At 37.7% G+C, this 72,089-nt stretch overlaps 1 protein-coding gene across 1 annotated transcript; it reads left to right on the forward strand.

Moving 5' to 3' along the window:
- The first annotated feature begins 8,266 nt into the window (after positions 1-8,266).
- LOC136856680 (uncharacterized) lies at positions 8,267-36,024 on the forward strand. The gene is made up of 5 exons (XM_067134738.1): positions 8,267-8,433; positions 21,406-21,955; positions 25,670-25,674; positions 34,500-34,561; positions 35,900-36,024. Exons 1-5 carry the CDS (start codon positions 8,267-8,269, stop codon positions 36,022-36,024), a joined length of 909 nt encoding a protein of 302 aa, XP_066990839.1.
- Positions 36,025-72,089: the final 36,065 nt, after the last annotated feature.

Genomic DNA, 72,089 nt, shown 5'->3' on the forward strand with positions numbered 1-72,089 from the left:
AAGTAGCCGACGCCACGGTTTTCTAGAGGTATGAGGGGATGGGTAGGGGGTGATTGGGAGGTGGGTAAGAGGAGGAGGAGGAGGAGGAGGAGGGGTAAGAGGAGAGGTAGGGTAAGTATGGAGGCGAAGGGGTAGGGTGGGGAGAGGGGAAAGATTAGAAGGTACCTGAGGACTGGAAGATGAGGAAATCTGGAAGATGCAGGTAAATGGGTAAAAAAGGGGAGGAAGAGGAAAAGGTGTGTGAGTGGGGGGGGGGGAGGGGGCTGTGGAGGAAGGAACAGATTTATCACTCCTTCAAAAAAGTGGTTTAAACAATCTCGCCGACTTTCTTTGAATGGGGGAGGGAGAGAAATGGTCCGGTCAATGGGCGATGTCTGGTCGCTCCCAATGTGGCGGAGAAGATTCTTCCTTGTTAGGCAAAAACGGAAATTGAAGAATTGTCCACTTATGATGCTGCTCTGAGAGAGAGAGAGAGAGAGAGAGAGAGAGAGAGTCCAGCAGCTGTAAGTCTGTTTCAAACTTGAGCCTCTATGATGGCCATGTGGCATACTGGACTGAGAGGAAGTTATGATTTTTTTCATAATTTGAAATATCAAGAACTAAGTTAGAGTCTTTATAAATTATCACTTTAAGTCATTTTTTCGCTTATGCTTAATAGCCAGTTATCCAGGCTATTGTTTATTGCTGTAGAATATCTCATTTTTTTCTTTATTGCATTATTATCTGATTATTTAGGAAGACATACAATTACCCAGTTTCCACTTGAATGCAATATATTTTCCCTCGATCTCACTGCATGCATTTTATCATTTTCGTATCTGCGCATTATCCGTTATTCCTCTCGTTTATTAAATATAAACTGTAGTTTCCCATTTTCTCTTTCTTTTCATTCAACCTTTTTGTTCTTGGCCCATAAAAAATTTTTTAACAGAAACTGTTGATAAGGAAATTTAGTTATACATGATATATATATATATATATATATATATATATATATATATATATATATATATATATATATATATTTCTGTATTTTGGTTGTCTCAAATACTGATCAAATACTTCCGATAGGTAAGAATCTTTCATTTATTTATATTTTTCAGTGTTACGTATGGTACAGTTTAGTTGCAGCATCACGTGGTATGTAAGATTCTTATATGATTCTGCGTTATCACGTTACATTTAAGATTCTTATAAGATTCTAAAGTATCACGTGATATGCAGGATTCTTATAAGATTCTACAGTATTACGTGATATATAATATTCTTATAAGATTCTACAGTATCACTTGATATGCAGGATTCTCATAAGATTTTACAATATTACGTGATGCACAAGATTCTTAAAAGATTCTAAAGTATCACGTGATATATATGATTCTTATAAGATTCTACGGTATCACTTCATATGTAAGATTCACGGGAGACATAAAATTCTAATAAGATTCTAAAGTATCACGTGATATATAAGATTCTAAAGTATCACGTGATATGTAAGATGGTCATAAGATTCTACAGTATCACGTGATATGTAAGATTGTTATAAGACTCTGCAGTATCACGTGAGATATAAGATTCTAGGAAGATTCTAAAGTATCACGTGATACACAAGATTCTTATCTCGCCCACTTTCGAGTTTTCAGTCTCTTTAATAACTAAAATGCATTTTCTGTTCCATAAAGAAACATATTTCCCTTATTTTTTATGACTTAATTGCACTACGTATATATTGAAAAATTAGTTTTATTTATTGGTATAATTATTTTTTTTCATTTATGGTATTTTATTCACATATTTATACACAGTCTCAAAGGAGTGAACTTGACCTAGGAATTTATATGATAAATGTAATGTGCACCTTATAATATAAATGTATGAATCATATAATGTGTTTATTGCTCAGCTGTGAAATTACTTGAATTTATGAATTTAGCCTGCGTTTTCTACAACATGGGAACTCATACATGCACAGATGTACAAACGCACAGCCACATATGTATACTGTACATATATGTATACATGTATAGACATACATACATAAATACATACATACATACATACATACATACATACATACATACATACATATACATATATATATATATATATTTATATACATACATATGTATACACACACACCTATAAATATGTATGTATGTATGTATGTATGTATGTATCAACTGAAAAATATCTAAGAAATATGTGAATTGTATAACTGCATTTATCTGCCACGTTAAAAATCCATTTCCGGTTTTACATTGGGCAGCGATAAATGGCAACCAGAGTTTTATGTAGTATAATTATACAGTCATCAAAATTATATAAATCTGAGGTTTCCAATATGTTAAAATTAGCATATATAAAAAAAAAAGTATAGCATCAGAAACGGTTAATATAGATTCGACCCTTTCTCTCTCTCTCTCTCTCTCTCTCTCTCTCTCTCTCTCTCTCTCTCTCTCTCTCTGCAAAATCTAGTGACTGGTGAAATTCGATAATATTAGATTAATGGTAATAATGGAACCAAGTTCCAAGGCCCAATAAACATAAAAAATAGAAAAGAAAGTCAACTTTCAGTGGAAAGAAAGTAAGAGAAAGCAACTTGGAAAAGAAAGAGAACAATGAAAAGTAAAGATTAGTAACTAATATGAAATCACGATTATTCCTAAAACTGACATAGCAGTCGAAATTATCAAGCTGATAATTAGTTTGCAATTTGATTATTTTGGATACGACACAAAAATTTAGATAATTGTTTTATTAAGTGATTAAGAATCACTCGGAATTAAATGAAATACACTAGAGTTGATAACACCCTAAATAGTTAGCCACTAATACAGAATAGAATATAATATAGGATTCAAGTAAAAGGCTAAGCTCTGGGACCTACGAGGTCTTTCAGCGTTGAAACTGAAATTGACTGTCAAAAGGTCTGAAAGGTGTAACGGGAGGAAAACCTCGCAGCAGTTGCACTCTGAAACAATTGTTTAAAGAGGTTGGCTAGCAAGATGAAAAAAAGAAAATATGAACGGAGGTGCAGTAAAAGAAATGAACAAGGGTTGCAGCTAGGGGCCTAAGGGACGCCGCAAAGAACCTTAAATAATGCCTACAGTACTCCCCTACGGGGGCCAATAAAACAGTATCAAAATTAAGATGATTAAATACAGTTAGACCATGAATTAAATTATCAGACCTAAATCATTTCAGTCTAGTTTCACCCCCGATGTATAACCCTGAATAAATGCAATTGCACAACGCAATTACTTAATACCGATGTGAAAGTTTGGAAAATATCAACGAGAGAGAGAGAGAGAGAGAGAGAGAGAGAGAGAGAGAGAGAGAGAGAGAGAGAGAGAGAGAGAAGAACTAATACACTCTAAGGAAGAAGAAAGTTTCATAATCTACATTTTCTTTTTGTGAAGAGAGAGAGAGAGAGAGAGAGAGAGAGAGAGAGAGAGAGAGAGAGAGAGAGAGAGAGAGAGAGAGAATATATGAAAGAAAGAAGTTTCACAGACTATAGTTCCTTTCTGTTCCTTTTGTCTGACGAGAGAGAGAGAGAGAGAGAGAGAGAGAGAGAGAGAGAGAGAGAGAGAGAGAGAGAGAGAATCTAAATATCACGCCGTACATCTAGAGACGGATGACTAAGCCAGCATCCATCCCTAATTTTCTCAATTTGCCGGCATTTTATTTTTTATTTTTATTTTTTTGCCAGAGTGTTTACGAAAGAAAAAAAACTATAATTTATGGAAATGTGTTGAGTAATAGTTTGTTACAAATGTTCATTGAGGCAGAGATAATTTCTAATTATGAGTAAGTATGTGTGTGTGTGAGAGAGAGAGAGAGAGAGAGAGAGAGAGAGAGAGAGAGAGAGAGAGAAAGTGAAAACTGTTTCATTAAAAGTTTGCTCCATTTGTAATACATTGTGATAAAAGGAGGGAGAGAGAGAGAGAGAGAGAGAGAGAGAGAGAGAGAGAGAGAGAGAGAGAGAGAGAGAGAGCTGCTTCATTTAACATACTGCTCCATTTGTAATACTGTGTGATAGGAGAGAGAGAGAGAGAGAGAGAGAGAGAGAACTATTTCATTCAACATGCTGCATCATTTGTAATCCTGTGTGATAATGGAGAGAGAGAGAGAGAGAGAGAGAGAGAGAGAGAGAGAGAGAGAGAGAGAGAGAGAGAGAGAATTAACTTTGTAAAATGGCCTCACAAGAGATTTTTTTGTAACGTGGCATCACGATGAGAGAGAGAGAGAGAGAGAGAGAGAGAGAGAGAGAATGAAATGTAACTGCCGGTTACGTGAACACACAATAGCGTTCAATTCTGCCACGTTTCATATATTTTCGCACGTTTTTCCTCTGTTTTGTGAGCAATGTAATTGTGAGGTTTGATCGACAACGATCGGAAGTCAACCGTATACTTTGTACTGACATTTACTGAAACATAACGACATTCTGCAATGGGTAAGAGATCGTGTGAGTGAGTCCGTGGCCCATCCACTCACTGTCGTCCCCTGCCTCACTGATTCCCGGCAGTCAGCCGTGAAAATAAAAAAAAGATAAAATAAATAAAAAATGAAAAAAAGTAAAAATGCGCCTAAGTTTCTTCAGAGCAATCGAGTTTTTGTACAGCGTATATAAATCTAGGCCACCGAAAATAGAACTATCTTTTGGTGGTCTCGATATAATGATGTATGAGCCGCGGCCCATGAAACTTTAACCATGGCCCAGTGGTGGCATGTTCTAGATCACTGCCAGATGCACGATTATGGGTAACTTTAACCTTAAATAAAATAAAAACTACTGAGGCTAGAAGGCTGCAATTTGGTATGTTTGATGACTGGAGGCTGAATGATCAACATACCAATTTGCAGCCTTGTAGCCTCAGTAGTTTTTAAGATCTGAGGGCGGACAGGAAAAAGTTCGGACAGAAAAAGTTCAACATTACTTACAATTCAGTTCAATGACTATATTATTACATTATTATTATAATATTATTATTGTTAACACTTTCAACCGTAAATGTAGTAAATTATTTACAATTTTTAATCTTGCAAGGAACATCGACAATCACAATTTATTGCCACAACATTCTCGCCCACGACTTCATTCATAAAAAACGATTCCATATTTCATTCATCCAATACTGTACATTCCTCTGTCATGACGAAAAAGGATATTAGCGAACAGCACAGAACGCTAGTGTATTAGTTACCCACATGTCCGTGCACTTCGTTGATACGCGCATGCGTATATGACCACGGACACACGTACGTACATACGCACCGGAAGTGAGGAAGACAGAAGTTGTTTCATTCTTCAGCCATCTCGAGTACCATTCACAAATCTACAGAGAGAGAGAGAGAGAGAGAGAGAGAGAGAGAGAGAGAGAGAGAGAGAGAGAGAGAGAGAGAGAATGTCCACATTGTTTCTATACTAGAGAAATGTGAGGTTAGCTATAATTCAAAATGGAATATTATTTATTGGTAAGTCTAAGATGAAACAGGGGAACTCTACAGTTTAAAAATACCTTCTGCAATCAACAGTAAGTTGTTGATAAGTAACCACCATAATACCATCAATGGTAATGGTAATCTCCATACCATCAATGGTAATGGTAATCTCCATACCATCATTGGTAATGGTAATCTCCATACCATCAATGGTAATCTTATTAACCATCAATGGGACCCTCCCATAATCATGGTTCTCTTCATCGAATAATTTCAGTCAACGAAAAATTAAAACGTTGCTGGGAGGGTAGTGCCGTCATTGCAACTCACGCGGGGTACTGTAGGCATTACTCAAGGTTCTTTGTACCGTCCCTTCCTCAGGCTCCTAGCTGCAACCTCCTTCCATTCATTTTAATGTACCTCCGTTCACTTACTTTCTTCCGTGTTACTTCCCACCCTCTTCTTCTTCTTCTTCTTCTTCTTCTGTTGAATTGAATTGAATATAGAATTTAGGGCAAATGCCAAGCACTGGGACCTACGAGGTCATTCAGCGCTGAAACGGAAATTGACAGTAAAACCTTTGAAAGTTGTAACAGGAGGAAACCCTCTCAATCAATTGTTGGGAGAGGGTGGAAAGCAAGACAGAAGAAAGAGAATATGAACGGAGGCACAGTAAAAGGAACTAAGGAAGGCACGCCGCAAAGGACTCTGAAGTAATGCCTGCAGTGCACCACCGCATGAGGCGCACTGACGGCGTTACCCCCCTAAGGGATCTTCGCCTGTTAATTAGGACGCGTCTCTTTGTTACTGACAAAGGCCTTCGTCACTTTCGCGACTTTTAATAATCCTGCTGGACACCATTCATGCATGATTCCCTGTCTGTCTCTGGCACTGTGCCACAATTCAGCCAAGTCATCTTGGTCATCGTGAGTCAGTATTTGTCTCTTACCATATACTGGTCGGAGACGAGTTTTTAATTCTTTTCTGGGACACGAAGCGGAAGTCATTCGTTTCCGTTCTGATTTCTGAACTTGTCGAAAAGTAAATGTGAGATTCCCGCCCGGATTCATTCTTAAGTTGATAAATTGTCGTTACAGAAACATTATCTGTAACTGTATCTTGCCATATATGCGAAGGTCCTATACTTATCTATAGTGTCTATCAAAACTCAGATTCATTTTGGAGTTCACTGAATCACGGAAGACATTGATATTAAAATCAAATTGCGGAAATAAGGAAAATAACTAACAGAGAGAGAGAGAGAGAGAGAGAGAGAGAAACTAAGCATATATTCATATAAGGTCCTATATGTGAAAACTCAGATTCATTGTGAAGTTCACTGCGTCACGGAATACATTGATAATAAAATTAAATTGTGGAAATAAGGAAAGATAACTTAAGAGAGAGAGAGAGAGAGAGAGAGAGAGAGAGAGAGAGAGAGAGAGAGAGAGAGAAATAAGCCATATAAGCTTATATAAGGTCCTATATATGAAAACTCAGATTCATTGTGAAGTTCACTGCGTCACGGACTACATTGATAATAAAATGAACTTGCGGAAATAAGGAAAGATAACTTACAAAGAGAGAGAGAGAGAGAGAGAGAGAGAGAGAGAGAGAGAGAGAGAGAGAGAGAATAAGCCGTATAAGCGAAGGTCTTATATAACAAAACTCAAGTTTATTGTGAAGTTCACTCAACCACGGAATATATTGATATCAAAATTAAATTTTGGAAATAAGGAAAAATAACTAACAGAGAGAGAGAGAGAGAGAGAGAGAGAGAGAGAGAGAGAGAGAGAGAGAGAGAGAGAGAGGATAAAATCCCACCGACTTTATTCCGCGCTCTTGTCAAGTGCGTGTCGTTCATTCGTTCTGTCAGTCATGAAGTTTATGTAAGTATGTATGTTATCCTTATTTTAAACAGCCTGTTATTATTATCATCATCATTTTTGTGGAGTTTGATGATAAGTGAATAGGATAAAATGTTGTCATTTCATGCTGTTTATTTTATTTTTTTTTATTACGCTTTCGAGCCTTCTTTTGGCGACTGAGTGGATCGAAATAAATTAAGAAGGTATTGAAGGCCAGGGAAAAATCGCTCCGAGAGGAATCCGCAGAAGAAGAAGAAGAAGAAGAAGAAGAAGAAGAAGAAGAAGGAGAAGGAGAAGGAAAAAAAGAAAAGTAGAAGAAGAAGAAGGCGGAGAAGAAGAAAAGAAGGAGGAGAAGGAGAGAAGAAGAAGAAGAAGAAGGAGGAGGAGAAGAAATAGAAGTAGTAGTAGAAGAAAAAGAAGAAGAAGAATGAGAAGAAAAAAAGAAGTAGAAGAAGGAGAGGGAGAAGAGGAAGGAGAAGAAGGAATAGAAGAAGTAGAAGAATAAGAAGTGGAAGAAGAAGTAGAAGAAGAACGAGAAAAATAAGGAGAAGAAGAAGAAAGAGAAGAGGGAGAAGAAGTAGAAAGAGAAGAGGGAGAAGAAGTAGAAAGAGAAGAAGAAGAAGAAATGGAAGACGAAATAGAAGAAGAAGAAGAAAGATGAAGAAATAGAAGAAGAAGAAGAAGAAGAAGAAGAGGGAATTGAGAATAATAAAGACTGTCGGCTTGTGAAACCTGACAAAACCCCTTTCGCACATGAGAACGGACGGACAGACTGACAGCCAGACAGGCTAGACAAACAGACACAAACAGACTGGATAGAAAGATCCGACAAGCAGGCAAGAAGAACAAACAGGAAGAACAAACAAACAAACAAACGTACAAACACACATACACAGAATGGAAGGCGAGGGAGAAGCGAGGGTGTGCTCCTGATTACAAACTTCCGGTGGGGGATGGTGGTGGTGGTGGTGGTGGTGGTGGTGTCCTCCACCTCCACCTCCTCCTCCTCCTCCTCCTCCTCCTCCTCCTCCTCCTCCTCCTCCTCCTCCTCCCGATGGGGAGAAATTGAAGCGTCTCTTCTATTGTCCATTGATATTTCCATATCAATAATCTATCTTTTGTTTGATCGACTTAACATTTTCTTTATTAAATTCCATATTTTGCGATGGATTTACTTCTTAATCCCCCCCCTTCCCTTCCCTTGGTGGTATCTCTCCCCCCCTTCCCCCTCCCTCTCCCCCTCTCCAATCCCTCCCCTCCCCATCTCGCCCAGAATCTATCCCCTTGCTAATCTAACGTAAGATCATTTATTATCTGAAGATGATTATAACCCTCCTTCAAACACCACTCTCTCTCTCTCTCTCTCTCTCTCTCTCTCTCTCTCTCTCTCTCTGATTAATATTAGCACACACACACACACACACACACACACACACACACACACACACATATATATATATATATATATATATATATATATATATATATATATATATATATTTACAGTATACACACATGTATGTATGTATGTATGTATGTATGTGTATACATACATACATAGAAAGCCAGATAGAGAGGCATCCAATACACCACATAAGGTGCCCTGGTGGCACTACCCCATGGGAGGGGGTGGTGGCGGCAAATGAGAGTGGGATTGTTAAGCAAACCATTCCTCATAGATTTTATCCTATCGAGGAATGTAGCAAAGGAAGAAGCTCCCCATATTTGAAAGCAGTGCTTGCAAGCAGGGACGAATAAGCCCTACGCAAAGCTTGAACAACTGTGATGCAGGAAAATGCTTATGACATCTAAACATTGAACCAAGTTCTATAGAGACATAAAGCAGTATGAAAAACTGTATTTTTTAAGGTCATTATAATCTACAGGGCTGCCATCAACCTTTATATCTAGGAGAGGGAAGTCTGTTGGAAAACGGCAGAGAATTTAGGCCAAAGGCCAAGCGCTGGGACCTACGAGGTCATTCAGCGCTGAAACGGGAAACTGACAGTAAAAAGGTTTGAAAGGTGTAACAGGAGAAAAACCTCAAAGCAGTTCCACTATGAATAAATTGTTAGGAGAGGGTTGAGGAAAGTAAGATGGAAGAAAGAGAATATGAAAGGAGGTACAGTAAAAGGAACGAAAGGGTTTACAGCTAGCTGCAAAGAACCTTAAGTAATGCCTACAGTGCATTGCAAGAGGTGCAATGTCGGCACAACCCCCCTACGGGGGAAGAATCTCTTGAGAATGGAAGTCTTATATAAACCTTGACCTTTGACTAGAAGATCAAGTTGCAGATTAATCAAGATAGAAGAACCAAGTTTATTAGAGATAATTGTTAAAAAATTTCACTGCTAAGGAGAGCATTGTCTCTTCCATTAACAAACAATAACTGGATAGAAGACTTCCTCTTAGGAAACAAAAAATGTTTGCTTTCAGAATTATTATGAAGGCAGCCGACCTCAAGCAGGTCTAAAAGTAACGGGATCACCAGTATTTCTAAAAGATCATTTCTCAAGTGCCTGCTTGCAGTCTCTTTTCCAGAATGCTCTTCAGTTGCTCTCCTCTTGCGAATCTGAAAGCACTGAGGAAAATGTGTCCACCATAAGTCTCCACTATACTGATTTCAGAAGGTAGCGAAGGAGGCGTCTGTAAGACTTCTTATATTGGTCATAAACAATAATGTTACTCTGATATGTAAAGTAGATGCCAGAACTTATTTTGGCTTTGTTCTTTTATTTCCTACTGGTTCATGCAAGTCAGTCGACCAATCGTGACTTCCCTTTGGTCAAGCTAACAGTCTAGACTGAGCATGAACCAAAAGCATTATAAAATAAAAGATAAAATGGTTATATTTATATAAAGTTTCAACTGAAACACCAGCCAACGATCGCCATATAGAAGGAGGAACGGCCTACCCAACCAACCAAAGCTATCAACCCAAAACAGAAACGCAGCAACCACAAGCATTCTCAACCCGTCAACAGCAATCAGATGGATCTTCTTGCCACTTGGCCGCGGGAAAGAAAGATCGCTATTAACAGTATCCCAGTTGGTTTGCTGAGCCGTAGGGTCCACGTCAGGTTTCTTAGCCCTTTCAGCTAGCACCTGATCAGAATGTCGCTCTAAGGGCACGTGCTGGCATAAGACCAGGCTGATCTAAACTAATAAATGCGATAAGGTATTTAAACCACGGATGGGTACAGTTAATGTAATATATATAATATTTATAATATATAATATATAATATATAAAAGAAATACAATCAAAACACAATTAGATTATTGTTGCTGTATTTTCATTTACTTGAATTACATATATATATATATATATATATATATATATATATATATATATATATATATATATATATATATATATATATATATATATAGATAGAGAGAGAGAGAGAGAGAGAGAGAGAGAGAGAGAGAGAGAGAGAGAGAGAGATGCAGCAAAGGTCCAGCTGGATTTTCACCATTATTTCTTCACGAAGATATCTGGAGCCCTCTCCAGAAATACCTAACACATTTTCTCGAGTTTTTCTTTGGGAAATCATATATTTTTTTTCTTAGATGAGAGGCTGTTATGTAACACCGCAGCAGTTCCAAAGAACTGTATAAGTGGTGATAGAAAAATAATACAGAAAAATAATACAAGCCAGTTTCACCTTCAGTGATCTCTGAGGTTCTGTGTGATCCCAGAACCACAGCTTCCTGACAGCCACTGACTGTACTGGAAACAGCGAGATCTGATCAGTGTTTTGCACTGAGACCTGCCTTTGATTTGGCTCTTATACGTAAACTTTTTAACTTGAGTGACCTCATTCAGTTTTCTTAAGCAACCCTCAACGGGTGAGTTATTTTAGTTGCTGTTTATTGTGGTGTTCCACAGGGTAGCGGTCTGTCGCCTCTGATGTTTCTAGTCTTTGCTACTGACATAAATACCCAGAAAATAAGATATGACAGTATGCAGATGCTGCTAGTTTTCCTACTATTATTAATTCCTTTATTATTATTATTATTTACCTGATATATATATATATATATATATATATATATATATATATATATATATATATATATATATATATCTACACATATATATATACATAAATATATATATATATATATATATATATATATATATATATATATATATATATATATATATATATATATATATATATATATATATATATATATATATATATATATATATACACACACACACACACACACACACACACACACACGTACTCAGACAGTATGATGATGACAGCCAGCCAGTCGAACGGACCAACAGCACCTGGTGTCTGTGAAACACATGGAAGAAGACCCGACAGGTGTTACTTATGCGACTCGCTTGAAGGAACACCTCTTTTCTTTTTCACACGGAACGCTGCGCCAAAGAGGATTTCATAAAACCCTTGCTCGAGATTTTTTGGGGGTCCGAATGGATTTCGAAGGAGGGTTTAGAGATTGCAAATTGGATTTCATAAATCCTTTAGCCACTTTTTTTAGGGTTCCCACTGGATTTCAAAGGAGTTTAAAAATTCCAAATAGGATTTCATCAATCCTTTATTCGGGATTTTTTAAATTCCGACTGGATTTCAAAGGTGGGTTTGAAAATTGCAAGTAGGATTTCATAAATCTTGTGCTATGGATTTAACTGAATTTCAAAATAGAATTCAGAAAATGGAAATAATATTTCATAAATCCTTTACTCGGGGTTTTTTGGAATTCCTCTGGATTTCAAAGGAGAATTTAAAAATTGCAAATGGAATTTGGGATTTCATAAATCATTGACTGTGGATTTTTGGATTTCAACTGCGTTCCAAAGAATTTGTAAACTGCAAACAAAATTTCATAAATCCTTTACTAGTAATTTTTGTGGACTTCCTCTGGATTTCATAAAGAATTTAAATATTACAAATAGGATTTCATAAATCCTTTAATCGGTATTTTTATTTCTTCTGGGTTTCAAAGGAGAATTTAAAATCACAAACAAAATTTCATAAATCCATTATTCGCTTTTATTTGGATTTCAATTTGATTCCAAATGAGAATTTAAATATCTTTTTTTTTTGCCGATGGCGGTAGTTGTAGTGACGCCAGTTTAAGGTCATCTATAAATCAATCGAACATTTGCGTATGCTTACGCTATGAAGTATACTTAGAGCTATAGCAGTGTATGCACTGTCAAAATACACACATGTATACATAGACAAAACATCGGTGCTTGCATATATATACATAGATTATATATATATGTTTGTATGTATATATATAATATATATACATACATATGCATGTATATATATATATATATATACATATATATGTATACATATATATATATATATATATATATATATATATATATATATATATATATATATATATATATATATATATATATATATATACATGATTGAAACCAGAACTGGGATGATGCAGATAAGTGGATGACTACCAAGAAGGTTACGTAAAGGTGCAAGGTCACTGGACACAAACAAACCTTCGTCTGGTACCTGCGACGGAAGAGGGTGGGGCGGACAAGGTCACCTCAGGTGTGGCAGATGCTATATTTACCTGTGGCAGCTAAGAAGAAGAAGAAGAAGAAGAAGAATATTTACCTGTGGCAGCTAAGAAGAAGAAGAAGAAGAAGAAGAAGAAGAAGAAGAAGAAGAAGAAGAAGAAGAAGAAGAAGAAGAAGGAGAAGAAAGAAAGATACAGGTGAGAGAAACTGAGAAAACTACCTGTGATAAAATTTCCTCACTTCATATGACTGTGAGCTGAAATGAATGATTTTTTTCAACTATTTATTTATTTATTTGATAATTGATTTTTTCAATAAGTGATTTTTTCTTTCCGTATTTCTCATTTCCTTCTGTTACTTCTCTCTAGCGAGCGCAACATTCTTTGGAAGCTTGACTTTCAAGTCAACGGCCCCTGTTGGCAAGTTCCATATGAACAGGATTCATCTTCTGAATCTAAAAAAAAAAAAAAATTGATATAAGTTTCCATCTTCCCAGGCAGACGGTTCTCAAAGTTTTCCGGAAGACTGCTAGAAAACTTACCTTTTTATTCCCGTACTGTACGTGTATTCTTCATTATTATTATTATTCAGAAGATGAACCCTATTCAGATGGAACAAGCCCACCACAGGGGCTATTGACTGGGAAGTCAGCCTTCCAAGGAATATGGTGTTCATTAGAAAGAAATAACAGAAGGCATTTGGAAATATATATAAATAAGAATAACTTCCTTTAAATCTGACTTAACGAAACATTCCATCGAATAATGGAAATTGGTATGACTTGTTCGTGTATGGTACATATTTTCGTAACTATTTATCAATTAATATCATGAAAAAATTCTATATGATTATTATCATATCTATGAAGCAGCAAATTACAGAGAATATTAACTATTTTGATTTAAGATTAGTAAAAAAAAAAGTAATTTATATACATGAAATATAAAATGATTTAGTGTTGCAGAATGAAGAATGCGGCATCGACATTTATGTTAGTAATATATATATATATATATATATATATATATATATATATATATATATATATATATATATATATATGTGTGTGTGTGTGTGTGTGTGTGTGTGTGTGTGTGTGTGTGTGTGCATACGTTCGTTCGAGACGTCCAGAATGAATGGGAAGTGAAGGAAAAGGAAAGAACTGGTCCATATAGGCGGAACAGTACAACGGTATGGCTTAACGGAAGTCAGCGAAGAAAAACCTCGATGAGAAATTGATTCATTCAGTTTTAAACGTCTACTGAACCTTTCCCGAAGCAAAATAAGTATTTCAAGTCGTTTCTCAAACAAAATATCGATCAAATTAACGCAAGGGATTGGTATTTGAAATGTATATCGAATGAAATGTCATATAAGCTAATATACACACCGGCTTCTAGACTTATAAAAGCTGTTTATCGCAATCCGCGAATGCGCAGACGCAGATTTGAATTTAAAATCTTCGATTGTCGAATATATGTTCCTCATGGCGAACTGATTAATCGTAGATCTTATATTTTACGTTAATTATTTTCGGTTATTGAGAATGGCATACGAAAAGGAAGGGGGGGTGGGGGAGGGGGAAGAGGAAGCAGAAACTACGTCAGGTTGGCAATACTGACAGGATGCGGTGTGGTCGTGTTGCCAAACCGTGAGCTCCAATATTTTCCTCCCTGGTTTAATTTCCCCCCCGTCCCCAACATTTGATTTTCCACGTTTAATCGCGCTTGCGTGCTTTCGTAGGACTGCAGACATTAGGGTATGCTTTCATTCAAGAATGATTAACACCCTCACATAGCTCATCTCACGTTTTATCTGCTTCCTGGACTTTTACAAAGTGACACCTCCGAAAGGAAACCGTAAGAATAGGAGGAAATCTCTGGGATTTTTTGAACCAAATGCTTGAAACAGGAGACACCCAGGGTTCATTGTTCTTGGGTTGAGAGAGCTTAGCTTGGTCGTGTTCTTCTTCTTCTTCTTCTTCTTTTCTTTTTATTATTCTTCTTCTACTCGTTTATTCTCCTGTTTATTCCATTTGCTGAGGTCATTATTCAGTTTGCTTTTTATATCTTAATTATTACCGAATGATTAAGGTTTCGGAGTCGTTTATGGCGAATGGAGGTGATATCACTGCTTCCTTGAGATCGTATTGGGGGTTGCAGTCACTGCCTACGATGAACAATCACTGTCTATGGTGACGAATCACTGTCTACGATGAACACCCACTGTCCACGTTGAAAAATCACTGTCTACGGCGAATACCCACTGTCCACGTTGAACAATCACTGTCTGCGGTGCATAATCACTGTCTGCAATGAACACCCACTGTCTACGATGAACAATCACCGTCTACGGTGAACAGCCACTGTCTATGATGAACAATCACTGTCTACGGTGAACAGTCACAGTATCTGACGTTATACCACGACTAAGTATCAATCAACACATTGATGTTCTCTTGATGGCTTCCCAAAACTAGTACAATTTGGCACAATTTGGTCTCAGCTTAGGCCTAATTTTAATTTTGAGACTCGACGACATTTTTATATACAAATGCTTTGTTTCGCGAACAATTTCTCAGTGTAATCTATTTCAAAGCATTGTTCTGTTTTTAGAGTGAAGTTCACATATGTTTTTCTTTCAAAATTAGACGCATTAAATGTCATCTCTCCTTGTATATAGACCACTCACTGATTTATTAATTTTTGGGTCTTCATTATCGTAGCGTGGGTACTTATCCGTCAACAGTGCTTCCGATTTTCAACGGTAGGTTGCCACGCCTTCATACTCGAGGGCTGCGGCTCAAGTTAGAGTTGAAATTGATTTTAGACAGTGACTGTTCATCATAGGCAGTGATTTTTCATCGCTGACAGTGACTATTTATTATAAAACAGTGATTGTTCATCGTAGACAGTGACTGTTTATCACAGAGAGTGACTGTTCAGCAGAGACAATGTCTTTCCAGTTACTGTTCATCACAGACATTGACTGCTAATCACAGACAACTGTTCATCACAAAGTGACTATTCAGTGACTGTCCATCTTGAACGCAAAGAATTAATTTTTGCTTGCATGCAATTGCAAGCTTAGGTTTTGGTATTGCAAGCCAATCTTATTCCTTCCACTCCTTTCTCTCGAAAGGCATTACATCTGTGATCTTGCATTGTAACAAATTATCTTTCGAGGTGGATTTTTCGTACACCAAAATTTTTTAATTTCTGTTGTTCCTTCGTTAATTTTAACAGTTTTTTAAGTTGTTGCTGTCTCTAAATTAAGCTCATTAACTGCATAAATAGATAAAATCATTAACAATCAATAACTTATTGCCCAGAGGTAACTACAAAGGAATAAGTGACTCCCATTTCAGGCGTTTATATTTTGCAGTGACGGGTAATGTCTTCCAGAAAAGTAGCAGATATTCTGTACAACGTAAGAGAACGTCTTTCCGTTGTATTTCTGAGCAGGATGTTCTCTTAAACCTGTCAATGAGCGCAACACCTTTTTGCCCGATTTCACGTCACGAATTTCAGAAATGTTCCGTTGTACCGAAATGAAATTGTGAGTCGCTATTTTTTGGGTTTTTGGTTTCAAGTTTCTGTTGTTAAAATGATTAGTGTTGTAGAGATGTGGCTAACTTTAACCTTGAATAAAATAAAGACTACTGAGGCTAGAGGGCTGCAATTTGGTATGTTTGATGATTGGAAGGCAGATGATCAACATACCAATTTGCAGCCCTCTAGCCTCGGTAGTGTTTAAGATCCGAGGGCGGACAGAGAAAAGTGCGGACAGAAAAAGTGCGGACAGACAAAGTGCGGACAAAGACAAAGCCGGCACAATAGTTTTCTTTTTAATATAAAATGAAGCAAATCATTATACGAATTACAGTCCAAATATCTTGTCTGGAGAAACGTATGGGAAAAATTTCGATAATTCCTAACGATTTCCTAAATGACAATTCTCCACCTGAAATAATACCTGTCTTTCAACTCCGTATGGAGGTAGTGCCCTCAGTGCAGCTCACGCGGTGCGCTGTAGGTAATATTACGTAAGGTTCTTTGCAGCGTCCCTTCCAGGGCCCCTAGCTGCAACCCCTTTCATTCCTTTGACTGTACCTCCGTTCATGTTCTCTTTCTTCCGTCTTACTTTCCTCAACCCTCTCCTAACAATTGTTTCTTAGTGCAACTGCTTTGAGGTTTTCCTCCTGTTAAACCTTTCAAACCTTTTTACTTTGTTTCCCATTCAAAGCTGAATGACCTTCATAAGTCCCAGCTGTGGGCCTTTGTCCTAAATTTTGTATTCCATTCCATTATACCTGTCTTTTAACTATAGCTCCCTAGAACTTCAAGTAACGTGGAAGTTTATGTTTCCATGATTCTCTGTGTTAAAGAACGCTGAATACCCTTGTTTGATGATTGGAGGGTGGATGATTAACATACCAATTTGCAGCCCTCTAGCCTCAGTAGTTTTTAAGATCTGAGGGCGGACAGAAAAGTGCGGACAGAAAAAGTGCGGACGGACAGACAAAGCCGGCACAATAGTTTTCTTTTTAACATAAAATGAAGCATAACATTACGAATTACAGTCCAAATATCTTGTCTGGAGAAACGTATGGGAAAAATTTCGATAATTACCTAACGATTTCCTAAATGGCAATTCTCCACCTGAAATCATACATATTTTGGCATACTAAGAGAAAAATATTTGAAACAAACAAAAAATGAACCATATTGCATAGGTAATGTGGAACTTATCACTGCTTGCAGGTAGATACGAGTATAGGATACCTACTTACTTGCTTAGCTCTCTTTTGAAGAACGCTGGTCCAGCGATGCTTAAGGTTCTTTTGCCTGTGAAGAATAATAATAATAATAAGAAAAGGAACGTAAATGTTTAGTGTTCTGCTCAGGTGCTACGTCTAAATGAAATAATTTTGTTCATGTTGATATGCTCTTTTTTTAGAATTATACAGGCTGATTTTTCTGATATTTTCTCTTAACCCTGGGGCTTATAACATTATCCTGTTATAAGTGCAATCATCGATATATATATATATATATATATATATATATATATATATATATATATATATATATATATATATATATATATATGCAAAGAGATAGAGAAAAGAGAAGCACGAATTTACTGGCACAGCAAAATAAATGAAATCAGTTCTTATCAATCGATCATGGAAAAAAAGCACAAAAATAAAACTCCTTGGGTTTTCTGGCCTGAACTGCAATGGCCCTGAAAAACCTTCACTGGGGTTTTTCCACCCTGGACCTACTTTCATATGTTTTTTTTTTTTTTTTTTATTCCTTTGACGTCGAGGATGGGGAATTTGGCTTTGCAAAAAAAAAAAAACCACAACGCTTATAAAAGAATTCTTTTAACTTTTACTTTAAATATTGACGGTAATTTCTGGCAGTCGTTTACACTGACTAAACGGGCGTATATTTTTTTTTTTTTTTAGTTTTCGGTAAAAGAAAACTATTGCGCCGGCTTTGTCTGTCCGTCCGCACTTTTTCTGTCCGCCCTCAGATCTTGAAAACTATTGAGGCTAGAGGGCTGCAAATTGGTATGTTGATCATCCACCCTCCAATCATTAAACATACCAATCTGCAGCCCTCTAGCCTCAGTAGTTTTTATTCTATTTAAGGTTAAAGTTAGCCATAATCGTGTTCGTGGAAACGATGTAGCTTAGGCCACCACCGGGCAATGGCTAAAGTTTCATGGGTCGCGGCTCATACAGCATAATACCAAGATGGATATATTTTCGGTGGCCTTGATTCCACGCTGTAGGGGCTGTATAGAAAACTCGATTGCGCCGAAGAAACTTTGACACATTTTTTACTTGTTTCTGAATGGAATCTCTCTCTAATGAGCGATTATTCTTCCGTGTAAAATCTTTTGTTCGTAAATATACATTATTATACACTGTTGATAATGCGGGTTATGTATTTTCAGTCTAAAACTACGTTGTTAGTACAGATTCATTCAGTGACAGTTCTCTCTCTCTCTCTCTCTCTCTCTCTCTCTCTCTCTCTCTCTCTCTCTCTCTCTCTATATATATATATATATATATATATATATATATATATATATATATATATATATATATATATATATATATATATAGCTATCACTCAGAACAGTGCTCACTATTATAATTATTATTATTATTATTATTATTATTATTATTATTATTATTATTACTCACAATAAACGTCAAATTCCACATCACAGTCGCATTCATACTACTCTTCACAAAACGGAAAGCGGGCAATAGCAATATTGACCAATAACTTCGAGGCATTTTCAAGGTCACCGAAAAGATGCACGAGTCCATACTAGACTCACAGCAGCGTTCCGTGATATCAGGCCGGCGGCCATTTTGTCCTCAGCAAACTGTAGGCCAGTTGTCGTGATATCATCATCATTATGCAACGCTCTCTCTCTCTCTCTCTCTCTCTCTCTCTCTCTATTGGTATTTTCTTCTCAGCAAACTGTAGGCCAGTTGTCGTGGTGTCATTATCATCATTTTTCTTATCCTCTCTCTCTCTCTCTCTCTCTCTCTCTCTCTCTCTCTCTCTCTCTCTCTCTCTCTGTTGGTATTTTCGTCTCAGCAAACTGCAGGCCAGTTCTCATGATATCTTCGTCATCATCATCATCATCATCATCATCATCATCATCATCATCCATCTCTCCATCTCTCTCTCTCTCTCTCTCTCTCTCTCTTTTTGGCATTTTCTTCTCAGAAAACTGTAGGCCAGTTGTCGTAATGCCATTATCATTGTGCAACTCTCTCTCTCTCTCTCTCTCTCTCTCTCTGTGTTGGTATTTTTTCTCAGCAAACTGCAGGCCAGTTCTCGTGATATCTTCTCTCTCTCTCTCTCTCTCTCTCTCTCTCTCTCTCTCTCTCTCTCTCTCTCTCTCTGTTGGTATTTTTTCTCAGCAAACTGCTGGCCAATTCCCGTGATATCTCCATCTCTCTCTCTCTCTCTCTCTCTCTCTCTCTCTCTCTCTCTCTCTCTCTCTCTCTCTCTCTCTCCTGTTGGTATTCTCATTACTGTATCGTTCCTTATCTCGATTGCGTGTTTATCACTTGCTGTCTTATAATCCTATTTTTGATATTAATTAAAAAAAGGCTTTTTTGATATTGTAATTCCAAATGTTTAGTTATTATTATTATTATTATTATTATTATTATTATTATTATTATTATTATTATTATTATTATTAAAACTAAACACATCTGCAATGCCATTAACATCACGTGACAATTTCATTGATGAAAATAAATCATATGAAATAATAAATAACGAGTTTCAGTTTGTAATTTACTCTTTTTTTCATATTTTTCCAAGTTTGTTATGTTCATTTAATGCTGTCTGATTTTTCCCAGTAATATTTTCCAATTAACTTGAATTTTAACTGTTGCTCGGATTGTTTTTTTTTATTTCTGTGTGTGTGTTTGTGTATATATTAATATATATAATATATATATACACACATATATATACATATAATTGTAATATCCTGAACTGTCCTACCAAAGAATATAAGAAAAATAGTAAATTCTTTTACTTTTTTACGCCATACTAAAAGTTTCCAAAAAAAAAAACAAAAATTATGAAATAAAAAGAAAGAAAATTTATTGTAATTGATTTTTATATCATCATGAATTTTCCTGAGAAAAATTAAGAAATGGGAAAAAAAATATTGGAACGAAAATCTTGCTATTCTTTCTTATTGCATCCTGAATTCTCTCTCTGTCCCTCTCAGTAAAGAGAGAGAGAGAGAGAGAGAGAGAGAGAGAGAGAGAGAGAGAGAGAGAGAGAGAGAGAGAGAGATTTGTGAGTGAGGGGTGATATGGGAGAAAGGAATGGAATGGATGGGACGTGATGGGAAGCAAAGATTTGGGTGAGGGGAAGAGAAAGGAGGAGAGGAGGGAGAGAGAGAGAGAAGAAGAGAGAGAGAGAGAGAGAGAGAGAGAGAGAGAGAGGGAGGGAGGGGTTTGTTATATCACAGAGGACGTTGACCTTCCTCCACCCCTCCCATTCCACCCCCCTCTCCCTGCCCCCCCTCCCCCCTGCCATCCAGAACCCCACCTGTAAGTTCATTCATTCAACCCTGCGGTGGTGCCACTTCTCCGCTCTCTCTCTCTCTCTCTCTCTCTCTCTCTCTCTCTCTCTCTCTCTCTCTCTCTCTCTCTAAGAGCATATGTGTATGTGCTGATAGTATATGTGTATGTGCTGATAGTATATATATATATATATATATATATATATATATATATATATATATATATATATATATATAAATTATATGTATCCTCCCACACAAAGGGAGAGTTACACACAGGAAAAGAAAATCCTGTCCTTCCTCCTCTGCGAAAATCAGCCATAAATTACGTAAATTAGAAGATGCCTTCATCTCCTCCACCCAGACTAAACAGACAAAAGCATTTTCAGCCCACAACAGACTTTCTGTACGGCCGGAAGAACTCCCGAATATCCTCGCGAATGAGAGCTTTATTGTACGGCTGACTCAGGCTTCCTCCTCCTCCTCCTCCTCCTCCTCCTCCTCCTCCTCCTCATCCTCATCCTCCTTGTCTTATTCCTTCTCCTCCTTCTGTTATTCCCCATCCACCTCCTCCTCCTATTCCTCCTCTTCTTCCACCTCCTGGTCCTATTCCTCCTCCTCCTCATCCTCCTTGTCTTATTCCTCCTCCTCCTTCTCATCCTTCTCTTATTCCTCATCCACCTCTTCCTATTATTCCTCCTCTTCTTCCTCATCCTTGTCTTATTTCTCCTCCTCCTCATCCTGCTTGTCTCATTTCTCCTCCTCCTCCTCATCCTTCTCTTATTCGTCATCCACCTCCTCCTATTCCTCCTCTTCTTCCTCCTCCTTGTCCTATTCCTATTCCTCCTCATCCTCCTTGTCTTATTCCTCCTCCTCCTCCTACTCATCCTTCTCTTATTCCTCATCCATCCCCTCCTCCTCCTCCTCCTCCTGTTCCTCCTCTTACTCCTCCTCCTCCTCCTCCTCCCCCTCCTATTCCTCCTCCTCCTCCTCCTTCTCCTCCTCCTGTGTCCTACAAGGCAAGTCTTCCTTGATCATTTTACCGCATAAGTGCCACATATTTAGACATTTATTGCCGCCATCCTCTCTATCCTGATGGGAACGCCATCCTCAGTTCCCATTCTCCCTCTTTTACCAAAACCCCTGTATTAGGACATTTTATATGTCCCCAGATCATATTCCGGCCTCTCTCTCTCTCTCTCTCTCTCTCTCTCTCTCTCTCTCTCTCTCTCTCTCTCTCTCTCCTCTCCTCCTCCTCCTCCTCCTCCTCCTCCTCCTCCTCCTCCTCCTCCTCCTCCTCCTCCTCCTCCTCCTCCTCCTCTTCTTCTTCTTCTTCTTCTTCTTCTTCTTCACAAAAATTTAAAATGTTGCCATTTTACAAAAATAATAATCTCTCTCTCTCTCTCTCTCTCTCTCTCTCTCTCTCTCTCTCTCTCTCTTCCCCTGTATTTTGTTTGTTTCTTCGTATGCTTTATCGAAGAAGGAATTTGGGTGTGGCTGGGCGGCGGTTCCTCCCCGCAAGAGGTAATTGCACTTCATTGATAATTAAAGGTTCGTTTTTTATATTCATATAGACAGGCGAGGAATTAAAACATTTCCTGGTGACTGTAATGATGGCTTTAGAATGAAGTACTTTCTACATTATTCATGAGAGTGGATGAATGAATCATTAATATGTTGAAAGAATGAAGTACGTTCTGCATTATCCATGGGGATGAATGAATGAATGAATCATTAATCTAGTTAATGAATAAAGTACTTTCTACGTTATTCATGTGGATGAATTAATCATTAGCGTATTAAAAAATATACTACTTGCTACATTATTCATTGAAGGAATGAATGAATCATTGTTATAAAGAAAAAATGAAGCACTTTCTACATTATCCATGAGAATGGATGAATGAATCATTAATATATTGAAAAATGAAGTACTCTCTACATTATTCATGTGAATGAATGAATGAATCATTACTTTCCACATTATTCAATGAATGAATCGTTAATACAGTGAAAGAATAAAGTACTTTTTACATTATTCATGTGAATGGTTAAATTAATGAATCATTAATATATTGAAAGAATGAAATACCACTTTCTACATTATACAATGAATGAATGAATGAATGACTCATTAATATATTGAAAGAATAAGGTACTTTCTACATTATTCACGTGAATGGATGAATGAATCATTAATATAGTGAAAGAATAAAGTACTTACCACATTATTCAATGAATGAATTAATGAATGAATCATTAATATAATTAAAGAATAAAGTACTTTTTACATTTTTCAATGGATGAATTAATCATTAGTATATTAAAAAAATAAACTACTTTCTACATCATTTGTGTGAATGGATGAATGAATCATTAATGCAGTGAAAGAATAAAGTACTATCTACATTATCCTTGTGAATGAATGAGTGAATCATTCATACAGTGAACGAATAAAGTACTTTCTACATAAGAGAGAGAGAGAGAGAGAGAGAGAGAGAGAGAGAGAGAGAGAGAGAGAGAGAGAGAGATCATTATCAAGTTTTATAATAGGATTAACTGAATTTCAGCGGCATCGTCTGGGAACGTCAGATAATTAAGAGAGAGAGAGAGAGAGAGAGAGAGAGAGAGAGAGAGAGAGAGAGAGAGAGAGAGAGAGAGAGAGAGAGATCCATTCTCAAGGAAGGAACAGCATCCGTCTACTGACAGGAGGTGGGGAAGTGGAATGGGAAGGGGGCGGTGTTAGGATGAAAGGGGGGAAGGGTCGTGGAGGAGGGGGTAGCGGGGTAGGGGTGCTTAATCTATGCCCCTCCGTGCCTGAGAATCCGCGTGAGAGTGAGAATGAAAGAGTGACAATTCTCATCACCACTGTATCTACCTAACTGAGTCTTCAAGAGCCATTATATATATATATATATTATATATATATATATATATATATATATATATATATATATATATATATATATATAGCCTATATCTCCCAAGCTCCACCCATAACCAGCGTGTCTGTGTATGTGTGTATGTGCGCGTGCGCGCGTATGTATGCGTGCGTGTGTTTGTGTGTGTGTGTGTGTGTGTGTGCGTGCATGCGTTCCTCCCTCCGCCGATGAATGAATTGCTGTACAAGTAAAACTGCCCCAGCTTTCTCGGCCGAGACATTCTTCCTCGTCCGCGTGTTCCCCGAGTGTACTTCCGGTTACGTCCTCCCTCCTCCACTCGTTCGTTTCGGCTGATGCAGGTCCTGCGATCCTTCAAAAGAGTTGACGGTCCTACGGCGAAGTCCTATTCGGTGTCCTTATGAAAGGAGTTTTTGTTCTTTGCTTTTTAGAAAGGACTTTAACCTTTACGATTCTTTATCGAATTGGCTTAGGACTAGGCCTGCTGACTTCGGCTTCGTCTTCTTTATATACACAGACGGAGACGGAATCGAACTGGGGGCTTCACAAGGCCTCTAGTACGAAGAAGATTCGAAGCCCAAGTCAGTCAGTAGTCCTTGTGAAGCCTGTAGTTCGATTCCTTCTCATGGACTACTGACTTGGGCTTCGTCTTCGTAAGCAGACGGAGACGGAATCGAACTACCCTCTAGTAAAGCCAAGCCAGTCAGTAGTCCCTGTGAAGCCTCTCGTTCGACTCCTCCTCAAGGACTACTGACTTGGGCTTCACAAGGACCACTGGCTTGGGCTTCGTCTTCTTCGTACGCAGAGGGAGAGGGAATCGAACGAGAGGAATTTCGTACACAGCGGCGGCGGCGGCGGCGGCGGCAGCGGCGACAGGAGGCTTCTGCCGCCGCTGTGAAATTCACGTTCATTCATAAACTCTCGCGCCGCGCGGCGCCGGAAACTGCTGCACTAGTACCACCGCTGTCTTTGGCCCCCGGGCGCCGGTCGTCTCGAGAGCAGGAAGTAGGTAGGAGGCCTCGTAGGGAGGAGGAGGAGGAAGGGGGAGGAGATGGTGGAGGGGGAGGAGGTGGTAGCCTCCTGGGAAGGAGGAAGAAGGGGGAGGATCGGGGGTTGGTACGTCTGTCATTATTGGGAAGGTGGGTTGGGGGGTGGGGGTGTGGGGAGGGAGTAGAGTTGGGGGAGGGCGATGATTAGGCCGACCAATGACAGACTATGATTTTTTTCACTTAATTCCTTAATTTCTGAAAGATTTTCATATACATATGAATTTTTTTTCATCATTTTTGTCACTTTTACTCGCCCAGTGGTCTAAGTCGACTTATTTATCGTTTTATCGAAACCAGAGGTTTAGATAAATCCCCTTGGGTATATATATGCATTATTTATTCCCAAGGTATATGGATTTCTGTAGACGATATATATCTATTAAAAAAAAGGAAAAACGGATTAACAAAGTGATAAATAAATAGATAAAAATGTCAGTAAATTATTAAAATACAAGGAGAATTGTTTTAGCGTAGTAATGCGTTGCATTTTCCCTTGAACTTTTGAAGTTCCGATTGCTAGAGTTTTTAGTGAATCTATTTGGCACAATTTCTGCCCCGTTCAGTTTATATATAAATGTGTTTAATTGTTTCTTGTTTGATTTTTCGTGTTCGTAGGCTTGACTGATCGTAGCTGACTGATTCATTTTAGCTTATCTGGTACCGCAATTACCAGAGATAAGCGTCAATGAGCAGTCTCACACATCTGCACATTTCAGCCTAAATCCATTCGTGTTTCAAATCACTTTTCATTTACTCTAAACTACACGTCCTCTTTCATTTTTAGGAAGAGTAAGGAACACGATAATGACTATGATTTATGTTAAATAGTCCATATACCAGCGCGGGCTCTTGCGCAGTGGCTGTCAGTCCGTAATGGGGAATATTTCTTGCATTCGCATGCAGGCGAAACTGACTGTTGTAACTTCCGCTGTAAACGAGATAATACTCGGCTTCCAAACTCGGCTTTTAAACTCAGCTTCTAAAGCTCGGCTTCCAAATTTGACTTCCAATCTCGGATTCCAAAATCGGCTTTCTAACCCGGCTTCTAAAATCGGTTTCCAAATCGGCTTCCAAACGCAGCTTCCAAATCCGGCTTCCAAACTCGGCTTCCAAAAGCAGCGTCCAGATTTTGCTTCCAAACTAGATTTCCAAACTCGGCTTCCAAATGCAACTTCTAAATTTGATTTCCAGAATCTGTTTCCAAACTCGGCTTTCAAAGTCGACTTCCAAATTCGGCTTCCAAACTTGGCTTTCAAGTTCGGCTTCCAAATTCGGCTGTCAAATTTGGCTGCCAAAATCGCCTTCCAAATGTTATCTTACTATGTAAGGTCCATTCATTATGCATGATCCGTATGCGTACTTGAACCTTGCACAGGCTAGAGAGAGAGAGAGAGAGAGAGAGAGAGAGAGAGAGAGAGAGAGAGAGAGAGAGAGAGAGAGAATATATACTAAAATTTCTAACTTAGGCCTACGTAATCTGAGTAATTTGTTTCAGGTACGCAAAATAAACCAACTACAATTATGAAAACCAATCTCGCACCTTATGGCGATAATACATTTATATATCTATTCATTCATTCTCACTCTTCATCATACCAATCAGTCAATCAATCGATCAATCGATCAAAGTCAGTCTTCCAGAAGACTTCGAAAGTTTCGCCAACAAGTCCCAAAGGCTCAATTGACGTGTGAAAAAGGAAAAGAAAGAAAGAAATTGCTTGATGATTGAAGAAGAAGAAGACGCTGCGTCAACTCGTTGGAATTCGCTTTGTCACCCGTCATAAATATGTGATCAGAAAATTTTTCTGTCCGGCAAAAAAAATTATAAGCAACACTGCGTTGAAGGAACCGTTATGCACAATATGTTCCTTACAGTATGCTCATTTTTGGGGTGCGTTCACTCTGCAGTGAAGCATGTCGTAAACATGCCGGCAACATATCGCACACATATCACAAGCAGGTTGAATATAAGTCGACGGCTTGTTGGTAAATCAGAACAATGCTTCATACGATTGTCTAGAATTTGCATATAAGTTTGTTCTCCACTGACGGTCGTCGACTTGTTTTCAACTTGTTGGCGACATGTTCAGAAACTGCTTCATACAGTTATCCAACATTTTGCTAAATATTTTTTGCCTTAATATTTTTTGCTACATTTCTAAATTGACTTAATATTTTCTTACTGTATTCCCAAACTGCCTTAAATTTTTTTTCACTATATTTCAAAACTGCCTTGATATTTTATCACTATTTTTCCAAACTGCCTCAATACTATTTCACTGTATTTCCAAACTGCCTCAGTGCTATTTCACTATATTTCCAAACTGCCTCAATACTATTTCACTATATTTCTAAACTGCCTCAGTACTATGTCACTGTATTTTCAAACTGCCTCAATACTATTTCACTGTATTTCCAAACTGCCTCAATTGTATTCCTCTATATTTCCAAACTGTCACATAAATATTCGTGTGCATTCTTCAACCGCCCTCTTTGTCATAGACTAACTGTGAATAGAACGTGATATTCTTGGTCGCATCCCACAGTATCCCTTTACGAAAGCAAGGAGAGAGAGAGAGAGAGAGAGAGAGAGAGAGAGAGAGAGAGAGAGAGAGAGAGAGAGAAAGAGTGATATTCAACAGCCGTTTCGTGACGTCAAATCGGTCAATTATCGAATGGCGTCAGCGCAAATGGACAGATGACTTTTAAATGCCAGAGAGATATTGCAATGCCAACCTTTGGTCCTTCGCTTTCGTTTGTTTATTTATAGAGTAAATAATAACTATTATTACTAATGTTGCTATTATTACTGGTAGTTATAGTACTAGTGGTGAGGAGTACACTGCTGTTTGCCCTATCTCGGTTCGTTTGCTCAAGTGCGCATGCGTGAATGGAGGGTCTTAGAAGTTTTTCAAGTTGATTTTGGTTCCATGATTATGCTCTTACTTATTTTAACGTGGCTGGTGCTCTTTCGTTATGGATGTATATATATACGTATATATTATATATATATATATATATATATATATATATATATATATATAATGTGTGAGTTTGTGTGATTGTATATGTTTATCCGATAAACACCATCTCTATTTAAGTATTGATTATTTACATAAGATTATTTTTGAAGTTCAGTAGGTAAACAAACGATTTATGAATATAAACAAACATACAACATATGCATATATAACGTCATTTATCATAAATGTATGTCTGTGTGTATTAAATACGTAGATGCTACTTTAAACAGTTATACTAAAGTATCACACTCTCATCAAAATGCAAATCTAGACCGGAAAATAAAATAAAATAAAATAAAATGAAAATAAAATGAAACAAAACCCTATGATCATGATACCGATATAACCAAATCCCCGTTTCGTCTCTTTTCCGTGAAAATGAGTAAATTATCTGAGTAGGCAGACGTGTTTTTTTTTTTTTTTTTTTTTTTTTTTGGCCAGGTAAGGCGAGGGAGGGGCTAGCTACCTACCTGGCTAGCTGGCTAGGTGGGCTGCCGACGAAGGTACTACGGCTGCTTAGCACACCTGTTGCTGCCATCAGCTGCGTCTGCTATCTCTCTCTCTCTCTCTCTCTCTCTCTCTCTCTCTCTCTCTCTCTCTCTCTGTCGGACTGTCTATCGATCTGTTCATTTCTCTCTCTCTGTCTAGGGATATAGCTCTCACTCTGTCTATCTACCTATTTATGTCTTTCTCTCTCTCTCTCTCTCTCTCTCTCTCTCTCTCTCTCTCTCTCTCTCTCTCTCTCTCTCTTTGACTGACTATTGATCGATCTGTTCATTTCTCTCTCTCTATGTAGGTATATATATATATACTGTATATATATATATATATATCTTTCTCCCTCTATCTATCCACCTATTTATGTCTCTCTCTCTCTCTCTCTCTCTCTCTCTCTCTCTCTCTCTCTCTCTCTCTCTCTCTCAACGTTATGCCCCCTCCCCCTCCCCTCCTCTCAGGTGTATGTTTGCTCACATCAGCTTTGAAATTATAATCCCCATCCTTTTCCATTTGATGGGAAACTGGATCCCATCACCAATTCACTTCCTTTTTTAATAGCAACATCCACTTAAAGGTAGTTTAATAGCAACATCCACTCAAAGGTGGAGCGTCTATTTACTCCGGTGCAGCTGTAGCTTCATTTCCATAATCAAATACGCAATTAAAGGCGTATTCTATATCCAATAAATATATTTCTGCTCAATAGAGTATAGAACCAATATATTCCCGGCTCAATGGAATATAGAATCAATATATTTCTGTCTCAATAGAACATAGATCTACCACTCTCGGTTTCCTTTCCAGCGCTGAATGACCTCATAGGTCCAAGTGCTTGGCCTTTGGCCTAAACTCTACAGTATATTCCATTCCAACAGAATATAGAGAGCTATTTTTTTTTTCTCGTCGTGAGGATTCTTAAAATCTGATAAATTAAAATTCAAAATAATTCATTCATATAACCACGTAGGTGATAAATGATGTCGCTAGGTTTGTTGAAAATGATTTACTAGTTTGTTCACGTAGATGAGAACTGGTTTCTTCGGCGCAATCGAGTTTTCTGTAAAGCCGCTACGGTGTATAATCAATGCCACCGAAAACAGATCTATCTTTCGGTGGTCTCGGTATAATGCTGTATGAGACGCGGTCCATGAAACTTTAACCACGGCCTGGTGATGGCCTACCCTATATCGTTGTCAGAAGCACGATTATGGTTAATCTTAAATAAAATAAAAACTACTTAGGCTAGAGGGCTGCAATTTGGTATGCTTGATGATTGGAGGATGGATGATCGACATATCGATTTGCAGCCCTCTAGCCTCAGTAGTTTTTAAGATTTGCAGGGCAGACAGGAAAAATGCGGACAGAATAAAGTGCGGACGGACAGACAAAGCCGGCAAAATAGTTTTCTTTTACAGAGAACTAAAATTGCCATCACTTGACAAATTGACTTCAAATTCTTAAGTATATACAAGAATTATATTCATGACAATTTTGCCTCATGGTAGAATGTATCTCAAAGACCTCGAGTGTTGAACAAAGTCAATAAGAGCATAGGGTGGTTGACAAAAATATAATCTTTTTCTTTGCATTTATCTGACGTGGAACTATTAACATGATGTTTTAAAATATTAACATGATGTTTTAACTATCAACATATTTTAAACCATTAACTTAATATGTCGAACTATCAACATGATGTTTCAAACTATTAACATGATGTTTTATAATATTAACATGATGATGTTTCAAGCTATTGACATGATGTTTTTCAACCACTGACATGACGTTTTCAACTACTGGCATGATGCTTTAAACCATTAACATGATGTTTTAGACTATTAACATGATGTTTTAAAATACTGACAAGATGTTTTGAACTGTTATTATGATGTTTTAAACTGTTAACATGATGTTTCCAACTACTGACATGATGCTTTAAACCATTAACATGATCTTTTAGGCTATTAACATGATGTTTCAAAATACTGACAAGATGTTATGAACTGTTATTATGATGTTTTAAACTGTTAACATGATGCTGTCAACAATTGACATGATGTTTTAAAACATTAACATATTTTAAACTGTTGACATGATTTTTCAAACTGTTAACATGATGTTATAAACTGTGAACATGATGTTTTAAACTATTAACATGATGTTTTAAAATACTGACATGATGTTTTTAACTATTAACATGTTTTAAACCACTGACGTGATGTTTTAAACTATTAATATGATGTTTTAAGCACAGGTTACACTCACGACAGTGATATTTGCTGAAGCATAAAGTAATGCTGCTATTTCGAAGCCGAAAGGTCACAGCTGAAAAAAGTAATACTTTTGAATATCTATCACTGGTTTGTGCATATGTTAGAGAGAGAGAGAGAGAGAGAGAGAGAGAGAGGGAGAGAGAGAGAGAGTAGCCTCCTGCTACTGAAATGTCAATAAAAAAAATTAAGATTAAATCTAAAGTAATGATTCCTTGAAACATGACACGCCCCAGTGAAGTTTTCGTCGATCATTTTGTTCGATCTGTAAGGTGAGGTTGCTGGGGCCAAAGCCCTTCCTATGGGCTAACTTTGACCCACAACAGTCGATTAACTACCAAATAGAAGAAGGTTCTCCAGTTAAGAATGGATGAGCACTAAGAATCTCGATGAAAGGTCTTTGATTCAGTAAAGGAACATAACTCATAGCTCATTAGGTGGTGGGTCTCTCTCTCTCTCTCTCTCTCTCTCTCTCTCTCTCTCTCTCTCTCTATATCTCTATATATATATATATATATATATATATATATATATATATATATATATATATATATATATATATATACACACACATACAGACATGTGTTTAATAACATGTGTAAGCACGCACACGTGTGGTCATTTAGCGGCGCCTGTGTGTGTGTGTGTGTGTGTGTGTGTGTGTGTGTGTGTCTACCCGCACCTCCCCCGCCCAATTTCCTCCCCAATCGGCCCGCCGTGGCGCCATCGGCCAGCGCGAACGGATGTGAATTTGTGTCGTCGAATCAGCTGGGAAAACCTTCTCTCTCTCTCTTTCTCTCTCTCTCTCTCTCTCTCTCTCTCTCTCTCTCTCTCCTCGGTCCTTTATCTGAGTGGGTATTTCACCAGTTACGAAAAAATCCGATTTCTGGATTTCTGTTTATATGAGATAATGGTTATGAGAGTAATCTGTCCTTGGTATTTTTTTTTAAAGTTGGTGTATGTGCAAGAACGTGCAAACACACGCACATACGCAGACAGGCGTGTGTATGTATGGGCGCAAGCAAGCAGATACACATACACCCACATTGCATGCACAAGAAAAGCAAAGTTAATTTTATGCGAATGACAGAGAAGTTTTTTTTTTCAAATTTGCAGTTTCCATTCCAAGACTTGTGCTACTGCGAGTATTTTTAATAATAATAATAATAATAATAATAATAATAATAATAATAATAATAATAATAATAATAATAATAATAATAATAATAATAATAAATATTGTTAGCAAAATTAAAGAATTTTTCAGTGTTGGATGAAATTTGAAAAATAATGAAGATAAAAGTCATGAAGAATTTCTCAGTTTCTGAAGCAATCGTAATAATGAAGAATAAAAGTAATTATGATATTGGATAATAACAGCAACTGTAATGATGAATGATGAAAGTGATTATGATAGTGAATAATAAAAGTAATTATAGTAATGAGTAACGAAAGTAATTGTGGTAGTGAATAATATATAATTATAATAATAAGAAAAATAATTGTAATGATGAATAATAAAAATAATTGTAATAATAAATATAATAGAAATAATTGTGATCATGAATAATAATAGTAATTACGATAATATATAATAAAGGTAGTTATGATAATGAGTAATACAAGTGATTTTCAGGGTGGATAATAAAAGTCATTGTAATAATGAATAATAAGATAATTGTAATAATGAATAATAAAAGTAATAATGATCATGAATAATAAAATTTATTATGACCATGAATAATAAAATTTATTATGACCATGAATAATAAAAGTAATTATGATAATGAGTAACAAAGGTAATTATGATGGCGAGTAATAAATGTAATTATGACAGTGAATAATAGAAGTAATTATAATAATGAATAACAAAAATAATTTCAATAATGAATAACAAAAATATTTACAACAATAAATGATAAAAGTAATAATAATAACGAATAAGAAAAGTGATTGCAATAATGATTAATTAAAGTAAAAAAAAAACTTAAAAAACAGATGACTTAAAAAAGATGACTTAAAAAAACAGGTGACTTAGAAAAAGACTTAAAAAACAGATGACTTAATAAAAGACTTAAAAAACAGAAGACTGAAAAAACAACTGACTTAAAAAAGACTTAAAATGACTTAAAAAAAAAAGACTTAAAAAAAACTCACTTAAGAAAAACGGATGACTTTCCAAGAAAAAGATGACTTTCAAAAAAAGAAAGAAAAAACAGAAAAAAAAAACTAGGCAAACATTCTTTGGGGAAAAGCGAACGAATGCAGGAACGAAGTGGCGCTGGAATCCGATTCGCCAGACAGAAAAGAGAGTAGACGCCCCCGACAGGAGAGCCACAGACAGGAGAGAGAGAGAGAGAGAGAGCCACAGACAGGAGAGAGAGAGAGAGAGAGAGAGAGAGAGAGAGAGAGAGAGAGAGAGAGAGAGAGAGAGATAGAAAGAGAGAGATAGAAAGGGAGAGAACGAGAGGGAGAGAGAGAGAGATTGATAGAAAGAGAGAGAACGAGAGGGAGAGAGAGGAGAGAGAGAGAGAGAGAGAGAGAGAGAGAGAGAGAGAGAGAGAAGAAACAGGAAAATAGATAAGCAGAGGAAGAGAGAGAGAGAGAGAGAGAGAGAGAGAGAGAAGAGAGAGGGAACGATATAGGGGTGGAGAGAGAGAGAGAGAGAGAGAGAGAGAGAGAGAGAGAGAGAGAGAACAATAAAGGGATGGAGAGAGAGAGAGAGAAAGAGAGAGATAGACACAGACATAGTGTGAAATTCAGAGAGAGGCAGAGAGACGCAGAGGGATAGAGATAGTGAGAAACTCAGAGAGAGAGAGAGAGAGAGAGAGAGAGAGAGAGAGAGAGAGAGAGAGAGAGAAAGATAACAAAACACGAGGCTGACGGACAACTTTTCCGCAGTCCAGTCGACGCCATTCCGAGAGTTGAAAGTGAAAGAGAGAGAGAGAGAGAGAGAGAGAGAGAGAGAGAGAGAGAGAGAGAGAGAGAGAGAGAGAGAGAGCCCCAACTGACTTCCTGTCTGGAACTTCCCAATTAGGCAAGTTTCTCTACATTGACATCTCTCAGCGTTTTCATTATCATTATAATTATGAGCCAGACTTTCGTCATTGTAGAATTTAGAGTTATCATTATGATTCATTGTTATAGACGGGAGCTTTTGCTCTCATTATTCTCCATATCGGCGTCTCCCAGTGCTTTCATTATCACTATGATTATTAGCTCGACTTCCGTCATCACAGGTATCATTGTAGAATTTAGAATTATTATTGTTATTCATTATTATTCATCATCATCGTTATCATGGTAGAACCATCATTATTTAAATGTGAAATTTTGTCTTGTAGAATTTAGAATCATTATTATTATTATTCACAGTAGAATTTATAATTATCATTGTCAGTCATTATTATAAATGTGCTCTTTATATAATTTCATCATTATGGTTTACTGCCAAGTTACATTTAAAAATCTTTTTTAAGATCTGACATTGTTACTGTTGCAACCACAATTTTGTCTCTCTCTCTCTCTCTCTCTCTCTCTCTCTCTCTCTCTCTCTCTCTCTCGTTTAACAACATGACAATGTTTTTGTTGCCCATAAAGGCATCCCCGGCTCTGAACAGCGCTTCTCATCTCTTTATTCAATTTCCTTACGAACTGAATCGAATATAGAATTTAGCCCAAAGGCCAAGCGCTTGGACCTATGAGGTCATTCAGCGCTGAAGCCAGAAATAGACAGTTGAAAAGGTTTGAGAGGCGGAACTCTTCAACTTATAGAGCACATCAGTACAATAACTCAAAAAATAATTTTTCGCTTTTTTTGCAGATCAGCAACGACGGGGGAAAACTTATTCGAAGCGTCTGCCCTTTCTCTTCATTCTTCGATTGGTAAGTACAAAATAATAATTTAATTTTCATCTGTCCAACTTCTCAATTCAAGTCGTCTTTTTATTCTTCACACTGTTAGGCTGTGGAACAGTCTCCCTGAGGATGTAGTGCGATTGGAAACTCGAAAGTTCAAGCGAAGATGCGATGTATTACTGCCCTTTAATAATTCACCCTTGTATTTTAATAATTTATTTATAATTTTATATATTTATTGATTAATTTAATTATTTTTTCTTTTCTTACAAGTTACTTATCTCTTTTTTTGTGCATATCCTAATTTCTTTCAAATAAACGCCTTAATATTCTTTGGAAGCTCGAATTTCAATTTAATGGCCCCTGTGGGGTTCTTACATGGGAATAGGGTTCATCTTCTGATTAATAATAATAATAATAATAATAATAATAATAATAATAATAATAATAATAATAATAATAATATTCTTTGGAAGCTTGAATTTCAAGTCAATAGCCCCTGCGGGCTTGTTCCATGTGAATAGGGTTCATCTTCTGATTAATAATAATAATAATAATAATAATAATAATAATAATAATAATAATAATAATAATAATAATAACAGAGATATCTTGTTTATGTAAAGGTGTTTTATTATGGTGTTTAGATATGAACTTATGAACACATGAGAAAGCGTTTCACTGAAATAAATTTCTGACTCACATCGCGGTCGAACCCCGGTCTCTAACGTGAAAGGCCAGGGCGCTACCAACTGACCCACACACGACATGTGCAGGTCAGTTGGTAGCGCCCTGGCCTCTCAATTTGAGAGACCGGGTTCGATCCCGATGTGAGTCAGAAATTTATTATTAGAAGATACACTCGAGCGAGTTTACCTTTGTTTATTTAATATGTTTTAACTTTATTTTAAAAATTACTTTTGATTTATTGTTAATTGCTAGTTATATATTTGATTTCCTTCTCTTTCTCTCTCTCTCTTTCTCTCAATGATACAAATAGTAATAAAATTATTGTTAGGAATCAAAAGAGAGAGAGAGAGAGAGAGAGAGAGAGAGAGAGAGAGAGAGAGAAGCAAGATCTAGGGCAAGCCATACTGCCTTCACCCGTCCTCCAGCCGAAAGCACAATGTCGATTGCACCTGTTTCTGGAATGCATGAGAGGCTTGGCCGACGAAGTCTAGACGACGACGACGACGTTAGAAGACGCAACTTCATTCCTCTCTCTCTCTCTCTCTCTCTCTCTCTCTCTCTCTCTCTCTCTCTCTCTCTCTCTCGTCGATAACGAAGAAGTCCGCCCATTCAAATAGTAAAACGCCGCTCCGTGAAAGTGGTTTTAAAGTCCTGTGCCCACCGGACTGCTTCCAGGAGGAGGAGCAGGAGGAAGAGGGGTAGGAGGAGGAGGAGTAGGAGGAGGGATAGGAGGAGGAGGAGGAGCAGGAGGAGGAGGAGCAGGAGGAGGAGGAGGAGGAGGAGGAGGGAGAGTTTGCTGACCTAGAATATATATGATCGAAAGATATAAAGAAACGAACAGCAGCAGAAGTGTCGAAGTAGCAAGGGGGTGAGGTGAGGGGGAGGGGGAGGGAGCCGGGAGGGGGAACTGGGGGTAAGGTAAGGGGGAGGGGAAGGGAGGGGGAGCAAGGTATAAGGTAAGGGGGGAGAGAGAGGGGGGTGAGGGTGGATGCAGAGAATTATGGGTGAGGCAGAACTGATGCAATCGGTGCCCCACTGGTCAAGGGAGCACCATTCCATGATTGGTGACGTCAGCCTCTCTCTCTCTCTCTCTCTCTCTCTCTCTCTCTCTCTCTCTCTCTCAATAAAAGGCCTCCTCGTTTAATTGCATCTCTCTCATATCCCACGATATTTTTGCAATATTATCGACTTGCAAACCACTTTTTCCCTTCGAAAGTCAACCAACTCCTGTCTGAAGATTCTGCAAATGAAGAAAGCTCTCGGGAATGTAATTCTTCCTTGATGTGAATTTCATAATGATTGATTGAATGAAGGCTTTCGTACTTGTGGCGTAACTGAACGAGAATGCAGATTAGCGTCAATCACTATGTTATTTAGAATGTAATCATCTCCAGAAACTAACGCAGGATTTAAAACCACATTTGGCTGATACGATCTGGTCTCATGTTTGCTTGAAACAAATGTTTGTTTACGAAAATTGATTTTTGCTTGCAATATTGCATACGAGTTGCCGCCTTCAATTGCTTTTTGCAATCACTATGTTAATAACAATGTAGATTAGCCCCAGAAACTAAACGCAGGATTTATGCTACATTCGGCTGACAAGGACTAGTCTCATGTTTGCTTGAAAGAATGCTTGCTTCTGAAGTCGATTTCTGTTAGCAACATTGCAAACGAGTTGACACTCAATTGCTTTTTAACAATGCCCTTGCTGCAAATGCGTCTAATCTTTGCAGAAACTTCTTTTAGCGGACCTCCTTTGTACTAAAGAAAATTATTGCAGAATGGGAGTTATCGCTTCAAACTGGCTACTAAAACATTCACACGATAAAAAATGTCTTTAAAAATAACAAGACTTCTCTTTCGTACCCTTAATTACGTCATAACGTTACGATAATTTCAATTTTCTTACAACATCATAATGCGCGTTCATGCTTACACCATAGGCCTAATTTCTCTCATTGCCTAAGCTGCAATTATTCCCTTAGACTTACGCTTTATCATGTGTGGCTAAATCCTGCTTGTTATTCATTTATTCACTTTCGATTTTATATTCATTTATTAATGGATATTGTAATTTATCCTGAAATAAATTGCTTATAGAGTTTAGCCGCTCATTTTCTCTGGTATATTTCATAATTCAAGAATAAATAACTCTTGCTGTTTAATCTGATCGGCTTGAAACTGATGAGTTTTTAGTCCATGTTTCTTGATTAATCCTCTCTTTTTTTGGGGGACGGGGACCCCCTACTCATAATCGGTAGATGGAAATATAGAGATAATATTGAAATGCTTCAAACAGACAGTTATTTTTTATGAATGTCTTGGATAACAATATGACAATCAAGACTCTCTAATCCTTTTTTCTCCCTAATCCAACTGCCTCTCTAATCCCCACTGCCTTGTTAATCCGACCATCTTCACAACAGGAGCCAGTTTCAAAGAAACAGGTAAAAAATGCGCCGAAGTTTCTTCGGCGCAATCGAGTTTTCTGTACAGTCCTATAGCGCATAATCAAGGCCACCGAAAATAGATCTATCTTTCGGAGGTCTCGGTATAATTCCGTATGAGGCGCTGCCCATGAAACTTTAACCAAGGGCCGGTGGCGGTCTAAACTATATCGTTGCCAGAAGCACGATCATGGCTAACTTTAACCTTAAATAGAATAAAAACTACTGGGTCTAGAGGGCTACAATTTGGTATGTTTGATGATTGGAGGGTGGATGATCAATATCCCAATTTGCATGCCTCTAGCCTCAGTAGTTTTAAAGATCTGAGGGCGGACAGAAAAGTGCGGACAGAAAAAGTGCGGACGGACAGACAAAGCCGGCACAATAGCTTCCTTTTCAGACAACTAAAAGTCTACGAAAGCTGCTACTCTCTGACCGCCATAGACCTACAAAGGTGGCCATTTGTGTCTGTCACTGAATGACTCTTCTTCTTTGCTCTAGAAACCAATAGTGCAGTGCAACTTCCGCCTGAGTACGCACAGAACTCCCACCAGCTTCGTACTGTAACAAGTGCCGAAGTACTGAGAGACGCAGTCAATCAGTCATTCAGACTGTTACACAGACTTTCAGATTTACAGACAGACAGAAAGAGAATATTTCTGCTTATATTTGCAGCATTTTGATGCGGTTCCGTTTCTCACGCATTCTCCACAGCAACCCCATTCATCCCGAATTGTGATGTGTATACAAATAAGGTTGGTTTTCCTTTCTGACAACAATTGGCAACACTGTTGACAACAGAATCCTCTCCTTTGTTGAGCAGAGAGACTCCCAATGAATGAGAGAGAGAGAGAGAGAGAGAGAGAGAGAGAGAGAGGGAGAGAGAGAGATCTGGCGTCCCGAAGCACTCCGTAACCAGACGGAAGTTAAGAACGAGGAGAGCATATTTGTCGGTTTAATCTCTTCGACAAAAGGGCAACGTGATGCGTGTGTCTGTATGTGTGTGTTTGTGAGTTTGTGCATGTGTGTGTGCGTGTGTTTGTGTGTCCCAAGCTTTTAATTACGGCAGGGTAATTGAGGATGTCATTCACATCTCCCCGTTCTAATAAATTCTTGGGCTAATGTCGTAATTTCTGTTTAATGACAATGGCTGCAGTTGATGTATTTTGGGACCTGTAATTTCCCGGGAGTATAACGATGAACACGTCTTCAGGAGAGAGAGAGAGAGAGAGAGAGAGAGAGAGAGAGAGAGAGAGAGAGAGAGAGAGAGAGAGAATGGATTTACGCAGCGTTTTTTATAATTATTATAATATTATTATTATTATTATTATATACTTTCACGAGAGAGAGAGAGAGAGAGAGAGAGAGAGAGAGAGAGAGAGAGAGAGAGAGAGAGAGAAATGGATTTAGGTAGTGTTTATTATTATTATTATTATTATTATTATTATTATTATTATTATTATTATTATATATACTTTCTCTCACAGGAGAGAGAGAGAGAGAGAGAGAGAGAGAGAGAGAGAGAGAGAGAGAGAGAGAGAGATGGGTTTAGGTAGTGTTTATTATTATAATTATTATCATTATATTACTATTATTAATATTATGCTCTCTCTCTCTCTCTCTCTCTCTCTCTCTCTCTCTCTCTCTCTCTCTCTCTCCTGCAAGCAGGCAGTTTTCCCTAGCAACTTAGGAAGCACACACGTCTATAGGTTCTTTGTTTGCTGTTATGACAGACTCTGCTTAAAACGCACTGGTTGCTTCACAATTTGATAAAAAATTTTAAAAACCAAGATTTTTTAACCTTGGAATATATTTTTGAAATATTTTTTAAAAATGTTTTTATCACATGGTAAAATTGAAGGATCATTATATTGGTATAATATTTACGATAATCAGTACAGCCTAATGCATCCATGAGAGAGGTCAGTGGGAGGATAATAATCACTACCTAAATCCATTCTCTCTCTCTCTCTCTCTCTCTCTCTCTCTCTCTCTCTCTCTCCAGCTGTCGAGCTTCTCAGTTCCAGAGGTCCTTTATTCCTCACACCACAGGACTGTGGAACAGCCTCCCAGAGAATATCGGGCAATTGGAACTTTAAAAAGTTCAGGCGAAGGTGCAATATGCATTGCTACCCTAATAATATTCTCCTTGCATTTCAATGCATTTTTATCTATATGTTAATTTATTAATTTATCTTTACCTCCTCTTACTTCTTCCTAATGAACACCATAATATTCTTTGGAAGCCTGAATTTCAGGTCAATGGCCCCTGTGGTGGGCTTGTTCCATGTGAATAGGGTTCATCTTCTGAATAATAATAATAATAATAATAATAATAATAATAATAATAATAATAATAATAATAATAATAATAATAATAATAATAGTTAGGCAGAGTTGTTGGAAATCAGTGAGAAGCTGAGAGTTAAATTTGAGTTAAAATATTAATTGTATAGTTCAGGTGAAAATGAGTCGGGGGCTGGGAATTAAATTCGAGTACAGTATTAACTGTAAAGCTTTGGCAATCATTGTTTACTTCAAAAGCTAACCTTTATTCATGAAAACCGTATTTACCCGACGTTACGTAAGTGAAATATCAACAGCTGATATATAATCTCGGGAAACAGTGATTCTGTAATAAAATTTCTTACATAATAGCTACATAATAAGAACTTATAATATGATCAGGTATAGAGCTCATACGGAACTGTTTACCCCGTGTTTCCTCGGAACTGTGACGCGTCATCAATTTCGTTCTTCTTCGTAACATTTTCTTATGAAACGCTACAAGAATGGCATCGGGGCAAGGTCTCGTGCCCGTGGCACTTGGCACTGATCGATGGTGACCTTAGGCAGGGCTTCGTGACCTTGTCAAAAGGCACGGATGGTAGATTTTCATTTATACCTGCCGTTATTAATCTCTTAGTGCCGTTATTATTCTTCGATATTCTGTTAATTTTAGAGTTTTAACCTCGTTTTGTTTGGCTGATTTTATTTGATTTTATTTATAATTTATATATATATATATATATATATATATATATATATATATATATATATATATATATATACTATGTATGTATGTATATTAATGTATTAATGGAAAATTTATGGAGTACTTGTATGTATGTATGTATGTATTTTCAGAAATACAGTGATGTATGAATGGACTACTTATAAACTATGTATATGAATGCATGTATGTATATTCACAGCTACAGTTATACATAAATGGACATCTTACAGAATATGTATATTGGTGCATGTAAGTAGGTATATTCAGAAATACATCTATACATAAATGGACAAATAACAGACTATGCATTGACGTATGTATGTATGTCTATTCAGAAATACATTTGTTAGCATGAAATTGCTTAATGATTTATTATGTATAATGATTATGCTGGCCAAAATATAAATCATGTCAAATTTTGCATTTTAACTTATATTCTTTAATTTTTTTTTTTACAAAAGAAGGTTTGGAGGGACCAGAAAAAATTAATTTCTCTCTCTCTCTCTCTCTCTCTCTCTCTCTCTCTCTCTCTCTCTCTCTCTCTCTCTCTCTCATAGTATATTACGTTGTCCCGAGATGTTTGGGGCGACGGAATGACTGTGTCTAATGAATTATTTTATTTTAATTGTCAGTGTGTGTGTGTATGTGTGTTTTGTCTGTCACGTCATGTGAGTTAGATTCTGACAAAAGAATATTGGCGGACCTTCCAATCATTTTTAGTGTCTTGATGGAGAAACAGTTTGTGGGAAATGAAGGTGCCAAACACTCCTTGCCAAAAACAATACCCACAGACAATGTCAGCTGACAGTCAGTTAAATTTGTCGCAGTCCAGTGAACGGCTTCGAGAGATTTTACTAATGAGAGAAGGTTTTCTGAATATGGAAGTGATGGATCAGATTAATGACATGATATTATTTTGCTAAAAATTATTTTTTTTATCTTATTTTGAGCATTTTAGTTTTCTGTAAAAGAAAACTATTGAGATGGCTATTCGTTTGTCCGTCCGCACTTTTTCTGTCCGTCCTCAGATCTTAAAAACTACGTAGGCTAGAGGGCTGCAAATTGGTATGTTGATCATCCACCCTCCAGTCATCAAGCATACCAAATTACAGCCCTCTAGCCTCAGTAGTTTTTATTTTATCTAAGGTTAAAGTTAGCCAGTGCGTGTGTCTGGCACCGCTATAGATGCCAACAATGCAGGACACCACCGGGCCGTGGCTGAGAGTTTCATACAGCATTATACGCTGTACAAAAACAGGTAGAGAGGAACCAGAAGAAATGAATGTCCTCTCTCTCTCTCTCTCTCTCTCTCTCTCTCTCTCTCTCTCTCTCTCTCTCTCTCTCTAAGTCACACCAGATTTAGCATTTAAACTTATAAGTATAAAATTACATATTCATCTATTTATCTATATATTATTTTTTTTATAGAATAAGGTATACAAGGAACAGAAAAATTAATGACCTCTCTCTCTCTCTCTCTCTCTCTCTCTCTCTCTCTCTCTCTCTCTCTCCCATAGACATCTTGCCTGCAGTAATTCTGAAATTCATTCCACAGTGAGCTAGTTTTCATGTTCCGACTTTAGTCTCTGATTTTGATAAAAGAAATTGTCTACATTACTCGGAGGATGCACATCATTCAAGTTTTCTTTCTCACCTCCAATTCTCTATTCGTTCACCATCAAACGCACGAAGCCTTTTGTCTAAAGGACGTGGCACTTGAAGCTCTGTAGTGCCGGTAACATAATTGGCACCAGTGCCAAGTTTCGGATTTCTTGGCTGCAAGCACAAGATGGTGCTTTTGGGACCAGCGTGACATACATTTTTTTTTGTTTGTTTGTTTGCGTTGCGTCATCGCGGAGAGCGAATGCGTCACTCGCCGACTTCCTCCTCCTCCTCCTCCTCCTCCTCCAAGCACGCGTCGCGTCATTTCTGACGTGGCTGCGTAACGCGTCACGCGCCCCGCGCTAGGGAATGCGTCAGACGCAATCTCGCCGCAGCGCCAGATCAGGAACTTCAATAGACGTCAATAACTTGACGTCGGGTGGGCACGGCGGGCCCCATGCCCACGCCCGGGTCACGAGAGTGGCACCCTGTGGTATCGAGGAGACGAGACAAAGGTTTCGGGTATAAGGTCAGACGCGGACAAAGGCGACCTCGCGGCTGCTATTGGGGTCAGGGCGCATATCCCACCTCGGAGGCCTCAGATGCCCAGGACCCCCCTCGGCTCTCCTACCCACCTCCTCGGTACCCGTCGCCAGTGGCCCTACTTGGGTCGCTTCCCTTCCTATATCACCCAACAATACTACCCCTTCCCACCCAACGACAACCACCCCTCCCCCAGTCTCACCCAACAACACCACCGTCCCACCCCCTCCCCCAGTCTCACCCAACAACACCACCACCGTCCCCCCTCCCCCAACCCAACCCCCCTTCCTCACCTCTCTACCCCCTTTCTGTTGTGGCCTGTTGCAATTGCTTAGATCTTTTATCATCTATATTCACAAGGAGGTCTTTGAATGTTGTTCAGATTTTCCATTTTTCTTCTTTCTTTAAATCAGTAATCTTTACTGTTCTTCCTTTTCTAAATTAATTGTCATATTAAGAGCAAATTTGCTCATTCTATCTTCTTTTATTTTTTAGTTGTTCCATCTATTTTTCTTCCTATATCTGAAAATGATGGAGCCAAAATGTGTATATATATATATATATATATATATATATATATATATATATATATATATATATATATATATATATATATATATATATATATATATACATATATACATATACATACATATATATTTATTTATTTGTTTACCAAGGTGAAAAGTAAATACGTAAATAAAATGCATAAGACTGTTTTCAGTAAGCATGCCAACAGGTCTCTAATTATACGTGGAAACGAACCAGCGTAAATTTGTTTACAAACAAGATAACGAAATGAATAACTTTTTTCTTCATTCACTTTATTGCAGAGGTTCAGAGTGAGAATTAGGATGCTTATAATTTACAATTTAAAATTTGCACTTAATTTGTCTGTTATTTTGTTTAGCTAAACCTGTAAATTGTATTTAATTTCTCTTGTTTTGTTTAGGTAAACCTGTAATTTGTATCTAATTTCACTGTTATTTTGTCATATTAAACCAAATTGTATTTAATTCCTCTGTCATTTTGTTTAGCTAAACATAGATTGTGTATTTAATTCCTCTGTTATTTTGTTTAGATAAACATAGAATTTGTATTTAATTCCTGTGTTATTTTGTTTAGCTAAACCTAGAATTTGTATTTAATTCCTGTGTTATTTTGTTTAGTTAAACCTAGAATTTGTATCTAATTTCACTGTTATTTGGTTTAGCTAAACCTATAATTTATTTCTAATTTCTCTGTTATTTGGTTTAGCTAAACCTATAATTTATTTCTAATTTCTGTGTTATTTTGTTTAGCTAAACCTATATTTTGTACTTAGTTCCTGTTATTTTGTTTAGCTAAACCTGTAATTTGTAGTTAATTCCTCTGTTATTTTGTTTAGCTAAACCTATAATTTGTACTTAATTCCTGTGTTATTTTGTTTACCTAAACCTATCCTTTGTATTTAATTCCTGGTCTATTTTGCTTAGCTAAACTTTACAGGAAACTGTTTAAAAAGTCTACGAAAGTCTTTTAACCAAACAACGTCTGGAAAGTCTGATTCAAAAAATAGTCTTTCCTATTCACTCAGCCTTCGGAGTGTCCGACTATTATTAGATCTGATTTAAACAAAAGCTTCCTATAAAAAGCGTTGGGCTGGGCTCACTCTATTGTATGCAATTTATCCTTCTATGAACCCAAGTTACCAATGGCTATACTGCCCTAAAGTGGAAGACTGCAATATCTGCAGAAATACAGAGATGAGGAAAAATGGTAGATACTGCAGTTTTCCCTGGCCTTACTACTGATTTTGCAGATACTGCAAACAGGACCCCCTAAATAAAGCACTGAAGAATCATTCTGAAACTGCAGTAACTTGCGTATTAGTGTTTCACGAGCCCAATAGGTGGCATGTCTCAATTTCGAAAATTTTGCAGATACTGCAGTTTTCCAATTTAGGGCAGTTATAGATGTGTTTACTTAACGATTTTATATTATAATCCTTTATTTGCCCAATTGGTAGGTTAGGTTAGGTTGGGCCACCCCTTGTTCAGGGTTCGTTATGCAAGTTTGGGTAGGCTTCTTAGAGTAAATTGAAGTTTAAAATACTGAAAAAAAAAAAAAAAGGAAAAGATTATAAAAGTACAAAAGGAAATTTTTCTTCGTTTCTCATACACATGACTAAAGACATAATAGAACTTTAAGATCAAAGCTTTGAAACTAAAGCTTAGTTTATTCATAGCCGAAAGCTTAGTACGTTTATAAGTGAAAGCTTAATAAATTTATAGCTGAAAACTTAATGCATTTGTAAATGAAAGCTTAGTACATTTGTAGCTGGAAGCTTCATAAATTTATAACTGAGAGCTTAATGCATTTATAACCGAACGCTTAATACGTTTGTAACTGGAAGCTTAACTCATTTTTAACCGAAAGCTTAGTACATAATTATAACTGAAAGCTTGATAAATTTATAACCAAAAGCTTAATGAATTTATAAACAAAAACTTAGTATATTTATAAGTAAAAGCTTAACGCATTTATAACGGAAAGCTATAAATTTATAACTTAAAGCTTAACAGATTTATAACTGAAAACTTAAACCAAACAACTTCCTCCCTCCGTCTCAGGAAAATCGGTAAAATGGTTTAACCTAATAAAAAAAAATATGAATACGTGAGAAATCACTCATTTGTCAATCACAGTCGAAGAGTATAATGAAGCCTGAGAGACTCACACCACCGTTGTGCGACGCCACGAACCCTTCTAGACGCAATCGATAAATCAAGCAATACATTTCTTGTACAGGTAAAACCGCCATTGAGGGAATTCTCTCTCTCGATTGGGTGGGAATCAGACGTCGTGTAAGGGAGGGGGTGAGAGGGGGGAGGGGGAGGGAGGAAAGGAGGGAGGGAGTAAGGTAGTGGGGGGGTTTGGTAGGGGCTATACCCCCTCCCTCCCCCCTTGAGAGAAATTCCATACAAATGATCTCGTTCACACGACCCCTGTGCGGTGGCTTATGCTACATATACCTGAGCGCTTGTAAGTTGTGGTGTTGTTATAACCGATGTTGCTAAGGGAATCATTACCAGGCGTAGTGTTATTAATGTAACTGTTGTATATCTGCGCGCTCTCAGTTTGTGGTATTGTTATAACCGATGTTGCTAAGGGAATCACTACTAGGCCTAGAGTTATTAATGTTATTGTTGTCAGAGCCGATACAATCGTTATGGGTCTATGATTGTATTTTTTACAGTTGTTGCTGTAAAAAGGAATTGTATTGGTACGTTGATTATCACTGCATCTATTCCTAATGAATTAACGCATTGTTTTACATCACCGTATTTAAAAATACCCTACATGAATTCCCATAATGGAAATAATAACTTAATTTAATAATTCAAATGATGCATTTTGACATCTAGCTTCGTATCGTTGTAAATCTATCAGTCATACTAATCACTGCAAAATTAATACTCTGTTTTTTTTTTCAGAAAACTAACAAATAATTGTAACTGAAGAAATAATGGCGTATAACTTTGATTTTTATAATGAACAACAACGTGAGTTGGCATGAAATATCCGCGTCGGTCTAAAATGCAACGGTTACATTATCATACCGCCAAACCACCCCTTTCCTCCCCCACCCCCCCTTTTACCGTCTTTCCCGCCTTGCCTCGTGAACTTCGAAATCCTGTTATGTCAGCTGTAATGCATTGCATATGAATGTAATCTACGGATTCAGGAGTGTAATTCCGCTCTTCAGTTCTGCTATTCACCATTTCACCTCGTGTTGAGTTAAGAAAGAATTCTCAGTTCGTATAACAATGTCCATTCACAATGGCCGGAACGAGAGTGTCTGCTCCAACAACAATCGCATCCATTTAGACCTGTAGAATGACTAATATCGATTCATATAGCAATATCTATTCATAGGGCCAGAACGAGGGACTATCTGCTTTAACAGCCATCACAAAAATTAGACTTATAGAATGACAAATATCAATTCAAATCACAATATGCATTCAATAGACCTATAGAATTTCTAGACAGGACTTTCGAATCCGGTAAGTTTTTCAAACGGCTCGTGGTTTTCCATTGGTACAAAACCAAAGATTCTTATTTAATCATTATTCTTACCTATAAATGCACGATATCCTGTCTGTCTTAAGAGCATTTGCTACCAGAATTATCATTCTTTAATTATAGAAGTTACTGATTAATGAAGACGTTACCAATCATAGCCTCGACTTGGATGAAATCAAATAGTCTTTACAGGCACCACCTACTGGCATAGAAACAAACATTTTTTTAACAACAATCAAGTCTTTAATGATATCCGTATTTGAATAGCATATGGAATGGAAATATGTTTAAATAACGCAATTTATCAAAAGTGTCGAAACGAGAATGAGGGATGGTGGTCTAGGCTGATGATAATAAGTCTAGGGCACATCCGGAGTCTCAAGAGTAGTGAGGAAGAATAAAACGGGAAGCTTCTTGGTAGAGATCTTGCTTTTGCTCTTCTTTAAATAAATAAATAAATAAATAAATACATAAATAAATAAATGGTTCCGAGACTTCTCTAGACAGTGTCAAGTCTCATCCTGTCGAAGCACTGGTTTAGACCAAGTTTACCGACTTGCTGTCGCCAATATAAATTTCTCATGACTTTATATATATAATTATGCCATACGTTTCTTCCAGGCGAAATAACGCTTTCGAAAAGCTACATCTCCCTTATTTTACGACAGTCGCACAGAAACACGCCCATGAAGCCTGGCAAAGTCAATATACATGTACGTATATCACCATCAACTACCTTGTCGATACCGAGCAATGGTAATGCCATACCCACATCCCTCAATACAGACCTTTTATTGTGCTCTCTCTCTCTCTCTCTCTCTCTTTTCCTATTTTCGTTATCGCAACCAACACCCCCCTCCCCCTCACTCTCTCTCTTTCTCTCCTTTTGCCCCCCTCCCCTCCCTTCACCCCACCCTTTGAATATAAAGAGGCAAAGAGGGCGAGGAGGGAACAGGGAGTGGGTAAAGAGGATCGTGGGACCGAAGGCATTGTTCCTGCACAGGGACAATGCTTCTTAGGCTGCTGCGTAACACACAATGCTTAGTCTGCTGCTGCTGCTGCTGCTGCTGCTGCTGCTACTACTCGCCCCCAGGGTCCCCAGTCTTCGCACACAACGAGAAAAATCCCTCGTTTTGTGGTAGTCGAAGGGGGTGAGAGGGGTGGGAATGGTCGGGGGGGGGGCAGGGGGAATCCTGGAGGAAAAGGCGTTTTCGCCAATTCCAGATTGCGTGGAGAGAGAGAGAGAGAGAGCGATTAGTCTATAGTACGATTAACCAACGATCTATATATATATATATATATATATATATATATATATATATATATATATATATATATATATATATATATATATATACATAACATGAATACCAATTCATATAGAATTCAAGAATATAATGTCAAGAACAGAAGAAAATAAAAAAAAGAAAATATCATCCATCGCTTACTCTACTACGCACGTTCTTCCATCAGAGGGTTGTGAAATACGTCCTGTAGACCACGTGACACCAAACTCGGAGAATCTTATTCCGGAATCTTTTTATTAAAATGAAAATGATGACTTTTAAAAATGGGCTGAATTTTGCTTTTTTGTTGTTGATATCTAGGCCTATGTGTACTGTACACAGAGAAGTGGTTGAATGCACAGAAGTATAGAAAACGACAATAGACTTATTTGTTGCGAGGTTATAATCTCGAGATATTTTCCTGAGAATTTGAGAGGAATATATATATATATATATATATATATATATATATATATATATATATATATATATATATATATATATATATATATATATATATATATACACACATTTGACTGAATGTCTGGTGTAAAAATAACAAAATACCAATATGGCCGTTTGCACACACATTTTTTGTTTTTAAATGAACAGCATGTTTATGCTGGCAGTACTATAATTCAGTATGATTCTCAGGATAAACAGTGCTGAAAGTGAAAAAAAAAAACGAATTTACCAACGGATGATAAATTATATCGATGTGAACCGTTACAGTTTAGAATCCTGAAAACTGTTGATGAACTTAGGACTAGTTTTCTATCAGTTTTCCGTTAAACTTTAACAGTGATTTTTCTGGTGCCATGATGTTCACGGCAGACTCAAAGTCACCAAGAGACGCAGTGTGAAGTATGATGATAAATAACGGAATCATATTGATGCAGTTGCTGAATTTAACAGTAATTCCCCTACCTTTGAATGACAGGTTTTGCGAAACATGGTAGAGATGTCTGATTTGAAATCAATTAGCAAGCTGGCGCTGTGGACTACAACTTCTCACACTTAGGAAAAAGACCATAGCTTCTCACACTTAGGAAAAACACTATAGCTTCTCACACTTAGGAAAGACTATAGCTTCTCACACTTAGGAAAAGACTATAGCTTCTCATACTTAGAAAAAAAAAACATAGCTTTTCACTCACAAGAAAAAGACTAGCTCTTTACACTTAGAAGAAGACCATAGCTTGTCACACTTAGGTAAAGAATATAGCATCTCACTCGTAGGAAAAAGTCTATAGCTTCTCACACTTAGGAAAGGACCATAGCTTCTCACACTTGGGAAAAAGACCATAGCTTCCCTCACTTAGGAAAAAGACTATAGCTACTCACACTTAGGAAAAAGACTATAGATTTTCATACTTAGGAGGAAAAAGACCATAGCTTCTCATACTTAGGAAAAACACTATATCTTCAGACACTTGGGTAAAAGGCTATAGCTCTTCGCACTTGAGAAAAGACTATTATAGCTTCTCACACAGAAAAAAAGACTATAGCTTCTCACACTTAGGAAAAAGACTATAGCTTCTCACACATAGAAAAAAGACTATAGCTTCTCACACTTAGAAAAAAAGACTACATTTCACCCAAATGATGCATTCATTGCGATAAACACAGAAAAATAATTCGCACTTCATGCTAACTACTAAGAAATGCCAATCTCATCTTAATCAAATATATTTCTTTCTGATTCAAATTCCATTACAAGGATGAGATGATTAGGTAGGTACTGTTAGTGAATTCTAAGACTAACTGAATAAGCTGTAATTATTCGAACGTATAAAAAATACACATACCTATCTATCTATCTATCTGTCTATCTATAAATTAATGTTCGTATCCTTTAATATACAAAGATCTAATCGAATATGGTTCATACATCTATACCTACTGTACGCAGAGATTATGTACACACTGATTTTGCGTGCGCATCAACAAACATCTAGTAGAGTGCACGCGCTCACGTGCTCATACGCGGGAGAGAGAGAGAGAGAGAGAGAGAGAGAGAGAGAGAGAGAGAGAGAGAATGGGATTACGTCCCCATCTCTCGATCCCCCTAATATCTTGCAACTTCTAAAAATGAGAGCGCGCTTTGCTTACCCTCCCCACCTCCCCGTACCCCTACCTCGTTCTACAGTACCCCCTTCCCCACCCTCCATCTCCCAGCAACCATCTCCTCCTCCTCCCCCCGACGCCCACCTTCTCTCTTATTAACCACCTTTTTCCACCCCTTCCCGCCCGCCCCTCATTGTCTCCCGCCAGCGCCGGTCTCGGGGACAGGGCTGCTGCTGCTGCCGACGCCGACGCCGACCGCCGTCTGCGGACGGACCGACGGCACCGCCGCGGAAAACGTGGAGGAAGCCAAAGGCTTTTTGAGTAGGTAGGAGAGGTATTGATAGGCTATCAATCATTCGCACGACGATTATGATCGGATGCTGTAATGCGATCTGTCGGCAGATGAGGGGGAGAGGGGAATGATGCTGCCGCCCTTTGGGGCTCCCCTCCCCTCCCCTCCCCTCCCCCTTCCCTCCACCCCTCCCTCCTCCTCCTCCCTCCCCTCACTCCCAATCTGCCTCGTTCCTTTCTCTCACTTCTCATTCTCCTTCCTTCCTCTTCTCTTCCCTCCTCCTACCTCCTCTCTTCACCCGTTTTCCTCATTGCTTCCAGAGAGAGAGAGAGAGAGAGAGAGAGAGAGAGAGAGAGAGAGAGAGAGAGAGAGATTCCAGTAGCAGGAAAGGTATGCATCGTGTGTGTTCGTAGTCTTTTTATTTTAATTTATCTCAGTTTCCATTTCCAGTTTCGTGATTTTCTTATTTCAATTTTTTACTTGTTAGATTTTCGCTGACTTTTAGTTCGCTTTGTTTATTTGCTTGTTTTTCGTCGGAAGTACGAAATTAACAAGTAAACAAGAGTCCAGGTAAGGTCTAAGGCTTTGCAGGTGAGCTCCAAGGCTTTCCAGGTGGGCTCTACGGACTTCCAGGTGAGCTGCAAGGCTTTTCAGGTAAGCTCTAAGGCTTTCCAGATGAGCTCTAAGTTTTTCCAAGTGAGTTTTAAGGCTTTCCAGGTGACCTCTAAGGCTTTCCATGCGAGCTCTAAGGCTTTCCAGTTGAGCTGTAAGACTTCCAGTGAGTCTTAAGGCTTTCCAGTTGAGCTCTAAGACTTCCAGTGAGTCTTAAGGCTTTCCAGTGAGCTCTAAGGCTTTCCAGGTGAGCTCTAAGCCTTTCCAGCTAAGCTCTAAGGCTTTCCATGAAAGCTCTAAGACTTTCCAGTGAGTCTTAAGGCTTTCCAGTTGAGTTTTAAGGCCTTCCACGTGAGTTCTAAGGCTTTCCAGGTAAGCTTTAAGACTTTCCACGACTCATATAAAAAAAGATTATTCTTTTTAATCAACACTTTCAAATACTGACAGGTATGAAACATTTTTCAAAGCAACTAAATTAAATTTCAATGTATAAATGTTGCAATGCTCATTTAATCCACTATAATACAGTATTTTTAAAGTCTATGCATTTTCTTCAATTGTGTTTTGATGCATGCAAGTGCAATAAATCAGAGAATATTCCAGAAGGATCCGAGATTGATATTAAATTAACATGCCCCAGTGCCCCCAGTTGAGAAAAGGATATATACCCACTGTTGAAAGAGGCATCTATACTAAAGAATATGGGTCACCTACTTGAGAGATGCCTATTTTCTAAGGCAGAAATGGATAAGTAATATCAGGAAGTTCAGATATATGATTGAACAATACAATAATGAATTTGAAAGTGTGTAATTAAATTGATGCCTGAATTCTTGGGGGTAATGACACATCAGTGAAAATCCTGGCAGATTGTGCCCTTGCAATTGCAGAATTGACCAGAACAACTTGCTTGGCAATTCTTGCCAGCAAAATCTTCCAAGGGTTGCTCTAGACATGATCACTCGGCTTGTTTTTGTCTGTATTCATAAGTCTCCAGATACTTGATGAAGGAAATGCTCCAGAAACTTGGCAACACCACAAGAAGTGAGGCTAAGAGGCAGCTGGTGGAAGGATGTTTTGTAAGTCTCCCAGAAGTTGCAAAAACTGGAACAGAAAATTCGCGAACTGGCCAAGAACCAAGGACTAAATGGTGGTTCTTTTCGCACTGACTGAACTTTTCCAGTGCTCTTGCTATCAGACAGTGATCTGACCTCGTACCTGAGCCACAAACAACGTGATAGTCTAGAGGCACACCTTTTGATGAACAACAAGGGGCTTCGTCAGACATTACTGCTCATAGTGCGAGTGTAACTTAGACGCCACAGCAAGATCGATTGGTTGTTATTGTCCCTCTTTCAAACCAAAAACCATTACACTGAAGCCTTTGCTACGTGTACTTGCACAAGATCTACAGAGACCAGTAAGTGACATAGGCTATCCTTTCCCTGTGGAAATGGACCCAGATATGGAGCAGATATAGAGTGAGTCCATTATAGCTTCTGCTACAACAGATTTGGAAACCTCTGCTGCCTGCCAAAAATAGCCACAACTGCTCATTTTCTTATGAGAGAGGTACCTTGGCCGACTGAATCAAGAAGTCTCCCACAAGACACTGGAGCTGTTGTCTAGCAAGGTCGCCTTGCAGATTGTATACCTACCCTGTAGGTAACTTTCAGGTAGCTGCAATACAGGTTAACCTCATTTTGGCCATTTGTCTTAGCTTTGCTACTGATTGCTGCTTAGCCTGACTTCCAGGAGCAGATGTAACGGTAGAATGTGTCTAACTGCTTTCTTGACACTAGTGCTTTCCGCATTTTGCTCTTATCTACCAAAATCCGTTTGTTTGTTGTTGGATCATTTTCTGATACTGCCACATATACCACTTGCAATGTAGCATCGTCCATATCCACGAAGGACACTAAGGATATGATTGTATCCTGACAAGGAATGGATCACTGTTTAAATAACATGGGATCAAGACAGAACACCTCACTTAGAACGAGTCCAGAACTGATTCGATTTGTCCCAATGAATCACACTGCCCTTAAACTTACCAATTGTAACTGATAAGTTTCCTTGTCAGTGTACCTAAGTAAAATGCGGGTTTTCTACTTTACTTTGCTGAGTGACATATTAATAGAAATCTAATAGGAATTTCGAGAATCAGAGCTGTCTTCAAGGTTAACAAGGCAAACGATAGAGCCATCACGTGTGACTTGAGACAGTTATAGGGTGGGCATTAAAAATTTATAGTATGTCTATAGGAATTCTATCCTCCTATAATTACTCGCTTGAGAGCCTTTATTCCTCTAGTGTCTTGATGAGTCATGCAACTATTATTTTCTAGAGTCATCTAGACTAAAGTTGCCCTAGTGATGGTCTTATTTTCCAATAGCTGAAACCATTGCTAGGGCGACCGTTTGAAGATTTCTAGCATGGTTAGTTACAATTTCGCTCCAATTAGCAACTTCCACAATTATTATTATTATTATTATTATTATTATTATTATTATTATTATTATTATTATTATTATTCAGGAGCTGAACCCTATTCAGGTGGAACAAGGCCACCAAAGGGGCCACTGACTTGAAATTCAAGATTCCAAACGATATTATGGTGTTCATTCGAAAGGAGTAACAGAAGGCATTGGGAAATACAGAAAGAGATCACTTATTAAAAAAAACAGATAAATTAAGAGACTGATAAATAAATAAATGAATTAATAAATTAGGCGTGATCCGAACTTTAGTAACAATTCTTAGTAAATATATTAATAGCCGAAAAAAATATATATCTTACAACAGTTACCTGCGAGAACATTTTAATGATGTAAGGCCAGGATTCAAGATTTTACCTAAGCCTGGATAATTATCGCCAGTCAAGAATTATCGTTTTATTTCTTCTCTCAGAATTTCTCTCCATCATTGATATTATGATTTTAACCAGACCACTGGACTGATATATTTTAACTGGGGTTGGACTGAAGGGTTCATCTTTATTGCTAAAATTTGGGTATGATCCAATGCATTGCAGTTCTTCAAGAACTTATTGACTTGGTGAATAAGATTCGATGATAATTCTGACTAAAATGTCCTCAACTGATTTGTGTCCAGAGCTGGGCATTTTATGTCGGATTCGGTTTATACATTCACGCAAAATATGTTTGATTATAAACGCTGTGTTTCATTCCTTGCACATTAAGGCTTACGAAGGCAAAACAATTCTAAGATAAAGAGAATATTGTTGTGAAGTCTTTTCCCCATGTCTGTAAATGCTCTTACCTACACGTTCCGTGTTCAGTAAAATTAGAACACAAGGCAATTATTCAAGAGGGGAACCTTGAAAGAGAGAGAGAGAGAGAGAGAGAGAGAGAGAGAGAGAGAGAGAGAGAGAGAGAGAGAATTTATACCTCACAACCTAATTAATTCTCTCCCTTCAACAACCATTACGTATATATATATATATATATATATATATATATATATATATATATATATATATATATATATATATATATATATGTGTGTGTGTGTGTGTGCGTTTATGTATATACCGTGTAAAGTACGTGTGTCTGTGTGTATGACATTGCACACCCATCCTTCATCCTTCAGCAAATGGTGGCGTATGACTGCCCAAAGCAATAAAGGGGCCCTTCTCAGTCAGCCAGGTGGAATAATTCGCTTTTGATTATGGTAGACGCTATGGCGACGCCATCACGTCACAGATCTACCTACCAATAGGAATCGTGGAAACCTATGACGTCATCTTCCCTTTTTCTCTTTCCAATAATACGCAAGAATTTTCACGAATATTGCAAAGAGAGTTTGCGCTTTCCGTTAGTGATTTGGGCAGATATGGAATGGAGTAGTATCTGTTTATGTTTTGTTTTTGTTTGTCCATAAACCAAGCTTGATAAATTAGAGAAAACTTAATAAATTATTAAAGGCACATATGGAAATATGAATTCATATCCATCACTAACCAAGTAAGCGCCCTTGCCCAGCCTCTCAGCATGCCGTGACGTCACGTCATCATCCCGAGCCTATCCTTGGATCTAGGTCAGGGTGACGTCACGGCTCCCACCAGCCAATGGCAGGCCGGCGTCTCAATCTGATTGGTTAAGAGGTGACCTCATCACGTCCAAGGGAAGGAGGAGGAATGCCGGACTCGAGACGAAACTGAAGTCTACAGTAAACAAATCTCCTCCTCCTCCTCCTCCTCCTCCTACCCTCCTCCTCCTCCTCCTCCTCCTCCTCCTCGAGGTTTTTGATGAGGAATGGAGAGAGAGAGAGAGAGAGAGAGAGAGAGAGAGAGAGAGAGAGAGAGAGAGAGAGAGAGAGCGAGGATGTTGAGGAGTGTGATGGAGGAGGGTGAGGGGAGGGGAGGAGGGTGTGGGGTGGAGGTTCCTGGGAGTGAGAGGAATTGGGGTGTGAGAGGCGGTCACTAGGAGGAGGGTCGTAAATTGGATCTTTAAATCCTGTGCGAATAATGCCAGTCGTGGTGGCATCGTTTCCCTTTGCACTTCCCTTCTCTCTCTCTCTCTCTCTCTCTCTCTCTCTCTCTCTCTCTTGTACTTTCTCCTTTCATTATTCGGAATACTTTCTTCTTCTTCTTCCTTTCACTGGCATGCTTAGAAAAGTCATCATCATCATCATCCTCATCATCATCTATAACGGGCCGAATGTAAACCGTACGCCATCCCTGCATTCTGATTGGTCGACCATCCCCTCAGGACCAATCAGAAAGCTCCTAGATGATATGATTCAATGCTCTAAAAGGAGCATTGTCTGAGTTCCCAATCCTGCATTCTGATTGGTCGACCCTCCCTTCACGACCAATCAGAAAGCTCTGTGACGATGTGGCTTAGCGCTCAAAAAGGGGCTTGGCTCAGTTTCCCAACCCTGCATTCTGATTGGTCGGCCTTCCCCTCGCGACCAGTCAGAAAGCTCCGTGATGATATGATTCAGTGCTCTAAAAGGGGCTGATACATCCCACCTCTAGACACTTGACCTTCTGAGCGAGGGTCAGGGCCCTGTTACAGTAACCTTAGCATCCTCTCCCTGGGCCCCTGAAGAGCTCTCTCTCTCTCTCTCTCTCTCTCTCTCTCTCTCTCTCTGCTGTAAGTCTGTGGATCTCTATAATAACAATATATCTGATTTCAACTTCTTTATGATATAAAAATTATATATAATTCGTTATCCTTTATCGCGCTGTGTGAGTCAGCTCTCTATTTCTCTCCGCTATTCAAGAAGTTTGAGAAGTTCAAGAAGTTTAATGAGAAGTTTAAGAAGTTCAAGAAGTTTAGAAGTTCAAGAAGTTTAAGGAGGTGGAGAAGTTCAGAAGTTCAAGAAGTTTAAGAAGTTCAGAAGTTCAAGAAGTTCAGAAGTTCAGAAGTTCAAGAAGTTCAGAAGTTTAAGAAGTTTAGGAAGTTTCAGAAGTTCAAGAAATTCAAGAAGTTTAAGAAGTTCAAGAATTTTAAGAAGTTCAAGAAGTTAAAGAGGTTCAGAAATTGGAGAAGTTTAAGAAGTTCAGAAGTTCAAGAAGTCTGGGAAGTTTAAGAAGTTCAAGAGGGTCAGAAATTCAGAAGCTCAAGAAGTTCAAAAGCTTAAGAATTTCAGAAGTTCAGGAAGTTCGAGAAGTTTAAAAAGTTCAATAGTTCAAGGAGTTAAGAAGACTAAGAATTTCAGAAGTTCAAGAAGTTTAGGTTAGGAAGTAAAGAAGTTCAGAAGTTCAAGAAATTTAAGAAGTTTATGAAGGGCAGAAGTTTAAGAAGTTTAAGAAGTTTATGAAGGTCAGAAGTTCAAGAAGCTCAGAAGTTCAAGAAGTTCAGAAGAAGTTCAAGAAGTTCAAGAAATTCAGAAGTTCAGAAATTCAAGAAGTTCAGAGGTTCAAGAACTTCAGAAGCTTAAGAAATTTAAGAAGTTCAGAAGTTCAAGAACTTCAGAAGCTTAGGAAGTTCAAGAAGTTCAAGAATTCTAAGTAGCTGAAGTTCAAGAAGTTTAAGAAGTTTTAAAAGTTCAAGAGGTCCTTCCTTTGGGACATTTCACCGTTACTTATCAATCTTTTATAGCTTTATTTTTTGACGTCGTATTATTATTATTATTATTATTATTATTATTATTATTATTATTATTATTATTATTCAGAAGATGAACCCTATGCGTATGGAACAGGCCTAGAGGGGCCATTGAATACGGTGTTTATTTGAAACGAATTACAGAAGATAATAGGAAATATAGAAAGATCTCGATTAAAATACAACTTATTAAGAATTGACAAACAAGAGACCATCCGTTGATGATACAAGTCATAACTGCTCCTGTTAGGAAACAGGAATATACCTTCCCCTCTAGTTATGTAAATAAATAAAAACAATTTTTACTGTAGGACAAAGCTACAAAGAAGTTTAGGCTTGTTTGGTATATAAATTTTCAATGAATAAACTTCGTTAAGACAGGGGACAGGGAAGTTTTGAAATCAAAATTGCCACTACGCCTGTCTATAAGGGGAAGCCACATAGAATTTATATTACCGCAGCAATAAAAGCAGTTAGGATCTTGTCCCAAAACACTGGGAAATAAAGACAAGAATATATATATATATATATATATATATATATATATATATATATATATATATATATATATATATATATAAAGGGTGTTTTACAATAACTTTTTTGCAATAACTGAATCACATTTTCTCACTGATCAACCTTACTATTGCAATTCCTTATAGTGAAAAACAACCTTAATTTTAAATTTTTATCTGCTAGACCATTTACCCTTACCATCACATTGCTCGAGAGAAAAGCATAAAAAAAAAAATTATAGATTCATTCACCCAAAAAATGCTAAATTATTCTATGTGGAAGACCAGTCTCTCTGAAGCTGCTGTGCAATGCATTACTACCCTAAAGCGGTTCTCCTTGTATTTTAATGATTTACTCACGTTTTCGTCTACTTTTTTTATTAATTCGTAAATCTGGAAGCTTGAATTTCAAGGCAGTGGCCCCTTTGGTGGGCTTGTTCCATATGAATAGGGTTCACCTTCTGAATAATAATAATAATAATAATAATAATAATAATAATAATAATAATAATAATAATAATAATAATAATAACTGACAGTCGATCAGGGAATTAGTGATAGACAGAGGCAGGCACATTTATTGGTTCTCTCTCTCTCTCTCTCTCTCTCTCTCTCTCTCTCTCTCTCTCTCTCTCTCTCTCTCTATATATATATATATATATATATATATATATATATAGTAAACTGACATGCCTGTCTGTGTGTTTGAGAGAGAGAGAGAGAGAGAGAGAGAGAGAGAGAGAGAGAGAGAGAAAGAGAGAGAACCAATAAATGTACCTGCCCCTGTCGATTACTAATTCCCTGATCGACTGTCAGTTGTCACAGCACATATAAAACGAGCAATAATATAAATATCCGATGTCCGCAACCTTTCTATCGGTCTAGGCATTGCATCCCACCATCGAAGGCTCCTCAAGTTGAGAGAAATTAACGGCAGACAGAGAGTAGAAGTTATCTGGTAGAGAGAGAGAGAGAGAGAGAGAGAGAGAGAGAGAGAGAGAGAGAGAGAGAGAGAGAGCTAAATAAGTGACTCTTTTGCGAAGTCTGGGCCTAGTGGTGCGCATGCCATTGAACTCGGCGCGCGCGCTCGGTCTAGCTCTCTTGCAGTTTCCGAGTCTTTCTCTCCTTCTCTCTCTCCTTCTCTCTCTCTCTCTCTCTCTCTCTCTCTCTCTCTCTCTCTCTCTAGCTATCTATCTATCTACCTCATTCATTGTTTAATTACGATCATTTAGCTTCAGTATGAACCGCTACATCTGCCTGTGCTGTTCACTCTGAAGCTGCTCCGGAGCCAGAGATGAATTCTTCGTGTGGTTCGAGTGGAAAAAAAAGGGCAAAAAGTAAAAGAAAAAGTAAAAAAAAAAGAAAAAAGAGAGAGAAAAAAAGCACCTGCATTCTTTGAGAATAATTGCTTATGTCTTCCTCTCTGGCAACTCAAGGAGAGAAGGTCTCGTTTTCAGGTTCCAAACTCTCTCTCTCGTTTGAAGTTCCCGCCACTACATTCCACAGTGACGTCATGGCGGCTGGCCTGTTAGGTGAGTTTTCCAACACACACACACACACACACGCACACAAACATTTTGCACGCGCGCTCTTTAAGCTCATCTCTCTCTCTCTCTCTCTCTCTCTCTCTCTCTCAATTCACAGTTTTATATTTTTTCTGTTTTCATCCGACTTTCGCTTCTCCGAATACGTCATATTCCCCAAATATCTCGTTTCTCTTCAGATTCTTCAAATTCTTCGTGACCGTCTCTTCGTTTTCTTGTCCTCAGAAGAAAGTTTTGTCCATTTCGTAAATTTGCAAGAGAGAGAGAGAGAGAGAGAGAGAGAGAGAGAGAGAGAGAGAGAGAGAGAGGAGGAGTGGGAGGAGGAGGGGAAGGAATATCTCAGAATGTCCTGGGCTTTAAACCTCGTTCCATAAGAATGAACTTCGGTCTAAGACCCTAAGTCGTTGGCGGAAGAAGCTATCGGTATTTCATTGTATTCGATGATTTAATTATTCTTTGAATTATTATCAATTGATGATTATTTAATTATTAAATCATTATCTGAGTTATTTTTAACTCATTATTTAATCATAGCCCTAATGTCAAGGCTCTTGTTTGCCAGAACTATTTAATATTGACTCGGTCTACAAAACCTAGACCTAGGAATGTGTTCGGACTTCGTGTCCTCAGAGGAGCAGCATTAGACGTTCCTCCTGCTGTCCGTCGGAGGCTTCTAGACTTAGTTCCAAGCCCTCGGAAGCCCTTAGAAGTCCTTGGAAGCCCGTAGAAGCCCTTAGAGGCCCTTAGAAGCCTTTGGAAGCCCCGTGGTGTTCCTCCAGACTTGTCAATGAACCGCTGTGGAACGCGAAGAAATGCCTCGGAGGGAAAAGAGTAACAGGAACGGCTCTCTCTCTCTCTCTCTCTCTCTCTCTCTCTCTCTCTCTCTCTCTCCTCCGCCATTAAAACACAAGGGACGTGCACCGAAAGCGCATGGCAGCCGTGACGGTATTCGTACTCCGCGGTTCTGCCGTGTATTTGTTCTCTCTCTCTTTCTCTCTCTCTCTCTCTCTCTCTCTCTCTCTCTCCCTTCTGTGATTTACTCAGTTGGCGAAGAAGTATTTAGGATGAGGCTGCAAGCCTTACCTCAATGTGCTTATCCACTTTGGATACGATAAACCACAGTCGACTATGTTCCCTGGACTTGATTGCTTAAGACTAAGTCATGAGAGACCATTATTATTATTATTATTATTATTGCTGAAAACGGGCCCAAGCTACTCCCTCCCTCACCCGTGATCGATCCCGTGTTTCTCGCTTGTGAAGTGAAGCTAGTAAGACCGAGTTTCTTTAAACACTTCTTATTAGGGACTCTAAGTGATTTTAGAACCTGTAAAATACATATATAACTTATACCAAATATATATTTCTATATTTTTATATATATATTTGATAAGTATAACATATCCTTTATATCCCTTTATAAGTACCACATATTCCTTATATCTTTATAAGTATGATATATCCTTTATATCTTTATAGGGAATATATATATCCTTTTTGTGACATATCTTTATATCCCTTTATAAGTATGATATCCTATATATCCTTTAATAGTAAAATATATCCTTCATACCCCTTTATAAGTATGATATATCCATTATATTCTTAATAAGTATAATATATCCTTTATAAGTATATATCCATTATATCCTTTATAAGTACAAAATATTATCATTGACGTAAAAATGGAATTGACGTAAAAATAGAATTGGGGTAAAATTTTAGTTGGTGTAAGAAGGGAATTGACGTAAAAATGGAACTGATGTAAAAAGGGAATTGACACAAAACTGTTATTGACGTAAAAATTGAATTGACGCAAAATGGAATTGACGTAAAACAGAACTGGCGTAAAAATGGAACTGACGTAAAAATTGAATTGACGCAAAATGGAATTGACGTACAACGGAATTGACGTAAAAATGGAATTGACGCAAAATGGAATTGACGTACAAATGGAATTGACGCAAAATGGAATTGACGTAATACGGAACTGACGTAAAAATGGAATTGACACAAAACTGTGATTGACGTACAAATGGAATTGACGCAAAATGGAATTGACGTAAAAACGGAATTGACACAAAATGGAATTGACGTAAAAACGGAACTGACGCAAAAATCGAACTGACCTAAAAATAGAATTGACGTAAAAAGGGAAATGACGCAAAAATGAAATTAACTGAAGAATGGAATTGACATACAAAGAGAGAAACAAGAGTTTGAAATCAGATCCACCAACAGAAGAAGGAGAGGAAGAAAGAAAGAGAAGAAGAAGAAGAAGAAGAAGAAGAAGAAGAAGAAGAAGAAGAAGAAGAAGAAGAAGAAGAAGAAGAACTCTCTCATCAAACTAATGAAGCAACAATTGCGATTGAGACAGAGAGAGAGAGAGAGAGAGAGAGAGAGAGAGAGAGAGAGAGAGAGAGAGAGAGAGGATTTTAAACGGAGGAAATGAAAGTCCGCCAAAACGACTGGTAAAGCAAGAATGCAGTCAGTGTGTAATTAAGCTTCTCTCTCTCTCTCTCTCTCTCTCTCTCTCTCTCTCTCTCTCTCTCTCTCTCTCTCTAATATAAACAGGACGATAAACAGCGCCATTTTCTTACTGGGGACTGAAACTCGAGAGCATCTCTAAAAAGTATTAAGTAATTAAAGTAAGGAGTAAGATGACGGCAGAGTAGGCGAATGAATGAGACAGTGGGTGGGTGGGGGGAGGGGAAGGGGGGGAGTGGGGAGGGAGGAAGGGGGAAGATAGACGGGGAGGGAGGGAGGGGGGGATATTGTGTCGGGTTGTAGGAGGATGAGGAAAAGAAAGCTACGACAATTAAGCATGGTGCATACTTGACCCCCACCCCCCCCACCCAACTTCCCCCTCCCTTCCCCTCCTCCCTAACACCCACTCACCCCTCTGCCATTACTCCTTTCCCCCCATCCCCTCCTCCCCTCACCCCAATTTAATTTACACACTACGAAAGTTGTACGAAATTATTCTCTCTCACTGCCGGCTCAATTCAGATTGTCCCAAATCTGTGAATTGCATTTTCTCTGTATGATGCTCATACGTACGCTGCTTGCGCGCGCACACGCTCACACATACACACACACGTATACATGTGTATCTATATATACATTATATATGTATATGTATATATATATATATATATATATATATATATATATATATATATATATATAGTAATATGGAGTATATACATGGTGGAATTAACAAACTTAACCAAGTGGAATATACGGAGGAATTGATGAGGTTAACCGATTTGAATATATGGCGGAATTAATGAGGTTAACCAACTGGAATCCATGGTGGACTAGACAAGGTTAACCAACTGCAATGTATGCTGGATTTAACAAGGTTAACCAAAATATGGGATATACGGTGGAATTTATGAGGCTAACCAAGCTGGAATGTGCGAGGGAATTGACGGGATTAACCCACTGGAATGTACAGGGGAATTGACGAGGTTAACCAAAATATATGTTGGAATTAACGAGGTTAATCTACTGGGTTGTATGGTGGAAACGACAAGATTAACCGACAGAGACATGTGGTGGAATTGTCAAGGTTAATCTACTGGGTTGTATGGTGGAATTGACGAGATTAACCTACAGAGACATATGGTGGAATTGACGGAGTTAATCTATTGGGTTGTATGGTGGAATTTGCAAGGTTAATCTACTGGGTTGTATGGTGGAATTGGCGGGGTTAATCTACTGGGTTGTATGGTGGAACTGACGAGATTAACAGACTGAGATACATGGTGCAATTGACAAGATTAAGACTGCAATATATGGTGGAATTGACAAGATAAACAGACTGCAATACATGATGGAATTGACAGGATTAACCAACTGGAATATGTAGCCAAATAGGATATTGCATGATAATGAGCGAGTCCAGGAATTAGATGATGCATTAAAAGTTAAAAGATTGACAATTGGTACTTGCATAATAATTGGTTCCCTGTATAACTGATAACCTATATAATTCATAATTAACTTATTGTTAATAATGCTTGATTAACCTACGTAGTTTACAGCTGACTTCCTTTTCCGTTTAAATGGCTTGTGTAGTTCTCTCTCTCTCTCTCTCTCTCTCTCTCTCTCTCTCTCTCTCTGTCCATACCAATGTCACCGAGGCTACCAGCATTGGTGCGTAGGCCTATGCAGGCCGCAGCTGCAATCTTATTTATAAGCCTAAATATTGAGCAGACATAGGCCTATTTTCTTTAAAGTAACAGACATCACCGAACTACAGGTTTACTTTAAAAAAAAAAAAAGCAGAAAACAGAGATGGCGCTAAAGACACCGGAAATAGCGGAAGCAGAAGAAGGCAGCAGAGAAAATAAAAAAAAAATAGTACTAGTCAGAGAAGCAGAAATAAAGAGAAATCAGCAGAAATGCTGGAGAGTAAGGTGAAGTAGGCGGAGGTTGCAAGAGTAAGCAGAAATAGCAGCAGAAAATCAGCAACTGCAGCAGAATTGAATGAAATAACAGTAAAGGTAGCAGAAAGAAAAAATTGTGAATGATTAGCTCACAGCGCTCGACAAATGATTTCAAATGGGGGACAAGCGTTCCAGAATCGACGTTAATCGGTTGGACACCTATTCAAGTCATTATCATTATTATTATTATTATTCAAGCTTCCAAAGAATATTATGGTGTTCATTTGAAAGAAGTAACAGAAGGTAATAATATAAAATAGAGAAAGAAGAAATCAGTTATTAGAAAAAAATAAATTAGCAAATTCATAAATAGATAGATAAAGATTTAAGTAAATTATAACACAAGGAGGATTATTGTTTCAGGTTACCATTGCGTTGCATCTTCGATTGAACTCTTAAGATCACTTAAAAAAAATGTTTTCGAATGCAAATGTAACTTTCAGTTACATCTATGTCCTTATCTTAAAATAATATTAACAAACTGAGCACAATGTTAATTTTAGCAATTTCCTGATTAGATTAATCCGGTTCTCTTTTTGTAATTCCAAAAGTTTGGGTAATTATTTAGTTTTTTTATTGTTTTTATTTTTTAGTTGTTGTAAATGTACAAAAAAAGGTGCCTCTCTCTCTTTTTCTCTCTCTCTTTATATATATATATATATATATATATATATATATATATATATATATATATATATATATATATATATAGAGAGAGAGAGAGAGAGAGAGAGAGAGAGAGAGAGAGAGAGAGAGAGAGAGAGAGTAGTGACATAGGATTTCCATTCATTAGTCGTCTCCATAGACGTCAGATTCAGGACTCATGTTTAAAACAGAATAAATCCCAATATATATATATATATATATATATATATATATATATATATATATATATATTCTATGGTAATGATCTAGAATACTTTTCTAGCACAATTACACATTATATCATTTAAATAACATAGGACTGCACTAAAATACAATACCCATCTGAAACAGTAAAACTAAATTCTACTTATAAGTAACCGATGGCATTTAATAATTTATTAAACTCGTTATTGGGGCATCATAGCTCGAGAGAGAGAGAGAGAGAGAGAGAGAGAGAGAGAGAGAGAGAGAGAGAAGAATGTATAGTGGTTCAATTACAGTTATTTGCGCTGCCTACCGCGCCATGGAAGCCTGACAGCTCGGTCTTATGCACGGGAGGTTCAAGGGACGTAGGCTCATTACAGGCCTACACTGTTATGTGGCTGCATTTTTGCAGTGTAATTTGATCGAGACGGTCAAATATTCGTCCTCAAAACGTGCGTGTGTGTGTGTGTGTGTATGTGTGCGTTTGTTGCGTTCGTTGCCGCGCTTGTGCGTGTGTGTGTAAGTGTGTAAGTGTGTGTGTGTGTGCGTGTACACCACGGACCCCGAAGAAGGAAGACTTTCTCTCATTCCCTTCGTTTCTGCCTTTGGATGATGCCTCGAATTTTATGAATTATCATTAAAATCTCTTTTATTGCTGCGATAATGACTGGTAAAAACATTCGTGTTATAGAGATTAATAAAGACGTGGTCCCTCCTCGAAGAAGGAAGGCTAAAATGAAGAAGAAGAGTCATAATAAAAACAATAGCAGGGTTTCGGACAAAGGCATAGTTGCGGTCTCACGATGCCGCCGGCCATCCAACTCTTTCTCAAAATAAGCAGACACATTGCAGACATGCTCGCGCTCTCCGATTCCGTCCGAAGCGGCTTAGGTTCAAAGATGATGACTAAAACTCCCGTCCCTCGTTATTCCTACATGCGAAAGGACCAGATTTTGATTGCATTATTTCAGTGCAAGAGTAAAAAATGAGAAAAAGCTTTAAATACCTCAAACAACTCGGCCATTACGTAAGAACGAACGAAGGAAGCCACGAATGAAAGGTTCGAGAAGAGGGGAGTTTAGTGGTAGCCAAGCGTGTCCCGGCATAACCTAGCGAGACTTAAGCAGGAGAAACCCCAGACGAGCTGGTCATACAACACAATACACCATACACTATACATTACGATGCATTGCTCCCAATAAGAGATGTTATAACAGCACCGAAGCAACACGAGGCGGACCGTTTGAGTCTACGTGGCTGTATCGAGGTTCGGCAGCATTCGACATGGCATTTTAAACCCTTTTCATGCTGGCACCATGCGATGTCGAATGCTTAAAAACTACTGCCCACGTCCTCTATAGAATAGGTGCCACGGGAAGGGGCTGTAAAATGCACCTTAGATCTTAGATATCGATAATGATAATCATAAACTTGCGAAAGTTTTCGACAGAAATGTTCCATCGTTCCATCGCTGATTCAGCAGCGACTGTCATCTTGTTCTGTGAAGTCACAACACCCACCTCCCACCCCCTCCCCCTCCCCCACCCCCACCCGCGCCCTATGAAGCGTAAATGGCTTTAATCCACATCATGCATCGAAACGGCTTTGGAAATATTAGTAGTAAATGATAATTAACGCCTTCCTTTAGGTACTACAAACGAAAATGCTTAGAATTCTTCATTCGATTCTAGGGCAAACCTATTATAGGTCTAGTGCACTGACACTAACAAACCTACTTGCATTTTTTTGCGGATTGCACGAGCATGCATACTCGTCCTTTCCTGGAAATACGTGTGAATATACGTGCACATATACATGCCGTGCGATCTTGCTTTTTCTGGAATGCATTACAGTGCATGCAACTTTTTGCGCATAACGAATGCACTTGTCACTTCCGCCTTGCGGATGTGCATGCATTTGTGCATAACAAAGAAGGAATTGCGTCGCATAACAAACACCAATCTTATTTTTCATTTCGTTTCAAACGTCTACGATCCCGTAAGAGTTATTGAATAGTTATAACTTGTCCCCGCAACATTACAAAATGTCGAGAAGAATTTAGATATTAAAATTAAACTTTCGCGAGCCACCTGTTCTAGACCTATGCAGTTTGCTGTTCCATATGTTAGCGCCCTGAAAGCTTTAAATGTTGAACCTTTAAATGTTGAGTCTAGACCTATACAGCATGGTGTTCCGTAGGTAAGCGTCCCGAAAGCTTTAAATGTTGAGTCTAGACCTATGCAGCTCGGTGTTCCACAGGTTAGCGTCCTGAAACCTTTATTATTATTTTTGTCTGTGCCAGTTAATTATTAGCCCTAAAAATAAGATAGCTTAGTACTGACGTGAGTGTCATTTATTCGCTCTACTGTCGTGGAAAACGACGCCTGTCTCAGTCTCCACACAGATTTAGAACGGATTAGAAACTGGTAGATTCTTTGTTGATCCTAGACTCTGTTGACTGGACTGTCAATAACCATATATATTCTTTACTGCTAATGATAGTTATGATAATGATAACAATAGCAGCATAAATAATAATAATAATAATAATAATAATAATAATAATAATAATAATAATAATAATAATAATAATAATAATACTTTTCAGCTGAAATCATATTTTTGTCCAAATTGCCTGCATGGTTTTTCGTCCATTGAAAAATCCATATGAATGGGAGGTTCCATTATATAAATAAAAAAAAAACTTCTGTTTGATTAGTTGATTTGTTTAAAGAACCTGGCATCACAGCGATTATTTGCTAACATTAGTAAGGTGTTCCGTAGGTAAGCGTCCTGAAACCTTCAATGTTTGGGTGTTCCAGACTGCATGAATAACAGCTAGCCTTCCTCTACTTCAAAAGCACAGAGGGTTTTTTGTTATTATTATTATTATTATTATTATTATTATTATTATTATTATTATTATTATTATTATATTAATCATAAGATGAACCCTATTTATATAGAACAGGCCTACAGGGGTAATTGACTTGAAATTCAAACTTCCAAAGAATATCAAGGTGTTCATTTGAAAGGAATAACAGAAGGTAATAGGAAATACAGAAAGAGACGATCAATTGATAGCAGAAAAAGAGATAAATTAACAAACCAATAAATAAATAGAAGACAATATAAATAAATTATTAAAGTAAAGGAAAATTGCTTTAGGGCTGCAATGCATCGCATCTTCGCTTGAACTTTTTGAGGTTCCAACCGCACCGCTCAAAAAGTTCGAAATTTAAATCTTTTGCATATCATTACATGTGCTACGTAAAACAGTTTTGTCAATACGTCTTAATTAACTCGAGAGTCACTCGGCTTTCGACAAACCGCGACAAAATATTCGCCGAGAGAGAAACTTTTCTTGAAGGAACTACAGTCAAATGAGGAATTTTGCTTTCAGCGCTGAATGACCTTATAGGTCCCACCGATTGACCTGCTGCCTAAATTTATATATTCTATATTCTATCTATCTATCTATCTATCTATTTATATTCTGTCTATATATCTTTTTAACCAGACCAGGTGAAGTTTCATTCAGCGCCAAGAATAATGTTGAAACAGTCGCTATGGGAGGGTTAAGGAAAGTAAGATGGAATAAAGAGAATATGAACGGAGGTATAGTAAAAGGAATGAAAGGGGTTGAAGCAGCTGGGGGCTAAAGGGAGGCTGCAAAGAATCTTAAGTAATGCCTACAGTGCACCGCCTGAGATGCATTGGTGGTACTACTCATTCTACTGTAGCGACAAAAATCAGCATTTTTCATCGTTTTGCATCGATAAACCAATGGTTTATCGGGAGAAATTGTTGTTTAGTCATCAATTTGCATTGATAAACCATTGGTTTATCGGAGAAATTGTTGTTTAGTCATCAATTTGCATCGATAAACCATTGGTTTATCGGGAGAAGTTGTTGTTTAGTCATCAACTTGCATCGATAAACCATCGTTTTGAAAAAAAATCATCATTTCGCTTCAGAAAACCATTATTTTGCCCGGAAATATTGTTGTTTCGACCTCTTGCATTGATAAAGCATTGTTTTGCGCTGACAAACCATCTTTTGCATCGACAAACAACGTATTTGCCATTTTGCTTAAAAAAAGAGCCATTGTTTTTTGGCCAAACAAGCAATCATCTTTCCCCTGCAAACACGATATATATATATATATATATATATATATATATATATATATATATATATATATATATATATATATCCTTATATTTTATAACTCAAGTTTTTGTAGCATTATCTTATATGAAATAATATATGTTCTTTACCTTTAACGTAAGTTTTTGTAGCATTATCTTACATGAAATAACTTAAAAATATTAGATTAGATAACTTTAGTTTTCATTGTTGATAACCTTACCTTAAAGTTTATCTATTTATTTATTTATATCTATTTATTTATTTTTTGACAAGGACGGAATTTTGAATACCGGATCCCTTTAGGATTAACCAAAACAGATTCATATCAACATCAAGTTTGCATGAAGAATCATAATGAAACATAACGGGAATATGCACTACACAGGAATAACTTTCACACAGTGATTACAAAGCAAAAAGGATTCAAATTATTATTATTATTATTATTATTATTATTATTATTATTATTATTATTATTATTATTATTATTATTATTCAGAAGTTAAACCCCTATTCATATGGAACAAGCCCACCAAAGGGCCCATTGACTTGAAATTCAAGCTTCCAAAGAATATGGTGTTCATTTGGAAGTAAGAGAAGGTAGAGAGAAATAAAGAAAGATCCATGCGAATGACAGACGAGAAGGAAAGAAAGTATAGAAAGAGAAAGAGAAAACACATACGATGCCTTTCAGAATTTGAGACCATTTCTGAGCCTAATTTTTGTCATCAAATTTTCAAGTCCTTTTCTGAGGATTTTGTGCAATTGGAACCTGAAAAGTTCAAGGGTAGATGCAATGCATTACTACCTTAAAGCAATTCGCATTGAATTTTAATCATTCATTTATATTTTTATCTATTTATTTATTAATATATTACTATATCTTTCTTTTTCTTTTCCGATAACTAATCTCGTCTTTCTTTATTTCATATTGTCTTCTGTAACTTCTTTCAAATGAACACCATAATATTCTCTGGAAGTTTGAATATCAAGTCAATGGCTCCTTTAGGCTTGTTCCATATGAATAGGGTTTACTAATAATAATAATAATAATAATAATAATAATAATAATAATAATAATAATAATAATAGATTTGTACCTGATTTAACCTAAGTTTCAATATAATCCATCTCTCATTCTGTATTCAATGACCTCCTTTCTGAAAGGATATGCCCAGTCTACTGTAAACATGTTGTAAACACATGCTGGCAAGTTTTCGCATACATATCACAAACAGGTTCAGTACAAGTTGACAACACCTTGGTAGACCAAACCAATGTTTCATACGATTATCCAGCTTTGGCCAAAGATTCGTTCTCCACTTGCTGTAGATGACTAGTTCCCAACTTGTCAGTGACATGTATGAGATAAGTTGACGACATGTTTATGACATGTTTAAGACATGTTTTACTGTTTATTGTTGCATCTGTACTTTCATCTGTCCGTCTGTATGTAAAGATACAGACTAATGCCTATAACTGATATAATACAGAAACAACTTAAGGATACAATATTGTTGACTAGTTTCCAACCTGTCAGTGTTATGTATGGGATATGTTGCCGACATGTTAACGACATGTTTTACTGCTTACTGTAGCTGTGTCTTGTGTATCTTCAGTCAGAGAAGTTCAGCAGTAAGACTGCAGAAAGGAAGGGGGAATGGAGGTAAAGTAAAAGCCTTGAATGTGGTCGTAGCTATGGGCCAAAGGAAAGCTGCAGAATTCTTTAGTAATGCCTGCAGTACGCCACGTGAGGTGCACTGAAGGCAGTACCCTTACACGGGGTTATTCTCTAAGATCTCCGCTATACTGTTTTATCAAAGCAGTATGTATTCTGCGTTGGTGACCAAAGGTATTGTGACGTCAGTTTTACACCATTAAATCACCGCATTCAATAGGGTTCTTCATTTCATCCGAAGCGGTATCCGTGGGTATTAGGGCACGGGATAGCCTACTAACTGGCTGTGTGCTGGGCATTGTTATAACTGGCCCCATTGGAGGGATACCCTTAGCTTATGCCCGTACCACTAAGACTCTGCCGAGAGGAATGGTTTGAATGAAAAAAAAAGATGAAACACGTACTAGATGATTCAAGAATGCACTTATCAGTTGATTGATTGATTGAAAGAGTGACTGACTGATGAGACGTCTACTTGGCATCATAAGGGGGTTGATATTATCGTCATTGATAATATCATTGTTGGTGTAGGTCTAATTGTAATCAGCAACTGTCTAACTCTAACACCAGTGGGCCTGAAAATGATTTTATAATCCCAATTTGTTCACGTTACAGTTTCAGAGAAGAAGCTGTAGTCGTTTATTCTCTTCTTCTATCGTTAATTTTTCACTTGAAGCCGAGTTGTTTCATAAGAAATGTGTGATATTACAAGGGTAGTTCAGTTTGTTGTGTTCTTTAGAAGTCATGCAATATCACAAGTGATACATTTCATGTCTATTCCTGTTGATAAAATAACCAAGAAACTGAGGCAATAAGCAGTTATTTAACGCAGAACATGTGATTTCGTTGATAACTGATACAATCCCGTTGATAACTATTGAAATCTATCAGAATTATCCTTCCCAGATTGAACTCCCAGATGCAGAAAGACGAAATGTGGGGAAATATTCAGCATTTAAGCTAATTTGGACCCAAAAGAAAGGCGAATAAATGTAAAAAAACGAAAGCCAGTCAGCCCTGGTGATTGGTGGCTGATGAAGCAATCTGCAGGATGATAATAATAACGTTAATAATGATAACAACAGTAATAATTTAGTAATAATTCCTGCCTTCTCCGAGTTCTCTCTCACTGGTTGGGTTCACCCGTCACAAGGCCTCGCACGGAGCTCTCCTTCCCCCCGTCCCCCTTCCCTCCCCTACAGCAAGGCAACACCCCGTCCTCCCCTACCCCAGCCAGTGTGTCTCACACGTTGAGTCCAGCTGCGACTTAGGCTGCATAGTCATGTTGTCATGTTATCAGCTGCTAACGGTATATGAGGGGGTGGGGAAGGAATGCACAAACGTACCAACGATTATTCACATTTTATTCAGCGACTACTGCTGCTGCTGATGCTGCTGCTGACTTGCTGACTTTCAGTCGCCGAGAAGAGAGGGTGGTAAATGGCAGATAGTTCCATACGTTTGGGTTTATTTAAAATATATATATATCGTTCTGTACTGTTTAGTCATGAAAGCTTCTTCTTCTTCTTCTTCTTCTTCTTCTTTTTAGAGTTGGTGTGAGACGGAAGGGCGCACACGAGTTTCTGAAGGCTTTGTGGTGACCTTTAAAATCAAGCTCAGACATACTGTAGACCTATAGGAATTCTTCCTCGCTAACACT

This window comes from Macrobrachium rosenbergii, chromosome 36 (assembly GCF_040412425.1).
Source record: "Macrobrachium rosenbergii isolate ZJJX-2024 chromosome 36, ASM4041242v1, whole genome shotgun sequence".
Classification (NCBI taxonomy): domain Eukaryota; kingdom Metazoa; phylum Arthropoda; class Malacostraca; order Decapoda; family Palaemonidae; genus Macrobrachium; species Macrobrachium rosenbergii.

Excerpts from the sequence above, each read along its gene's own strand:
- LOC136856680 (XM_067134738.1), top strand. The coding sequence starts at position 8,267 with ATGGTGGTGGTGGTGGTGGTGGTGGTGGTGTCCTCCACCTCCACCTCC. Across the intron at positions 8,434-21,405 it reads ATATCAATAATCTATCTTTT|GCTTCCTCCTCCTCCTCCTC; the intron begins GTTTGATCGACT and ends CGGCTGACTCAG. Across the intron at positions 34,562-35,899 it reads TTCTCTTCATTCTTCGATTG|GAGGAGGAGCAGGAGGAAGA; the intron begins GTAAGTACAAAA and ends GACTGCTTCCAG.